The 71,706-nt window shown below is 40.6% G+C and overlaps 3 protein-coding genes across 11 annotated transcripts in view; all 3 read left to right on the forward strand.

The window, feature by feature from the left end:
• The first annotated feature begins 544 nt into the window (after window positions 1-544).
• Window positions 545-31,768, forward strand: LOC119893676 (CUGBP Elav-like family member 2). 8 transcript variants are annotated; one of them, XR_005442836.1, is made up of 14 exons: window positions 551-690; window positions 11,656-11,852; window positions 15,989-16,071; window positions 17,644-17,692; window positions 18,173-18,307; window positions 19,236-19,315; window positions 20,512-20,673; window positions 23,581-23,644; window positions 24,666-24,803; window positions 25,367-25,492; window positions 25,862-26,038; window positions 26,205-26,351; window positions 26,882-27,060; window positions 28,022-31,768. XR_005442836.1 is itself a non-coding variant. In XM_038705988.1 (13 exons), exons 1-13 carry the CDS (start codon window positions 578-580, stop codon window positions 27,007-27,009), a joined length of 1,593 nt encoding a protein of 530 aa, XP_038561916.1. In that variant the 5' UTR covers window positions 545-577; the 3' UTR covers window positions 27,010-31,768. The 8 variants fall into 8 exon arrangements, 7 of the variants coding, with proteins under 7 accessions (XP_038561916.1, XP_038561913.1, XP_038561915.1 ...); XM_038705988.1 differs by having other exon boundaries at window positions 545-690; window positions 24,669-24,803; window positions 26,208-26,351; window positions 26,882-31,768; XM_038705985.1 differs by having other exon boundaries at window positions 548-690; window positions 26,208-26,351; window positions 26,882-31,768.
• Window positions 31,769-36,974: 5,206 nt separating this feature from the next.
• Window positions 36,975-50,632, forward strand: dhtkd1 (dehydrogenase E1 and transketolase domain containing 1). Its single transcript, XM_038705992.1, has 17 exons — window positions 36,975-37,146; window positions 37,437-37,589; window positions 38,840-39,051; window positions 39,208-39,402; window positions 39,581-39,850; window positions 41,383-41,554; window positions 41,737-41,935; window positions 42,981-43,293; window positions 43,390-43,474; window positions 43,584-43,723; window positions 43,859-44,009; window positions 44,103-44,209; window positions 45,185-45,349; window positions 45,447-45,529; window positions 45,758-45,924; window positions 49,596-49,681; window positions 49,766-50,632. The coding sequence occupies exons 1-17, from the start codon at window positions 36,975-36,977 to the stop codon at window positions 49,865-49,867; spliced, it is 2,772 nt and encodes a 923-aa protein (XP_038561920.1). The 3' UTR covers window positions 49,868-50,632.
• Window positions 50,633-52,297: 1,665 nt separating this feature from the next.
• Window positions 52,298-71,706, forward strand: part of camk1db (calcium/calmodulin-dependent protein kinase 1Db) — a 22,574-nt gene continuing 3,165 nt past the window's right edge. Inside the window, exons 1-10 of one of the 2 annotated variants that reach the window (XM_038705994.1) lie at window positions 52,298-52,416; window positions 63,092-63,223; window positions 64,287-64,361; window positions 66,616-66,754; window positions 67,080-67,206; window positions 67,453-67,528; window positions 69,211-69,323; window positions 70,383-70,461; window positions 71,183-71,270; window positions 71,411-71,573. In XM_038705994.1, coding sequence (XP_038561922.1) covers window positions 63,114-63,223; window positions 64,287-64,361; window positions 66,616-66,754; window positions 67,080-67,206; window positions 67,453-67,528; window positions 69,211-69,323; window positions 70,383-70,461; window positions 71,183-71,270; window positions 71,411-71,573 — 970 coding nt within the window. In that variant the 5' untranslated portion in view covers window positions 52,298-52,416; window positions 63,092-63,113. Of the gene's footprint in view, window positions 52,417-53,569; window positions 54,134-63,091; window positions 63,224-64,286; window positions 64,362-66,615; window positions 66,755-67,079; window positions 67,207-67,452; window positions 67,529-69,210; window positions 69,324-70,382; window positions 70,462-71,182; window positions 71,271-71,410; window positions 71,574-71,706 lie in introns of those variants that run through there. The other variant, XM_038705993.1, reaches the window with a different exon arrangement.

The following is a 71,706-nucleotide window of genomic DNA, read 5'->3' on the forward strand; positions in this document are numbered from 1 at the left end:
TTACCTGTCTCCCACTAGTTTATTATCAGCCAGCTCATGGGGGGACAGTGACATGTACATCCCCGCAGGGCTATAATATTTACCTTCAATATTTACAGGTGCTCAGTGGTGAGCAGAATGTTTAACATGAAAATATTTTTTAGGATACCAGGCTTGATGGTCGCCTTCTGATGATGAAAACATGCATAGAAGCACACCACAAAACTAGGACTTGTGAGATCTTGTGGAAAGTGTGTCTCTAATTTCCCCCAATCTGACAATGGGAATAAATCATCCATGTCCGATATTCTGAAGTTTTCCTAATATGGGTGTCAATTAGAGCAAGAGTGCTACTGTGGCTACAGCTCTACAGCCTGCAAACTGGGCTGCCGCAGGCAGCACAATGCATTAACGCACGATGAGCTGTCAGAGAGGATTATTTCAGCCACGCCAGTCAGTGAAGGGGGTGGGCGCCGCTCTGCTGCACTAAACCGAGAAAGAGTGGGCGGGAGACAGAGAAACGGAGAGAAACACATAGAGGATAGAGGGAAAGAGAAGAAAGTGTCCATTACACCGGGTGGATTTTTCCAGAGCACCGATGTTGGAACACTCTTCTGAGCTGGCGCTGGTGCAGAGTTTGTATGCCAACAGCATGCGCTGTCCCCCCTCTGCAGCCGGGATTTCTGTCAGGAATGAGGACCTGCCTATGAGGTACGTTGGGGTTGGCCCCTCATTCAAATCTGGGCTAGCTTTTGTGGAGCAGCCTGTATCTGGACTGCTTCTTTGTCTGGGTTGAATATTGTCATAGGATGTATTGTTTCCAGTTGAGGAGTTTGCCCATGCTATGACTATATGAAGGATGGTGTTGATCTGGTGTCTCTATATTTTTTTTTCTCTAGGAACCCAGAAACTATATATTTTAATCTAACAATTTTGGCCAATCCATATCAATTCCATCTTCCCTAGACAAACATTACTCAATAAGGAAGCAGTGGTTTTGTTTATATTTGTATCAGGATAGAGAAATCAACACCTTATAGCATTCTCCTTTCATTTAATTCACCTTCCTTCTCTTTTCAAAGTTCAACAAAGGCTCAGATACTAGCATGAACAACAATTAAAGAAAGAGAGATAAATGTACCATTGATGCAGCTGTTTGTCTCTGAATCACACAGGCCACTGAAAAAGACAAACCTGTGCGATTAGATATGCACTGAAACCAACCCAGGCCTTACGGTACTCCCTCTGTCAAAAACAACAAAAGATATCAACAATCTTTAAAACAACATAAAGGAACATTTACATCCATCTTGGAATTTTCATGAATTTAGTGGAACTGGACCCTGATAAGGTAGTGTTATCATGTGTGCTTATTACGTCTTGACACAATACATTTCCTCTAGTGGAAAGCACGATAAGATGAAGTTCTTGCTCTCCATTTTGAGAGCCCTTTAGTTGGTCGCCATTCTGCAAAACCGTTCACAAAAGGCAGAGCTAAGAAAAAGTGTGCCTCCAAGTTTAAGGCGACATGTTTAAAAAGACATAATATGGCCTATCTGGGTCTTATTTTTTACACTGTGCAGTTTGTCACGGAAAGGGTGCAAATTTAAATGCTGGATGATTATGATGATGATGGGTGAGAGGGACTTCCACTGCATGAGGGGGAAAAATTTGATGTAAACAACAAAAGCATGGTACGTGTGGAGGATTATGATAGGATTACAATAGTAATAATCTCAGATTAGGAATAGGAGGCTAGTATTAGAAGGTGCCAGCAACTTGGTATCAGCATCTGGAATCCACTCCACCAAATGTCTCTTAGAAAAACCAAGGACATGCATGCCAAATTTTAGAAATAAAGTAGTGCGATGGTATTATGTACTGTACATGAAACTGTACTGTATGTGTTGTACATACCCACGAGAGAATGAAGAGCTGCACTTTACAAGAATCCTGCTTCTTTTATAACAAATCTATTCAATAAGATCCCCTGAGATCTAATTTAGTCAAAGGAAATATGTGGATGCTGCAGACGGGATGACATTATTGTATTTTTCCTCCATCTTAATGAAACCTGATTCTCCAGAGAGGTTTAGACTATCTTTTTATAGCAGGCCCTCAAGCTTAATGGTAATGGATGTTGCATAGTGGGCTTGTCTACATGTATGGCAAAATAGGTCGCATATCACATTATGCATACAAACCTCTTTTAGTCACTGTTTAATAGAGCATGCTTTGCGGTGTTGCCAAGTTGCCTTGAAATTGCTATGGATACAAGGATTAAGTCGGATTTCATGAATGGGATGTTTCTTAACACTCTCTATGAATAATATCTTTGGATTGTGCAGCTGCTGGAGTAATAATGAATGGTTTGATAATTAGGCTACCCCCCTTCCCCCGCCTCTCTGCTATGGCAAAGAGTACTTGACAACAGCCCCCCTACCTTTCCCCTCAAGTGTAGAGGCCTCGCCCTGCACGTCCAGCACAACAAAAGGAGATAGGCTCCCCCTCCCCCCAGGGAAACAACAGCCCAGCACAAAGGGGAACATGACCTGTGACCCTTGGGGAAAGCAAGACAGCATGAAAAAAGAAAAAAAATATGCATTTTAACCATCTCACTTTTGACATGATGAGATGTATAAAACTGCAATTTAAGGCAATAAATAAGCTGGAAATTGTCTTATTTATTAGCATAATCCAATTTCAGCAATGCAGGCACCTAATTTAGACTCTGAGAAATTATGGAACAAGAGGAGCATCATTAATCTTGATGATTATGACCTGGGTACTATATGTAAACGTTTTAAATTGATCATTAGATCTCTGGTTCATCCACAGACTAACCTCCCTTCACAACAAAGCCTGGACAGGATGTAATTCTTTTAATGTTGCTTTCATTTTTGAAAATGCTGCAGGATGTCAAGTCATTATAAGAATACAATGGTATGTCAACGTCAAGAATTACAAGTAGGTCAGTAAACTCTGTATAGGACACCACGTGCCAGTCCCTATAGAGGCATTACAGTAATTTTACATGGGGTGGAAGCGCTGTGAGGCTCGCAAAGCAGCAGCAGCAGCAGCAGCAGCAGGCAGCATGGTTTCAGACTTTTGTTGAAGAGACCACGCCTCTGGTTTGCTGCAGCTCGGTGTGCAGTGTGACAGCGGCTTGCCTGAATTTATTTCAGTCGGGGACGAGAGAGAAATCAGGAGGAAGGAATAAGGCGGATATCGGTGCCCTCTCTCTCCCTCTCTCTCATGCAGTTTTGAGACGCCCCCTCCCTGCACCTGTTCTGCTTCGTCTTGTCGCCGTCTCGCCGGAGTTGAGCCTCTTGCGAGTGAGCGGACGTCGCTTCTCATTGTTAGATAGACGTTGTTTTGAGCATGACTTCGACGTACAACCTGGATTTCCACCCTCTGGCCGAAAGTCGGTTAATGACTTCGAGCGACACAATGTAAGTAATCCAACTATCGTTATTCGCAGCGTTAGTGCTTCTCTCCGTCAGCGACGCCAACATTTGGGAGTGTTTTTTTAAAGAGATAAAGCAAACAACACAGTTCCGGGCGAGTTGGGAGTTAGCTAACGTTAGCTTAACTGGCAACTGGGATGCTAACGTTGCTAATCACGCGAACCGAGACGGTACGCTCACCTGTAGTTTTGTCTAACTTAGATAATACAGGATGTAACCGCAACAGAAGTCAGCTGAGTAAATGTTAACACCACACCCAACTACGGCTGAGCACACACCGTCTGTGCTAACAGATATTACTCGAAGTGACTGGAAAACGCAATTAGCTAGCGACGGTATCAGATACTAGGCGCGCTACAATAGTCAAGTGACATGTGCTTCCGGAGATCACACGTTTCGGTTTCAGTCCAGAAAAACAGCACAATTAGCTTTTTAAAAACAACAACACAAGGTGTATATTTGTATTACTTTAATTGTAGAAATACCGCACCCCCTGTGTGGTTGGTGTTTTATTTAGTTAGTTGCAACTGAACAAGTTTCCGTTGTCGTGTGCTCGATCGAAACGGTAGGTGTTTAACTGCCCACTTATCAACGGGTTAAAGGGAAGTGCGTTGAGGAGAGTTATCGTGTTAAGTTGACGTCAAGTTTGCTAATCATATATTTGTTGCCACCTTGTTTGTTTTTCAGCTTTACTGGCTACATCTCAGCAGCATGAGTAAAGCTTATTTGTAGGCAGCACACGGGCTATCAGCTCGGCTTGCCTGGCGCACTCCCAGTCCCTCCCTGTCTCTCTGCTAGCCACCGAGCTAGCTAACATCGTTAGCTGGTGCTCCCGTCCATGTTGAATACAGAGTGCTGTGCTTACTTAACGGCGGACACGTGGTTTGCTACATTATTGAGCCATTAATGGAAATCTGGTGACACGACATGTAAACAAGGGAGAAAAGACATTCACCAAGCACAGAGGTCCATATTATAACTCTGTCGTCTCGACATAACAGCTAATCCTGCTTGACAAAAACATTTCCAAAACACCACAGCTTGCTTTTACAAGACTGTTTCTAAAATTTTAATGTTTGTACTTTCAGGAGTGCTATCTTTATCGTGCAGCAAAATGTGCCTGGTCCTTTTGATTTTACGGTCTTGCACTTAAAACGGTTATTTTGTAAGGGTGTTTTCTTCAAACCATTTTTAGTAGTTTGGTCATTAAATTAGGTCAGTGTATAATGTATGCTTGGCTGCAAAGACAGATTCTGATCTATATTTTGTTCCTTTAGCCTTTTGTTTGGTTCTGACTTCTGAAACACTCGATTAACAGAATCAATTAATCGTAATTTTTCAATAGAAATTGTATTCCCTAGTTCCAATATAACACATGTAAGGATTTATTGCTTTTCTTTATGGAATGTGAAGGTAAATTGTATATCTTTAATGTTAGTTGGACGAAACAGGCTATTTTAAGACAAAGCTGTGATGGAGGCTTTTAACTATTTTGTAACGTTTGTAGACCAAACTGTCAGTTGATTGTAAATTGGCCAGTTAATTTTTCATGGAAATAATTTTCTGCAGCCTTTCCTTTTTTATAATCCCCTGTTGAAGGAAGCAGGTGAACATTAACAGGTTTTAAATTTAGTGGAATGGTTTGATTTTTATGACATTTCACACTTCTGAAGGACTCTTTGAAGACTATCTCATCTGTGGGTCTTGGGGACAGTGAGGTAGTGATTAGATCTTGCCCCAGCTGTATTTGATTGATTTATCCCTCTGATTGTTGACAGTGAGAGTGACTGTCAGGGTTTAAGCGTGATCCTTTGGCAGCCAACACAGCTGTAGTGCTATGTCAGTAAGCTAAGCGTCACAGGGATCCCTTTTGTTGTGGCCGCGGAGCTGTTGATCTTGCGAAGTGTAGGATCTTGGCAGAGGGTCCTGGGGCTGCTCGGGCTGGCTGTTCTGCCCCCCCCCCCCCCCCTCACTGTGAGGGTGGTGGCAGTGGTGGGAGAGTGTCATGCAGCCAGATGTTGAAGGCCAAGTGTAGGAGGGCTCTGATCTGGCTGTCACCTGTTTCTCTGCTCCTACTGCTAGCTTGGCGCGGCAATAATTACAAGACTGGCAGTCCTGGAGCAACATACACAGCCTTGGAACGCTCATAATCACGTCCCCTATGTGGGGTGGTGTAATCGAAGGTTGAGCAAATTCCTCTGCGAGCTTTCGCAAACAAAAGATATTGTAGGACAGAGTTACATAAGACCAGATGTCCATGAAATTATCGGTACCGTATGGCTGTTTAGTCATTAACAAAGTCTACACTAGAGGCATGTTACAGCAGCAAAAAATATATGTCTCAGCTTATGATGCTAAATTTAGATATCAATTAGCATAATGTTTTCAAAATGATGCGCCATTCAGGTCAGCATGCTTGTGTGTCAGTGACTCCAGTCCACATGAAGTGGGATCAGCTGTTTGGTTGAAAAGGCGCTTCTTGAGTGGACCAGGAGATGTGTCGACAAGAGAACTTCTTCTGGATTGATGTCTTTGTGGAGCAGAAAGCTTCTGTGCACAGTTGTAGGCTGTCACAAATCACTGATTATTAACTAGGCTTTATAGTGTATTGGAGCTACAACTATTAAGTTAGTACAATTTTAAGAAAAGTTAAATGTGAATATTTTACAGTTTGTTTACTTTTCTGGGACAGTAAACTGAATATCTTTGGGTTGTAAATAAAATGAGACATTTGAGGACATAATCTTGGGCTTTCGGAAACACCGCTCAACATTTTTCAACATATTCTGACATTTTATAGACCAAACAATTGATTAATTGAAAATAATCGACAATGAAAAAAATTAGAGTTTAATTTATTTGCATTATAGAGCCCTCAAAATTATGAAGATTTAAGACATTGTACACTACTTTCTGCTTACAATCCCACAATGCACAATAAAAATACAGTTGTGACACAATGTTTAAACTGTGTCTATAATGGTGAATAAGGGAGTTGTTTTGGATACAGCCATAGAAAAAAACGTGCATATTTGTAAGGAGAAACTGAAAGTAAAGGAGTACATGTACAGCAAGAGGAGTGTTTAATAAAGAGAGTAATAATAACAACCTATTTGTATAGCACATTTCATGCAAACATGCAGCCCAGAGCGCTTAACAAAGCAAGATCAGATGAAAATAAATGGTAACAAAAAAATAGCAGTAAGTGAGAGGAAAACAAACACAAATAGAAAAGAGAGGTCTTTAATTTCTTTCCAAGGAAGTATTCTGTTCAGATCCGATGGGATGGATGTACCACCGTTTAGGACCATAAAAACAGAGAGCAGCTTCGCACAATTTGTTGTGTGTGTTGCCTATCACAGGTTAGGATGATTGAGCAAGTCAGGGTGGTAAGCACACACTGCCAGAGTAATCAAGTGTAATTTTGGTGAGTTGTCTCTTCATTTGAGATGCATTTGTAAGGCTCCTACACATTTGGGTATGCTCCACCGTAAGATTTAAATTCAGGCTCCATCCAACGCTGACGGAGGTGTGTGAAAAGAGTTCATTTAGTTGGGTGTTTTGACTGTGAACATTACTTTAGTAACGTCATCCATAACCGGCAGGGACACTTAGTGTGATTATGCAGCTAATGGGGCGGGCCTTGTCATCAGATGCTGGCCGTCTGTTAACATGCGACCCATTCAGAGCCTGATTGAACACGTCTGTCTTCATCAGGGGAAACGCAACAATGAAATTAGACCGTATTGAGCGGAATTGGAGTTAATGCCAGGAGGAAAATATTTTAGTAACGTCTCATCAGAAGTGCTGATTAGAGTCGACCACTTGGTATGGAAATCAAAAAACAGTCCCCCTGATTCTGCTTTCGGGCCTCAAGTAACATCCATCCTCAGCTGTCATTTGTTGCTGTTTTGTTTAAAACCTGGTCCACGGGTCCGAGTTACTCTTGCTCAGGGATCCTACAACAAACTGTAAATCCTGCGGTTGTCGTCTGTGACCACTTTTTAAGTTAAAACTTCAAGCCTGTCTTGAGAGATTTTATACCAAGCTTGTGAAACCTTATTCAACCTGTCAAAGAATATTCTGCCTCTTTTTGTAGTAGTGGAGAAAATAGATACAGCTAGGAGAGGGAGCCTTTATGTTCTACTTGACAGCTGTCAAAGATATTACCATGGCATTAGAGGCATTCTGCGTCTTGTTGAATCAGCTTATAAGGCCATTGGTTTCCTGAAAGAAAAAGCAACTCATGTTTTTTTTGAGGGTATTACAACCAAACAGCTGTTTCAGTTGCCTGATTTTTTTCCCCCTTTTTTTTCAGGAGCATTACGTGTCTCCATGTGAACTTTGACTTTTTTTATCCCCAATAAAGCACGACAGCAGTGTTCTGCTGGTTGCCAAAACAGCCTAAGGCAAAGGAGGTCTATTACTCAAAACAGGAAGAGAGTTAGCATTACGGGTAACATTGCCCTAACAAGACTTGTTTGATCAATATTTTAATCAAAGCAACACTGCGGTGGTTTATTTGACATTCAAGTGCCAAATAACATTAATAAATGGCTAGAAATGATAAAAATACATTTTATATCGGGGGGGGGGTTAATAGTATAAGCGACTACAAATAAGCTACTTTCCATCAGCAGTGGTGTCCAGTCACGTGACATGTGTTACTGCTGTGACCCCTGATGGTTTAGGCATGAATAATGTCCAAACACACACGCTGAGCTTTCAGAATCATGTGCATTACTAGGCAAATTGGCTGACTTTCTATTATGGGCACAGCAAAGGTATCGGTGGCATACTTGCGCGGTCAGAGCTCACCAACAGGACAGGCACATGGTTCAGATAAATCACCTGTTTTTATGGGTGGTGCAGCAGTACGCATGCAACTGTCATGGCTCTGGCTCCGAATGACTCGTCAGCTGCTGCAGGGCGTCTTGGAGCACGATGAGCTGCCACATCGCAGGGGTGTTTGTGGAAGCGCAGCAAAAGACTACATCACTACTCTCTTGGAGCATTCTTCTGGGTGGTATAGGGAGCAGATCTGGGCAGGATTGACGGTCAATAACAGTATTTTTGATTCAGTGCCCTTTATCAATATCAACATTTTATGTGCTGTAACATAAAATTTGTTTTGAAGTCGGGCTGATTTTAATTTCAGAAGCAATGCCCGTCTTGAGATTTCTTGTCCCCCCTCAATAAAAGAGAGGTAAATGAAATGTTATTTGTGGTGCTTCTTTGGAGGAAAACGTGTCTTTATTGGAGCAATCTCCTGGTTACTCTGAACCCACTAAAGAGTTTTCAGTTAAACTTATTTCTACTAAAGAAATAACCCCAGGGAAAAGAGTTGAGTGTGTGTTGTTTAAGGCGTATGCCAGCAGTTTTGTATTGGCACAGTGCCACTACTGTATTGACATAACATTATTCTGCCTAAATGGCTTGACACTCCAGTTCCACTGATCCATACTACTTTATATCAGCAACTGACACTTAAAACTAACTACTGGCAGATTCTCATCCCATCCTAGGCAGCTGTCACCCTTTTTTTGTAGGTAAGCTAGTAGGGCTAGCCATAATTAATTACTAACTGGTTAATGGGATGGTCCAACTTTTTGGGAAATGCGCTTATTTGGTTTCTTGCAGAGAATTAGATGAGAAGCTGCACTATTTCGTGGCCAGGCTCAGTAACTTCCTGAACTCTAGAGGTGCAGATAGCTGGATTTTGTAACCTTATGACAGAACCAGATTAGCTGTTTTCTTTGTGTTAAATTAAGCTAGCTGGCTGCTTATCCTGATAGGTAAGTGTATTTCCCAAAATGTCAAAACTATTTCTTTATGGTGAATGCAACACCATGGATTCTTTTAACTTGAAACACTCCTAAAGCAAATTTTCTGGCATGTTTTTACCATCCTGTCTTTTCTAGCTTTTTTTCTTTTTCCTCCAGTTTCAACTCAGTGGTCACTACAGCTCTTACTGTGATAGTGCTTACTGTCTGTGCACTTTCTGTCCACTCTACAATATCGTTCCATGATGTAATAACACTTGGCAGACAATTTGAATCCATTATTTTTATTACTTGAATGTCTCTGGTTCGTTGACTAATACAAATGTATGGCATATAGACATTTTTGCAGTACTGAAAATTTTTTAAGGAGTGGGTAGCAAACCCAAAGACCGTATTATTGCAGTAACGTTTCTCCTCAACAGTCTCTTAAGCTGAAGAGACAATGCACAGCTGCAGGGGGCTTGAGAGTTTAATGAATGTTAAGTAGACACTGTGTTGATTTTGAGCCTTCATGTTTTTAAATGCTGTGACCCAAATCCAGTTTTTCAAGTGAGGTTTGCTGTTTCTATAACAAGATTTCATCAAAGGGCCCTTAGCAAAATGGCGCCCCGAGTGCCAGTGGGAAAACTGGATAAATGGTGTCACCCACCAGCGCTGTAGCCTTAGCACACGTAGCCTTCGATGTGTTCCAAAGCATCTCTCTGACTTGGCCCATTGTGCTGTAGAGGAACGGTGAATAGTGTTCTCCAGCATGGGGGAACAATATGTGATTGTTCCCCTGCTGTGGCGAAGAAGCTGTAGGTTACTCTCTGTACCATCGCCAATGCGCCTGAGGAGGAGATGTACCGCAAAATCTCTTTCTGTTAACTAGCGATTCTTGGAGGTTTAGAGCTCTGCAGTGCTGTTTTCGTTTAGCTGTCGGAGCTGGTGGGAGGGGGGCCCTCACCCCTTTTTGGTGGAGAGAGGCTTTTGTTTCGCCGGGGCTTTTTTCCCGTGTTTATGTCATCATTCGAATGTATTGACAGCCTACAGGAAATTAAAACATTCATACTGAAGTGTAGAGTTGGATTTTAGGAGAACAAGAACCAAAGTGTGATTTGTTAGCATGTCATTTAAGTCCCTCAAGGAGTTCGGTGTTTCTGCAGAACGGCTGGGCTCAATTTGTAAGAGATGGATGGCTCGCGTCCAAAGGTCTGTATGTAAAATTGTTTTCACATTAGTGTAATTTTTGTCAGTCTCTCTTCTTAGTGTTTTTAAGCATTTTGGTACTGTTGGTGTGTACACCAGACTAATATATTTTGTTCCATAGTCTACACTTTCTGTATTGTACTGGTCCTTGTCCCTTCTTTATCCTCTGTGGAACCACATTGTATTGTGAGTGATGCTTTACATGTAAGCATAATAGCTTAACATGATTTCCCTGCCTCTGCATCTGTGAATGGCTGTAGCTCAGATCTCATTCCTGGTTTCCAGCGCCACTAACCCTGTCAGGAAATGTTTGTGTGCTTCATTTGTGTGAGTGAGACAAAGGTGCTGTAGTTGTAGGTACACTGGTGGGTATTGATTCTGTGTCCCAGAAGCTTGCCTCAGAGGAAAATGGCGCAATTTAGTATTTCACATATCTCCGTCATTGCGCTACTACTCCGACCATCCAGATTGCTGGCTCAATATTTGTTGACCATGTAATTAAGAGATGTTACACCATCCATTACTGTAAGCAATATATTGTTTAAGCATCTACTTCAGTGTACACATACACAAATAGTCACATCAAAGGATTTAATGCTCTATAAACCATTTGAATTCTTGGTAGACATTTTGAAATATTTACAAACTATGAATGACTCCTGGGGGGAGAGCCAGTACTTCCTAGAGAATGGAATAAAAATATTGAAACAAAAACTAGTTTATTAAATTAGTTTCTCTTCAATACCTGGAAAGGGCTGTACATACAAATAGTCCTGACCCACTCTGAAGTAGAACTGGTTTTGTGTGTTTCTGTGACCTTTTGATTTAACTCAGTAACATACTTTGATGTTATTACCTGCTGACAGACCTTTTTCAGATCAGCTAAAACTACTTGTTGCAGCATTATGACCAGTATAATCTAAAATAGAACAATATCTTGTCGTAGCAGACCATTTTACCCTTTAAGTTAAAACTCTTTTTCTAACTGTAAAGTCTGCCTTTTAGTCGCAAAACTTGATTGTTCTTCCAAAATAAAATAATCATATGTACATTGATAACAAACTTCTTTCTCAAATACCATGTTGTCGACTTCAGTTTAGATAACACATTGTTCCTAATTGATGTATTTTGGTCAGTCCCCAATGAGCTTCATATAAATATGACCACAGATTTTAACTTGTGAAATTAACTTTGTTTAGAGCCTAGCATTCTAATAACAGATTTTTTGTTTCTCTTAGCAACGGAAACGGCAGCAAGATGAATGGGTCGCTGGAGCACTTGGACCAGCCAGACCCAGACTCCATCAAGATGTTTGTGGGACAGATCCCGCGCTCCTGGTCAGAAACAGAACTGAAAGAGCTTTTTGAGCCCTTCGGAGCTGTTCACCAGATCAACATCCTCCGTGATCGCACCCAGAATCCCCCTCAGAGCAAAGGTAAGCTCAGCGCACAAAATTATTTTAGTGAGTGTTGGTTCTACCAAGCCACACAGATTGTTAAATACTAGACTCTTGAAAATGTTTTGCCTGCAATTGAGATGTTTTAAATGTAGTGTTAAGTTATAAGTTGATCAATAAGTTGGATTAACATGAAATACACAATTGATGATTTATTTTGTACAGTTGCTTGCCTCTTACAATTATATTTTAGAGGAAGAAAATATGTTTGGGGTCTTGGTATGTAAGTTTTAAGACATTTTTATAACTTGGCATGGACTGATTGTAATTTTCTGTTTTAGAGTAAATGGACATAAATTGCTAAAAATTAATAAAATAAGCTTTAGTCATAGCCATAATAAATTGGCATATCTAAACATTGGATGGTTACCTTCCACTGGCCAGAAGCACAGAGAAATGTAGATGTTATATGGTCACCAATCTCCCCTACCTGTATTTGCCTGGCTTTTAGTGGTCAAGCACAATACACAAAGCCCTGTTATTGCTGCATCATCTACCATCACATTTCAGCACAGTCGCCTTAGGCAATGCACAGCATTGCTTGTCTGCACACGCAGTGCAGCTGTTTTTGTGCTTACAGGTGAGATGATTCAATAGGCGTTTGTTCCAGGGTTAAAAAATAACACCTTTTTTCATAACCCTATAGTATAGAAATACTTTTTCTTTTACTTTGCCATCCTGGTTTAAAAGCAGCATTATATAAAGGAAGTGTTATTCAACTGCAATTTTCCATTAAGACATCTATCGATGCGCTCACTGTAGAAATGGTGCTCGAGTTGAGTGATTCAGTTTAGGTTGCAATTAGAGGAGACGGTGAAGTGGAAGCCTGCTGTCTGCAGAGAGCTGTAAAGTGCCACTGGAAGTGCTCAGTCTCCCGTAACTAACTGCAGGTGAATAAAGTAAACGACTGTTTCCCTGATGTAACTGTCCTGGGTTTACGACGCCACCCAAAATTCAATTCCCATGATGGTTGGATGACTCACTATGCCCAAAGGCAGTTAATCCACTCTCGGGTTTTAATGTGGTGGGATCCTGTTTGATACCGGGCTCTGCGTCTAAATGACGCCTGTTTTGTGCAACCAGCGGTTTCACAGCCACACCAAGCCATCCGGAGCCTTTTGGCGTTCATTAAAGGTCTCTGGCCAACCATCGGCCATAGTTTTTGAGGTGTGTCCAGATCCTTTAGCATTATTCGTCACTTATAAGCTGCTATATCCCACTGATTGAGTCAGTGAAATTGTTGGTGGAAGGTTGCCTATCTAGCTGTTCAGCCTGATGTATCAGTGAATTTATCCATTTACTGCAGTTATTCCTTATTTATTCCCCCCCCCCCCCCCCCCCCCCCCGACAGTTATGCTTTTTTAAATTGCATGATGCGGTCAACAACACTATCAATCTTTCCTTTTTGCATAGTTTCCGTTTTGGTAGTTTATTCCCACTGTTCAAATCAGTTGTGCAGAAGCATATTACAAAAAACATATGCAAAAAATGTGTATATTAAATGGTTGGCAGTATCATTCTTCCTGAAATGCGCAAAAAGGAACCTCTAGTTCCCGATTTTAGATCTCAATTTAGTTACTAGGGCGCTCTTCACTATGAATATTTGGTCAAAAGTAAAGCCCGACCGATTTATTGTTTTGCAGATATTATCAGCTACTATAATATATAAGTTCTATATAAGCTACTATATAGATACTTGCAGATATCTCTGCATCAGCGTTTATAACAGCTGATATGACTATTAAAAAAGAAACAGTATTGGATCCTCAGGTGAATGTTGCATAGTTTGCCCACCAGAGGGCGTACTGCAGTTCCTCTGTTAACACTGCAGCACCACAGAACAAAACATCAGCTGACCGCAGTCTACCAGACCCAAAAAGAGTAGCTCCTGGTAGCTCTCACACTCAGTGTTCCCGGTGAGTTGGTCATTTGTCACGTCAATTACATAACTTAAATTAAAAAAAATAGCCTTATCACTGCCGTCTCCAGGCTCACAGCAGTATGTTTAATGTTACAGTAGGGAAGTGGTGGAGGCCACGCTGCTGACAAACGTGATTGTAAATTTATTTCTGAAACAGTTCTAGTGAATGGTCCTCTCATTTCTCTCGAATTCATTACTTCTAAATATTCTTAAACATCACTTACAGGAGTTGGTGCTGCCTGTTGCTAAATTAGCCGCAAAGCTAATGCCATGTTTATCATTAGAGGAGCGCTAACGTTCATGAGTGGTTAAACTATATTGTTTAACGTATTCTAAATATGTCTGCAAGCCGCTTGTCTTACAGTCGGTACATCTGAAATGAGAGGGGGCATGTAAATAAACATGAGATGAACAAGTAGGCCTGTCTAACATGGCTTCCAGCCAAACTTAGTTATATAGCTGCTCTTTTGAATGTGTAACGTTGGCGTGAAATCTGAAAGTTGCAGGTCCTCATTGTAGACAGTCATGTAGTATTAGATGAATTTAAAGGCAGCATTTCCTCTGTGTCACTGTCATATCATAGACAACAGGTTTTAAAGCCAGGTGGTAGATGGAAATGGTTTCTCGTAGCTGTGGATAAAATTCATTGAGTGCTGGTAAAGGGATAAAGTAGATGTTAATATGCTAGTAAGTAGTAATTGTGGCAGTTTTATGTAAGGTAATAACATTGTGTGTGTGTGTGTGTGTGTGTGTGTGTGTATGTATATGTGTATGTATATGTATATATAATGAGCTAGCTAGCTATACAGGCAACAGTGTGCAGTTCATTGGGAGAATGAATAGTTCAAAGCGCCCCCCCCCCCTTTTTTTTTTTTTTTTATAAAAAAAAAGCAGAGCCCTCCCCTGTTCTATGCTGAGTGTCAGCTGTGATGGCCTATTGACATGTTAATGCAATGTTAATGTATTCTAATAGATAATCTGGCCTGATCACAGCAGTCTTTGGCTCACCCAGCTTGTGTGAGGTGAATATGTTGAGGTGGCACCTCCCACCCCCATCATTTTCGCTGTTGTCCTCCTTTCCCAGTAGTCCTAGAGGGAGAAGTGGGGGCAGTTTTATGAAAGCATGACGGCCTATTGATATCTGGCTTATGTTTATTTGCATGGCAGATAATACACCCATCACCCCCTTCCTCTGTCATCAATTTTGCTTTTGTTTGATTTGTTCGTTGAAATTGCTAAAATCCCACTTCTATTTTGGTTGTTTACTTTGCCAAGGATCTATTGAGGAGCCATCAGATTTTTGGTGATTTTTGGGTCACGTATACTGCGAGTCATGGGGAGAAAAAAAAAAAAAATCATCTGATAACTATCGCGCTTCTCTGGATGGTTTATTTAGCTCCAGTAAATTGGAAGCAGGGTTAAGCAGCAGAGAAAAAGAGCTCAGCTGGTTGTGAGAGAGAGAGAGAAGAGAGCAGCTCGATGCATATTAGAGTTCAACAGCTCTCCCCGCGGCCTGAGAGCTCCAGTAACAGCATAATACACACTATGTAGGTCAGAGACGCTGCAGTGCTCCACTTCCCCAGCCCAGTGAAACTGACAGCCTGGAACGCCACTGGCGGTCTGCTGGGACGGAAGGATGAGAGGCTTTTTCCCTCCCCCGCTCATCTTTTCTTCATCCCCATCCCCCACCACCTCCTTTCTTCCCATGATTCCTCTTACTTGCTCTTACTCCTGCTACCACTTGTCTCTTTGTGCTTTTTTTCATGCCGTATGTATGTGTATATATGTGACTGGATTCTTATTTAATGCCAGCACCACTCTCTCTGATGTGTTTGTACTGTGCCCTGGCTAGCCCGGGCTGTTTTGACCTGCGGATTGTGCATCACTACCTCTTGACTGCTGTCTAACCCTGTGGTCATCTCTATGGCCATGTCGCACAACAGCCTTCAACTATCTCATTACTCCAGTGTCCTCGCTGCAAGCTCCTACATTTGCTGTGCACAGTTTGGCGCTAAGAAAATCCTGTCACATGCTCCTAACATGTGAGATGCAGAGAACACAGTCGCATCCATTTAGCTTCATTCCTGCTCTGCAGCAGTCATATTACATTTAGTGTCTGTATGCGCTGCATATTTAATGCTGTTTATGTCTCCTTCCCCCCGCCCATTGTTTGTCCCTGTTTTTCTCTCTGCAGGATGCTGTTTTGTAACTTTTTATACAAGAAAAGCTGCACTGGAGGCCCAGAATGCACTGCACAACATAAAGACCTTAAGTGGGGTGAGTAAGCACAGTATGGGCTGCTTTTAGCTGGTTGAGCCCCTCTACATCCCTGGTGCAGGCTGTGAGCTGTGTGCTGGCCGATAATGAGCTCTCGGCTCACTGAGCGCCTGTCTGCCCTGAGAAATATCTCTGCCCCCACTATGCACTAACACCTCACCAAAGACTGCTCTGAACCTCAACACACTGAACTGTTAAGCGAACCGACCCAACACACACATGTAGGTATCAGGTATAGTTTGCTTGACCAGGCAGCAGGTTATTCATTGGGGCACAGGACCTGATCGCCATAAAGTGGAACAAATTATTAATGCTTGTCTTCATGAATCATTGATGCACATCTACATTTTTATTTCTCAAAGTTGGAGTTATAAAAGCAGTCAAGCAAGTTGTAGTTTTTTTTAACAATGAAGCCTGGTGAGAGCAAGTATGGTTTCTTAATTCCTTACCTGATTTATTTGGAGATTAAAGGCCAGTCAACTGGAATAAGCGCAATAGCTTGTTAAACCTCTACAAGTCTGCCCTGCTGCCAATACATCGTTCTGAATTGCACTCCTTCCAGTCAATTAAATCTATACCAAACAACTCCAGCCGTCGATTAAATCAATACCCCAGTCTATTGGAAACGGAGCCACTGTCAGTGAGGTAACGGGTAAATATTGAACTGGGTTGATAAATGAGTGTAGGAGGCTGAGTATACAGGCATAGCTTTCTTCACTGGAGAGAGCTATCAATCAGCCAGACATTTCAAATAAAGTGTGGTCTATCAGCTTAGCTCTCAAATCCCAATAACCGGTCCCACTGTTACTGGCATTGACTGCAAGTGACTTGAGTTTGGTTTGCGTGACAGTGGAAAAGCTTGTTTCCCTGTTCCTGTTGTCTCTCCCTTCTGTGCCTCACTCTCCTCGGTCAGTGATGCTAGCCAGTGCCCATACTGAGCAGGCCATCTGTCTGCTTCTCTTTTGTGCTTGTCAAAAACAAACCCACCACTTTTCATAAGTACAACCTGCTCCGGCATCTCACGGCTAGATTTATGTCCTCTCTTTCAGGCTGCATGGCAGGTAGATGTGCTAAAAATATATTCACTTGAAGTTCTGTGATTTGCCTTGGACGAAAGTGTTTATTAAATGACATGACAGATCCTATAGCAGTTGTTCTGAATAGGCTTTCTCGCAGAATGAACGCAGCTTGAGAAAGCGTGTCATGTTCACAGATGTTTAGATAACTCAAATTAGATTTTTCACAGCTCAGATTAGCTGCGCCTTCCCCGTGTGATGTAATACAGAACTGGCTTGCTTGTTAACCATCTCTTTAAAGTTGTTCTATAGAAGATGAGGGATGTTGAGGGAAGTTCAATCACCAGTGTGCAAGAAGTGAAATAGGATACAGGAGAATTTGATCCCCTCATGAATCTGGCAGTGGTGAGGGATGATGGTCTTAGAGTGGTGGTGAGAAATGCTTGGGGGAGGAATAAAATGTCGAGGTAAGGAGGCCAAGCACCTGCATAGTGTAATGGTGACAGGTCCAGTGTTAACCATTTCTCTATCCCATTTTTATTTTATTTTTTTCCAGATGCATCATCCTATCCAGATGAAACCTGCTGACAGTGAGAAAACAAGTGGTAAGTTGATTCATGTGACATGCAGGCAGCAGCCAGGGGGCTGGCAAAGTCGCTATAGAGATGATATCTGTTGAAGAAAAGCCATAGAAGGCTTAGATTTAGCCAAGACAAATGGCGTGTGAGATTTTAAAAGAAGGTGGGGGCTGGATTGTCTCAAATGATGGCATGGGAATGACCTATTTCAAGGAATGTGCAGCAATACAATATTTCTTTATAGTATCAGGGGTCAAGAGGATGAAGGGCTTCAAAAAGCACCAATAGGAGAATAGTAGAGCAGTAGAGAAGTAGACACTGAGGGAAAACAAAGCTGCAGGTTGCAGAGATTTGTAGAAAAGGCAGAAAATGGGGCAGCCTGACAAGGAGAGGGCTTGCACCAAAAAAGAGGCGCATGATTTAGCGCCTGATGTCACAGCCTCTTCTATTGCTCCATAATTGTTTGGATTTTTACTGAATAGCTGTTCTCTTTCCATCCTTCTGCAGCGGTAGAAGACAGAAAACTCTTCATTGGAATGGTTTCAAAGAAATATGGAGAGAACGAGATCAGAATGATGTTCTCCTCTTTCGGACAGATTGAAGAGTGCCGAATTCTCCGTGGACCAGATGGTCAGAGCAGAGGTAGGTGTGCTTTCAGTATAGGCACAGTGTTCTTGGCCTCACAGCCGCCATCTACAGCGTAGCCAATTACATATTCTCATCAAGTATTTATACAAGCCCCTCCTTACTTCATTTCAACCCCTCCACCCCCAAATCAAGTGCTATTCACCTACATGGGTACCAATTCCATCCCTGTAGTCTATCCTCCCATCACGGTTACGCTCAGCCTCCACATCTCGCAGTGAAGGGCCACGGCACTCGCTGTCCGGCACAATGGCCCGTCGCCTTGGCAACCGCTGGCTGCTGGTGTTCGTGGGCTCAGCTGGCAGGCGGCTCAGCTCCTCCTCTACCACCTCCTTCATCACACTCTACAAAGGCTGGAATTAGCTTGTCGACGCATCTCTACATATCTCCCTACTGCATAAAGCCCCCGATAGCAGGCAGCACGAGGCTCTCGAGTTGATATATGCGATAAAACCTCATAGTAGAGACAGTTGGCCATGAATTTCTGCTCTTTTTCTAGTAAATCTACGCATAACCAAAATTTGAAGTCGGCCCTTAATACCCTTTTTTAGGTTTGCGGACATATTTTAGCAAATCAAAGCCTTTCAGTGTGTATTTATGTGTACATTATGTGTATATATAATTACGTGGACTGTTTCACCATGACACCACATAATCAAGCCTCTTCGGGGGGCAATTTAATCCGTCGATCACTGTGCTCATGTGACACGTGTTACTGTTCTTGTTGTGTTTCTTTCTCCGTGTGCTAACCAGTGAGGGTGGTTCTGTGTGCTTGGAAGTTGCCATTCTCTGTACTGTAATGTGGTTTTTTTTGGGGTTCATAACGAGTTGTCCAAACCTTTTGTCTTGTTTTGTTTCTTCTTGTCCCCCACCCCCCTTCCCCTCCTCCCCTCCCCCCTCCCCTCCTATTGTTCCCCCCCTACAGGCTGTGCGTTTGTCACATTTGCTACCAGGGCAATGGCACAGAATGCAATCAAAACCATGCATCACTCTCAGACTATGGAGGTACTGTACCCCTTAGCACCTATTTCTCATTTCCCCCCTTGCCCACCTCATACATTCTGCTGCCCTCTTGTGTTGGAAAGACGAAGAACCTGTCCGAGCAGATGGCGTCCATTCATCACAGAGCATGAGTCATTTCCAAAACCACTCTTGCTAATTACAAAATTACATTGTCGTCTGCAAAATAATTGAATAAAACTTGAAACATTGCCTCTCACATAGCTACTAAATCCGGAGCTAACAGGACACAACAAGAATAGCTGTCATCTCTAATTTTGGGATGAACTAAAATGCATCTCATTTATTGATTCTTATATGATGTCAGAGCCGAGCCATCACAGTCTGCCATAATCAATCTTTATTTTGGACCACAGGGAAAAGAGCCCACACCGTCAAATATATGTTAACAAAGAATTAACCTACACTGGAGCAGCTATCCTGTTAGATTTCTTCAAAAACTGGGTCCATGTCATTGTGTAGCCAATGGTGTCTTTGTGGAAGTGGAGCAGCAGTAATTTGACAGTTAGCAGGTCAGAGGCTCCCCAGTGAAGCATCAGACCAAGTCTAATTAGGAGCCCAACCAAACGTAACACTACTCCTACCAGATTAAACACATGCCCCAGTGGTGGTGCCACCTATTACCCCCCAAATCATAACCTTCCCAATTCTCAGCTGCTGTGGGAGGTGCCGCTAGTGCCAAACTCAGTTTCCTTGTCCAGCCTGGTCCCTGTATGGCTCTCAACTTTCAAAATACTTTTGCACCGCATGCCTCATGTTCATGCGTCTGTCTGATCAGTGTGTGACTGTTTGTTAGATTGTGTATATTGTATTGCATTTTTCTTGTTAATGTCTGCCAACATATCCTCGTTTGAATGTCTGTTTTTAAGTGTCTCCATCTATTGTCTGCTTGTCTGTGGAGTCAGCTGCTCATAGTGCTAAAATGTTCACTGTCTGCAGTATTGTCTGGTGCCCCTATTGGAATGTGGCAAAGCTATGCATGGCAGATGTCCTCTGTGTGTTAGCTTTGGTATGAATGCAACAGACATTAAAAAAACTGTCTTGAGGCATAGATGATACACCCCCCTTAAAAATAAATAAAATCCTTGCAATGACTGTATCCTTGCATTGGGAAATGAACTGTGAGTTCCTTGGTCTGCTCCTGAATTGGTCTAACGTTTTTGACCCCTTCGCTGCTTCAGGGCTGTTCCTCACCTTTGGTGGTGAAGTTTGCTGACACACAGAGAGATAAGGAGCAGCGGCGCCTGCAGCAGCAGCTTGTTCAGCAGATTCAGCAGCTCAACAGCGCCTCCACCTGGGGAAACTTGGCCGGCCTGGGGACCCTCACGCCGCAGTACCTGGCTGTAAGTGTTGCACAATTACTCATGTATTATCACGGCACAGTTTTAGTTTCTACAAAATGTATTCACAGTTTAGCCATATGTTGACTTTGAGGTCCCCTTGACTTGCAAAGTGCAACTATCAAAATAAAATAAAAAACAGACTACCAGAAAGGGATGAAACGGTATGAAAATTTCATATCACGATTATAATGACCAAAATGATCACGGTTATCAGTATTATCACGGTATTGTGAAACTGTGCCAAAAAAAATTAAAATGTACTGAAACACACTGAAAACTGAAAGGTTTTTTTACATACAATTGCCATTTTGTTTGCATAAAAAATAAAATAACATCAAATACCTTTTGTAAACATATGAAAATCATCTAAGTGTGCATTATCAATATTTTATAGGTAATACAATGACCCTGTGCAAAATTACATGAAAACAAATAAGTCTTTAGAAGACAGTGATAGTTACTGCAATGAGCCCAAAAACTGACATAAATACAGAGGAGTCTGAGAGTATTTCTAGATATGCTGGTTGGTTGACTGAACTGCGTAACATGTTATCATGTGCAGTGGACGAATATACTCTGCCGACACAGGACGCACACAGAAACGGAACAACGTGTAGCGTTTTTACAAGAGCAGCAACACTGACAGCTTCAGTTTAGTTTGAGATTATAACCGCGCGGTTAACCGTACCCAGTTATCATGGTAATTAAAATGTATATGGTAATAATAACCGGAGGGAATTTTACCATGGTTTACCGTTAAATCCCTACTACCAGACAATATGAAGGAATACATATACACAGCAATACATCAACCATGTTAGAAATACAATGTTTGCAATAAATTGTGTAGGTGGAGTCAGATAGCAGAGGTCTTGATTATAGGTCTTATTTTTTTGAGGATCTAGTTTGAGTATTGCTGGTTATATTATGTGTTTAGGTTCATGTATGAACACACAGGCAGGATTCTTCAGAGGGATATGTTGTATTGAACTATATTTTGAGGTGATCCTGTTTTGTGAGTTACGCAGGCTAACAGACCTGTTGTGGGAAGCAAGTCTCTCCCAGTGTGTAAAAGGAGTACCAGCATGATGTTGCAGTCACAGAAAAGTGTATGCTGTAAGGGACAGTTAAGTTACTTTAGTCAGCCATAACATGGCTATTTAAGCATAAAAGTCACTGAAAGTTGTGCTCACTGTCACAGAAGAGAAATGTCGCTTTTCATGTAGCGTTACTACAGCGTCCTGCTACTTTTGTCAAAGCAGAGTTGTGTGGTGTATACCACAGATAAATTAGCAGTGGAAACACTGAGCTAGCAAGATAACCGTAATGACAGTGGACAGTCCAGGTCAATCAAGGAAATACGATTCAATAATTGACGGTCATACGTTACATGCTACCACTACTGTGCAGAGTCAATGCAAAGCAAAATTTGGTCATTCAACTTGTGTTTTGTAGTGATGAGGGTTTGTAATGAAGTACGTATATTTCAACAACCCGGTCACCTTAATTTATTTTATTCACAAAGTACTTTTTTTAAAACGAGTGGTGAATACAAATTTTGGACCCTGCTTCAAACGTTTGGATCATTTGTTGGAATTATTTTAAAGTTTTAAAAAGATTACTTCAACAAGGCCTAATACATATACAGTGTGATGGTGCAGAATTTTTGGGTTTTAATATAATTTGAAATAATGCACAGTAAACTTATTGTCTTTGGCTCAAAATGGGAATACCTTTACTCAGTCGTTCATGAGTTACATGTGACTTATGCCTCCCCTGATTCTAAGCCCATGAGCATGTGACTTAAAAGGGGACCTAACATGAACAGCTGTGCCATTTGTGTTTCTTGCAGGATACTACAGCTTTTGAGGCTATTGCATGCACATTAAGTGGTAAAACCTGATTTGAACTGCTGTTCCACCCAAATATCACATACATTGTGAATAAATGGAAATAGAGGCAATAAAAAACATGACATTTGTTAAGATGTAGATTTTCTGTACAAACCTTGCTCCTGCGTTGTTGCTACACCTTAAACCTAGACCCCATTTACACTTTGTCACTTGATGTGGATTGGATAGTTATCTGATCTCAAGAAAGCTGTGTGAATGTATCCAAGAAGCATTCAAGAGGAAGTGAAATCTGATTGCTCAAACCACCTCTGTAGGAGGTGACCCATACATAATCTTTACCTCAAAGACAAAGTCAGTAAGTCTGTAGCCACTCACTATCTGATTTTCTTCTACATCGATGGTCTGTCCATGTGATAATGGCAGCAGAAGTTATACTAAAATTACACTGAAATTATCAATTGTTCTCTCTCCATTAAAGCAAGCAGGAAAATCTGCTCCAGCAATTTATATGCACACGATCAAATGTGGGTGAGGGATCGGTGTGAGTTAGAGCCGTGAAGATGATACACTCGTATTTCATAGATACGATTCATTCATTAACGCTGGCTTAACTGTTATTAATGGAAGTGAATTGCAAGTTGTTCTTGGAGGAGGGTGAACTGTCATTTGCATGTAGCTCGGTAAAACAGGCTGGTTGTAATCAGATTTGTGATCTGGCCAACGGAGATTCATAAATGTGGTTTATATATAATATATACTGAATGTGCTTGAAATGACAAGTGTAAATGGAGCCTAAATCACTAAAATTCTTTTCCCCAATAAACAAATAAACAGAACAAAGCATCACGTTAAAGGGTGAGTTTATGAAAGCCAAGATCACAGCATCCAGACTGTTCTCATGTTTACAGTATAATGGCAACACTGTCAGTTGTCAACGTGTTGTGAAATTCAACAAGACAACCATTTGCGATTATACTGTTGATAATTTAAGAATTAATTATGTGTCCCTCCATTTGATTCTGAAATTAAATCTTTTTTTCTTTGTCCTCAACAGTTGCTCCAGCAGGCCACATCTACAAGTAACCAAGGCAGTTTCAACAGCATTCAAAGGCTAGGAGGTGAGTTCACTCCTTCAGATGTTGAAACCACTGGCCTTAAGTCATCCTCTATAGATGAACGAGCCAAGAATTTTCATGTCACCAGCCTTGTAACTCGCGCTACTCCCACTTATTTTCACGGCAGTAAATCACATTACTCCTTCAGATCAGTGGCGCATTAATAATCAGCGAGACCTGTGCTAGTCTTGCATCTCCACACCTTTTTTTTTAGCACTATAAGGTCTGGCTGACTTGTTTGTATTTCTTTAAATCAGTCACGATCGTCTTGGGTGGCACTAAACCTAGGGAGCAGCAACTGGGCTCTTGCGAAATACTGTGAAAAGATCGTGGAAGGGGAGGAGAATTAGTGAACTGAAATAGTCAATGGCAGGCTTATACCAAGCCCTACTTCCTGTGAGCCAGACTGCACACATAATACATAACCATGACTTGGTAAAAATTAAAAGCTATAGACTTGTGAGGAAAAATGCTCTATGTTTAAAGCAACAAATGGAGCACACAGCAAATATAGTAGGACTGGTTTTGTATGTTGAAATAATAATAATTTCATGTCTAATATGAAAACCAATACTGCATTTTTCCCATTTGAATTAAGTACTCTCAACTAATACAACCCTCAAACCAATGTGAAACACAACACTATGGCTTTATTGAACAAAAAAAAAATCTAAGCAAAATGACCAAATGAAATGTGTGAAATATGATTAGTAAACAAAACAATGCTTCAGACAAATAAAGATGATGAAAGATAACTTTCTAAGGATTAGTAAGGGTGAATAGAAAGCAGTGAAGTTGTTTGCAAGTACACTAATTTGCATCGAGGCTGTATGATTATAGAGAAAGCTGAGAGAGAACATGTTTTTAAATTGATTGCATAGTCCCAAAAACTTGTCAAGCTTCTGTATTTGCGTCCTGGACAGGTTTGCCCTCTCAGACGTATTGGAAAAGCATTTGTTTGCAAGAACTTGAGCATACATTTGGAAAGTCTTTGATTATCACCTCTGTGTCTTTGTTCTCTCAGCAGGTGTGAATCCCCTTCAGCTGCAGAACTTGGCCACATTAGCTGCTGCTGCAGCTGCAGCTCAGAGTTCTGGCAGCCCGACTTCCACCAGCGCCCTGTCTGCAAGCAGTGGAGCCCTGGGAGCCCTGGCTAGTTCAGGTAATTAAACTTGCAGTGTGTGCATGTACTGACACAGTATTGAGCACCCAGTGCGAGCCAATGGCAGTTCCACTTGTTTATGGATGTGTTTTGCTTTCTTGAGTTTTTGACCTTGTTTGGTCTAAATAAAACTTCCTCACCTCTTGAGATAAATGTATATGTTCAGGAGTTAACCCTCCTGCTGCTGTAATGGTACCTACTAAATGCTCTGCAAACCTCCCTCGTACACTATTTGCCTAACGGCCCTCAGCCATCCCTCATTTATTTTATGGGATTTAATCACCCACATATAAAATTTTATGAGAGCCCCATTTTCATTTAATCTGTGTAAATATACATTGGCTCCATCTGTCCAAGTTTAGCATATTACTGCTGCGGTAATGACCTCTTCTCGTTAACACAGATTTTTAACTGCCCCCTTACTGCTGTGTCATCCCCTCATAACCATAACAATTTGCGGTAAAGATGCTAGACGTTTAGAGTGATGTGTAGTGTTTTGGACATGAGCAAGTCACCCCTGTGGTAACCCATATGTCCTTTTTTTAAATTCTGTCCTCAAACAGCCGGTTCAACAGCAGGGTCCAGCGCGGGTGCTGCCATGAGCACTTTGGCATCTCTGGGCACCCTGCAGGGTCTCACTGGGACCTCTATGGGCCTCAATCTCAATGCTCTCACCAGCAGTGTTGGTGGTAAGAATGTCCTTTTTGAATAGCTGGATAAAAGCTAAATCACCTAGTTGCTAATAGTTGAACACTCAAGATAAGCTTAAGGCAACTTCTTCAATGTTGCAATTAGAAACCCATTTCACTGTAATGTAATCCTAGTAACACCACCACTATCTATGACCTCACGGAAGGTTTTAACAAAAACTGGCCATTATAAGCTTCATACAAGGTAGAAAATGTGGCAGAGCTGTAGTGGTTTGCATTGCAGATTGTATCTGTGTACCTAATAAAATGGCCAAGGAGTGTAACCTGCCAAGAGAAATCCTGTTTATAAAAGTTTGTTTTTCTGCCCCCTGGTGGCCAAAAACATTTAACCTTTTCTGTTTTTAACAGGTATGGGGACGATGAATGGAGGCCTGGGAGCCTCCATGGCCAATGGGTCAGCAGCCAGCTCCATGGATGCTCTGACCCAGGCCTACTCAGGGATGCAGCAGTACACAGCCTCCGCCCTGCCCTCCCTCTACGGCCAGTCTCTCCTTCAGCAGAGCATTGCTGGCAGTCAGAAGGAAGGTGAGCAGATCCTCGGCCCGCAACAGTACATTCTGACATCACTTTGATCAGTTTGTTTTCACATTATTTAATTAACATGATTTTCATCTGTTTTCTAAATAAGATTTATTTGATTGTGCCTCAGTTTGTATCTAACTTGAGTGTCTGGTTTTCTTACCAAATGGAGTAGGGCCAGAGGGCGCCAACCTGTTCATCTACCACCTGCCCCAGGAGTTTGGGGACCAGGATCTTCTGCAGATGTTCATGCCTTTTGGAAATGTGGTCTCTGCCAAAGTCTTCATTGACAAACAGACCAATCTGAGCAAGTGCTTTGGTAAGTGAGTTGGCACCACTGGCCTGAAGCCCTCTTTATTAGAATTGATATCCCTTTCCAAACTGCTACGTTGTGTTGTGGATATTAAGATATCATTATTCCTTAGTTACACCCTGGCCTCCCATTGAAATAAAGCTGAACCAATATTGATGTTAAGCAACAGCCACGCACAAATTCATTTTCTCTGCACATACTGTGTATTAGGAAAAAACATGTATGTTGACACAAATATTTTCTGTTTTTAAATTCATTCGAACAAAACTATATATTGTATTTTTGTTAAACGAGATTAAAGGATTGTTTTCCTTATTGTTTAAACTGTAAATGTTTTTATTTTTGAATCCATTTAATTTAAAATAAGTGCAATACTGCAACTTGAAATTGTGTCAATATTTTTTACTTGATGGATGAACAGCTTTTCAAAAAAAAAACTTAGGTATCATTATTTTATTTACTATTGAGCAAGTGAGACGGCTTAAAATATTGTTAGTTAAATGTATGTAACGTGTCGTCCACCATTTTGTTCTCAGGGTTCGTCAGCTATGACAATCCTGTGTCTGCGCAAGCTGCCATTCAGGCCATGAATGGTTTCCAGATTGGAATGAAGAGGCTGAAGGTTCAGCTGAAGCGCTCCAAGAACGACAGCAAACCCTACTGATCCTAGCCCCGGGCCCCCCCCCTCCCCAGCTCTAATGCTAGCACTGCTAGGGTAAGTTCACCCTCCAGCCAAGGTCACCACAGCAGAGACTCAGTGGGACATGGGGAAAGGAGCCCACCACAGGAGGGAGACTCACTCTATTCCTAAAAAAAAAAAACCAAACAAAAAAAAAAACATGGTTTGCAATGATCTTTCCACATTTTACTGTATTTCATTCCTGAGGTTTTATAATGTGATTTCAGTCGGATTAAATATTTTAATGTATATGATTATTTATGATTATCACTGGAGTCAGTGTTCGCTGGAGGTATTTTGTGTCACTGTAATTAGTGGAGAGCATCAGGTGTGTTTCCATGCCATTTCATTGCCTTCAGGTCAAGCTAGACAGGTTGACTAAGGATCAGTTGTTGTGTTGAAGGGCTGAAGCCAGGCCACGTAAACCCAGAGTTTCAACACGCGTTTGGCTTTTTCCATGTAGTCTGTCTCTTTCATTTGTCATTCTCAATGTGAAAATCTTTTGCACTCTAAATTCTTCATTCATCTTTGCTCCCCATATCTCTCCCTTTTCTGTCTCCCGCTCCTCTCTCTCTGTCGTGTCATTATCTAAGCCATGTTGAGCTAGGCTACCTCTCTTTTCTCTATTAACAACCCCTTCCAGTCATTCCATCCATCCTCCAAGTCTCTCACAAGGGATTGGCTCTAGATGGATCTCTTTGGGTGCCAAGTATACAGTTTGCATGTTGGAGTCTTTGGCATATGTCCCAGTGGTGTCACTTCCTTAAATCTGTGTATTGTTTTTGTGTGTCAGGAGAGCAAGAGGTGGGAGGGGGAGATGTTTACCACTCTGTCCTTACTGTATGTGGTGATTGGTGTTGTTTTTTTGTTGTTTTTTTGTGCCTCATGGCTAAACGATTCTTGTGCTGTGCCCCTAACTTTCTTTTCTCTCCTCTTTGTCTTCTCTCTCTCTCTCCCCTCTCTATCTCTTCCTTTCGTGTTTTTGTTCCTTTTTTAGAACAAATCTCCATGCCTGTTTGCTCATCATTAGCCTAGCATGTCTTCATGATGTTGAAAGCCAAGCCAAACTCCTGGCCTCATCATCCCACCATTGTCTGTGATGTCTCTCTAAGCTCGCCTGACCAATACCTGGCCACCCACTGACCCTTGACCTTAGCTCAACCTGATTTTTCTGCATGTATATCCTTTTTTTTTTTTTTTCTTTGTTTGTTTTTTTCTGTATAGAAATGTGACAGGTGGGAGAGAGGTCAAGCAAATCAATGTGAAAAACTTACCTGCGTTGAATTCATTTAAGACTTTTTGTTTTTGCAAAATTTGTTTTTTTGCGAATGTTTTAAAAACCTGTGGGATTTCTTATTTTTAGAAATGTTTTTTTTATGTTGCTTTCTTTTTACCTCTCTCAGTAAAGTTCACTTGAAAGTTGAATACAGGGATTGGCACACAGCTGTGCTATTTGGTGCCATTAGCAATATGTTGGCTTCTTTAACAAAAAAAAAAAAAACATGCTAAAGACCACTTTTCAACACCTTTTTGAAAGTCTGACGAGTTAAACCCCTCTCAGTGCTCTGTAATGATCTCTACATTTTGCCGGCAGTGTGAAGATTTACACCAAGGCTATTTAAAATATATTTCCTTTTCATTTACAAAAATATTCAGTGTATTTACTTTTTTTTTTGAACTATTGATGGCACAATAAAAGGTACATTTGCTCTGTTTGGAGAAATGACTACCTACATGAGTCAACTTTTTTAGAACTGATTCACAAATAGACAATCTGTGGTTTAAATGCACACTTAGATTACCTATATTTTATACCATTGAATCTATAGAAGTTTAACTAACAGAACCCAGGCAAAACTTTGGGTTTTTTGTAGATTATGTTGTAATGTCATCTGTGTCGGGGGGTCTTCAGTGTACTACATTTTTAAAGAGGACTAAAAATCAGTTTGATCAGCGTGACCATTTGCGGGTAATTTCTAGAAAATTAAACACTTTAAGTCAAAAATCCTCTGCATTACTTGTAATTTCAACTTCTGGGGGGAAAAGATTTTTTTTTTTTTTTTCCAGAGTCACAATATGTAGATTTCTTTCTTTTTCTCCTGCGTTTGAAGAAAAATTTTGTGTTCAACTTCCACGGTACGTCTTGTTGACTTTGTGAATTTCTCATTAATAATTTAATTAATGGATGTTTCACTTTGGTTTAGTTTGGATGCCTCATGTTGAAAGATGGATTTACTATGTCTGTTAATCATACAGATGCCAGACAATGTCTTCTTGTTTTTATTTTGTTAAAGTGCCCATGTGTCAAACTGTTTTTGAATTCACACATTTTTGTCCTGTAATATTACCTAGTTTTCTTTACACACACACACACACACACACACACACACACACACACACACACACACACACACACACACACACACACACACACACACACACACACACACACACACACACTTTCTGTGATTGCAAATGTGGGAGCCCCTGAAGAAGAGATCACTTGGACACAACACATGGCCTGTGGGTCTCTGCACATTTTATAGACACACACTTGCTTTTTTTTCTTGTTTTTTGCTGATCGTTCTTTTAAGTGACTTCCAGTATCATGTTTTAGTCGTACACAATGCACAGCACATTAATACTACTAAATCCACCACAATAGTGTTGGTTTATAAATACATTCCATTTTTTCAGCACAAAGTTTACACTTTTTTTACCGGGGTGGTATTTTGTCTTGTACTACAAGTTGTTGAGACAACCTTGGTAAAATAACAACCACTCCCCCCCCCCCCCCCCCCCCCCCCCCCAAAGAAGGGTTACCTAAAACTGCGTACCTGATGGCGCTAAAGAGTTGTCAACTCAGGGGCTTTTTTGTGTGGATACTCACACAGGATTACAATACAAAATGCACAGTTGTCACCATTTGACTTTTTTTTTTTTTTTTTTTTTTTTTTGGGTTTGGATTTTCTTCCTTTCTCAAAATGCATAAAAATTCCTAAATACATAAAATAAATGGGTACCAAATTAGAAACCGTGCTCGAGGGAAAGTGTTGTAGTTTTGTAAGGAAACGTTAAGCACAATTGTGGGAGCTAATCACTGTTACAGAATGGGGGGTGTGTGTGTGTGTGTGTGCGCTTATAATCCCCAAATTTTCAAGGTACCACTGATTTCACTTTTTAATATGGGCATGTGCTTTTTACAGTGTGTTTTTTCTATCCAAATGCAATACAATATTCAAAGTGCCATATATACGTCTAGAAACTGCCTACACATCCTTATTAGGCCTTGGTTTAGAGATTGCTGCAGTTCGCCTTTTTTGTCTATTTATGCCAGTGTCATGAAAGCTCTTGTCCCCCTTCTCCTCATCCTCTCCCCCACTCTGTGTGTTGAGTTATTGGTAAATGTGTATTGTGATGTACTCAATTTGAACAGTTGATTAAAAAATTGTAGATAAACAATAAACTTCCCTATACATTTGAAGGTTAAACCTCTTTCTTAGTGAGTGTGAACACGTGTACTGTAACACTTTGCGATACAAATCACGATTGGTGATCGAATGTGTTGAGGGAATTTTGTTTGGAATTGAAAAAAGTCATAAAACAAGCTAAAACTCAAGTAAACAAAATTGGGAGCCATGTTGATAAGATCTTAAAATGATAGAATTGTGTGTCAAACACTGAAATGATTGCAGATGTGCGGCGATGTGTTGTATGGTGAAGTGTTACTGTGAATGAATAAAAAAAAGCACAATGTACAGTCCACAGCGGTCCCAACAGGAACTTGACTCACTTCAGGGGCTTCCATCACAAATCTCATCAAGCTCTTAACAATCACTTTCTTGTGTTGTTTTCATATTCTGAAGTGCTATTTTTTTTTTTTTTTGACAGTGTGGTAGCTTTGCATCTCTATAGATATTGTCTTGATCCAAAAGAAGGGAGGAGGAGGAAGGAAAAAAAAAACATCTTGTGTTATTTTCTTGTCTGATAATCGGTAGGACTTTGTTCATGTTCCACCAATAATTTAATAGATGTTTTATCTTGTCTTGATGAAAGCCAAAGTGGGTGCATCTTGATGTGATCTGTATTATACATACAGTAGTTCTTCTGTTCAGTGAAAATCAATTTTTTTGAAACTGGGTGGGATTTGAAAAAGAGAAAAAAAGACATACACAGGCTTTCCAATTTCTACAACTGGTTGTTCATATGTATTTTGTACCAGTGAAGCTTTTTATATTGGAAATTAAAGGAAAAAAATCTATATTGGGAAAAAAAATTGTCTGGCCTCTCAATGTGGCCTTGCCTTGACCAGGTCTTGAGTTTGGCCTCTTGGTGGTGTCAAGCAATTTTTTTTTTTTGTTGTTGTTTTGGTTTTTTGTCTCTAAAAAGATGCCTGATTTTGAATTTACTTCGATCTCTACATGTTTCTTCACTCCGTTAATCAGTTTCAGTTTCGGGGGGGTTGGGATCCTCTAACTCGTGGTAAGTTTCATGTTAGTATTTGTGCTGTCCACATAGTTTAATGGTCATCAGGATTTCGACAACTTGTGTGGATAATTGTCTTAGTTGAAGAGTTAACTGTTTAGTTTGAGCCTTGCTTTTTACCTGTGTAGAGTTTTCTGTTTTTCCCATAGCGGCGTGTGTAGCCGAAAGACTCTGTGTTCTTTTTTTGGTCAATGTTTGTTCATGTGTGGTGTGTTTCTTTGCCTCTGTCTCCAAATTAAACCATTTCCCCTAATATGGACTGTGTGTCTTTGTGTGTTGTGCTTGTCCAGTGTTGTGAAGACATTTTACAAACCACCCCTCCCTCCCCCAGTGTGTCATGTCTCGCTAACTTGTTTCTCTTCGTTGTGCTTCTTTGCTTTTTTCTGAGCAGTAACAGACGGGTGGAAATCAGGTTTATCTAACTCCCTGGTGTTAAATGGGCTGGGGTCTCTTATGTTAATTAAAAAGGCCTCTATAGCTAAACTGTAGAAAGACATGTTATTTTAGACTCTAGTAGTAGTTAAAAGATTAAGTTGATCAAGACCATTGATCGCTAACAATTATGATAGTGGATTAATGCTGTCAGAGCTGAAAATGATAAGTCAGACAGAATTGAACATCAGTTTGATGAAACTGAATATCTCATTTTTGTATGTTATAGAAGACCTTGGCTTGGGCTCTGGGAAATTGTGAAGACAATTTATAAGAATTTTCTGACATTTTATAAACCAGACTATTAATCATCAGATTAATTGATAATGAAAATAATTATTAGTTGCACCCCAGACAGTATCTTCATATTTTCCAAATGTTTAGAGACTAATTTGCTGACAGCGTTTTCCACACCAGCAGGGATGCACTTGTCTCATACTGAAGTCAATGTCTAGTCACTGCGGAAATCAGTGTGTCTTGAGGTTATTCTAAAGTAAAAATGTTTACATTTTCTAGGTTAATCACCTGCCTCAGCTATTTGAGACTGTTATTTTCCCAGAGTGCCCTACTACAGCGTCTGTTGTACATGACTGTTGTGGGAGGAGAAACTGGCATCTCTGCTTCTTTTACTATACAGTTTCCTTGTTGGATTGAGAATACACTGCTGAAAAAAATAAAGGGAACACTAAAATAACACATCCCAGATCTGAATAAATGAAATAATCTCATTAAATATTCCTTTCTTTATATAGTTGAATGTGCTGACAACAAAATCACACAAAAATTATCAATGGAAATCAAATCCATCAACCCATGGAGATCTGGATTTGGAGTCACACTCAAAATGAAAGTGGAAAACCACACTACAGGCCGATCCAACTTTGATGTAATGTCCTTAACACAAGTCAAAATGAGGCTCAGTAGTGTGTGTGGCCTCCATGTGCCTGTATGACCTCCCTACAACGCCTGGGCATGCTCCTGATGAGGTGGCGGATGTTCTCCTGAGGGATCTCCTCCCAGACCTGGACTAAAGCATCCGCCAACTCCTGGACAGTCTGTGGTGCAACGTGGCGTTGCTGGATGGAGCGAGACATGATGTCCCAGATGTGCTCAATTGGATTCAGGTCTGGGGAACGGGCGGGCCAGTCCATAGCATCAATGCCTTCCTCTTGCAGGAACTGCTGACACACTCCAGCCACATGAGGTCTAGCATAGCAAGGGTCTGAGGATCTCATCTCGGTACCTAATGGCAGTCAAGCTACCTCTGGCGAGCACATGGAGGGCTGTGCGGCCCCCCCAAAGAAAGACACCACCCCACACCATTACTGACCCACCGCCAAACCGGTCATGCTGGAGGATGTTGCAGGCAGCAGAACGTTCTCCACGGCGTCTCCAGACTCTGTCACATCTGTCACATGTGCTCAGTGTGAACCTGCTTTCATCTGTGAAGAGCACAGGGCGCCAGTGGCGAATTTGCCAATCTTGGTGTTCTCTAGCAAATGCCAAACGTCCTGCACGGTGTTGGGCTGTAAGCACAACCCCCACCTGTGGACGTTGGGCCCTCATACCACCCTCGTGGAGTCTGTTTCTGACCGTTTGAGCAGACACATGCACATTTGTGGCCTGCTGGAGGTCATTTTGCAGGGCTCTGGCAGTGCTCCTCCTGCTCCTCCTTGCACAAAGGCAGAGGCTGGGTTGTTGCCCTCCTACAGCCTCCTCCACGTCTCCTGATGTACTGGCCTGTTTCCTGGTAGCGCCTCCATGCTCTGGACACTACGCTGAAAGACAAAGCAAACCTTCTTGCCACAGCTCGCATTGATGTGCCATCCTGGTTGAGCTGCACTACCTGAGCCACTTGTGTCGGTTGTAGACTCCGTCTCATGCTACCACTAGAGTAAAAGCACCGCCAGCATTCAAAAGTGACCGAAACATAAGAACTGAGAAGTGGTCTGTGGTCACCACCTGTAGAACCACTCCTTTATTGGGGGTGTCTTGCTAATTACCTATAATTTCCACCTGTTGTCTATTCCATTTGCACAACAGCATGTGAAATTGATTGTCAATCAGTGTTGCTTCCTAAGTGGACAGTTTGATTTCACAGGAGTGTGATTGACTTGGAGTTACATTGTGTTGTTTAAGTGTTCCCTTTATTTTTTTGAGCAGTGTACATTAAAATAGTAGTTGTACCTAGAAGCCTGATGTTTACCAATGTTTTGGAAAGCTGAAAAATGTTGTGCCTTCAAACACAATGGCCCTGACTATACCAACAACAAAATGGCTCCAGAAGTGGCAGCCAGACAGAATATGAAAAATATCATATGTCATTATTCTCAGGTGTGAGGTAAGGACCAACAGATGTGACAGGGAAAAATGGAAACCAAATTCTTGAAATCATGAAAATAATACTGTATATTGTACCAGGTAAATCTGCAGATGGTGTGCAGCTCTGTCTTTACCCCAGCCATCATAAGCTATGGACCGAGCACTTCGCAGACTGGTGCTGCGTTACAAAGTACATACTTTTTAGTTTTAGTAAATAACGCAGCGGCCCTCACAAAGCACGCACTGTTGCATGCAGTATGCATACAGTTGGAACATACTACTTAATCCTAACATTGTGCCTTGAACTTTGATCTTCTTGCTCATACTCATGTTGTGCATAGGATTGTGGGCAAAAAAGCCACAAGAGCTTGCTGGCTTTTATACTGCAAAATGTGACCGGATCCAGTAGAACATCCTGGTATTTTTGGCATACTGCACTTGACATACTACATATTGGAACATATACAATAGTATGGGTATAGGAATGTACCCTGGGTATTTAAAGAGCTGTGTAATGATTTTTTATTGAGGTGTTGGTGAAAATATGCTTTCATCCTTTCATGTTACAGCAAATTGACATTTTCTCTACCCCAAGTTAAGATTTCTGAAAGCAAGGGAAAGTACCCTTATGACTTTATGAGACCAAATGCTTCTTACAGTTTACCTTTTCCTTCTACAAAATGCTATATGATGTCAAACATCTCCACCCAGTGGTGGAGGTCCTACAGTAAACCAGACATGTTGTCTCAGTCTACTGTGCAACTTTAGCTTCAAATCTCTACAAACAAAAAGGGATGAAACGTCTTCTTGTATCTTCAACCAAGTCCAGTTGCCAGTTGATTTTAACCTTCCTTGGATAACTGTATGCCTACTATATATGTACTTTAGAAAGCCTACCAGGTGAGCAGAACAATTTGGTATAATTGGACTAACTGTACAGGTCGTGACTGATAACATTAAGTCTCCTGATAATAAACCATGTTGTGATTTATCTTATTGATAAGGACTAGGACATTCTGAATTGGAAATAGGTTTCAGAGCACTGGGTTATCTGAACAAGCACCACGCTGGTTTGATACCGGTCTCTCTTCGAGTGTTTTAGATACAAGGTTTTGAACTTCTTTTCGTTATCATTTATCTAAGATTGGTCAGGGTGTGCCTGATGTTGATTTTCACATTCATGCATGATCATGTACTCTTACCAATAATAAGACATTTACACAGCTGGATTTACCATTTTTAAGTCCAAGCTCTCAGCTGTGTGAACTCAGGCTGTCCTCCAATTCTGATATAACAGTCAATGCTGTTCTCGGGAAACAGGAACAGGGCTCATCTTGAGTCACAGGCAAATTGTAGCAGCGCAAGGCAAATTAAGTTAAGTTTCCTCTTTTATATACTTGGGTAATTTAACAGACGAATGTCTTTCATTTAAATGTCAGGTTGAAAGTCTTGTTTGGAAAACAATTGTTTTAATATGTTTAGCTCAGAAATTAGCATTGAAAATGTTGAAAACAAGATGAAAACAAGCCTCCTGAAAACTGTAATGCACACTGACATAGACTGGTCTTTGTAATTCTACTGGAGTGATGAACTCCATTTCTGTGTTTAAAGTGCTGTCTAGTCTAGCACAAATTACTCAAATCCTGCATAGGTGTTCAATTGGGTTGAGATCTGTGAAGGCATATGATTCACCAGAGGTGTGGACTCGAGTCACGAGTTGGACTCCAGTCAGATTCGAGTCACAAATTATTATGACTTTACAATCGACTTGACAAAATCAAAAAAGATTTGCAACTCGACTTTGACTTTAACACCAATGACGCTTCACTTGGACTTGAGCCTTTTGACTCTAACTGACTTGACACCCTCCTCAAGCCCAAATATAAATTATTAAAAAAAAAAATTATATGACATTTGTTGTGTGACACCTCTGCCTTTTTTTCTGTACAGGTTAACGCTTTATTCAATAAAGATATTTTTCATTTTTCTCATTTCTTGTTAGAAATATGAAATGCTATTACATTTGGTGAAGAGCACATTATGAATTCAGCCTTGACTGTCTCAGCTTGGGACTTTGCTTGTAACTTGAGTGCTAAGACTTCAGACTTACTTGTGACTTGTAAAACAATGTCTTGGTCCCACCTCTCTGATTCACATACTTCTACTCACTTTAATTCGTCACCTATATGCAATTTAAAAGTAATGGGACTTGAGCAATTAATAAGTAGAATAAAGGCAATAAAATAGAAAAAGATCAGTTTCTAACCAAAACCAATTGGTATCCTGATTTCCAACTTTCAAATAGGGAATATGGGATTTACAAGGAGCACGTGAACGCAGCACAAACCTCGTTGCACTTGTTGCGCAACGTCACAGGGGCCACTTCACTTACCTTTGAATTTCTTAGCTAGCTTAAACATAATGCACCGTTGCTCCAAAATGGATCTTCGTATACTACAAATACAAATATTGTGTTGAATAAACCTGGAACAAAAGTATGAACAAACAAAAAAAAAAAAACTAAAGAGGAAAGATTTCATTGGTGACTATTGTGAAACGAGTGCAGGAACCTGAGCCAATAAGCTTCCGATACGGCGTCTCCTCCCATAACGTGCCTCTTTCTGCTGTAACGTTATGGCCGCTGTTCCTTAAACGTCGGCCTGTGTGCGCCGCTAAAAGATTAAATAAAGCTTTAACGTACACTTAAAAACATGTCGGCCCTACTTTTCCTGAAAACGTCGTTGAGCAGACTGCCACCCTGTGTCGCCCGGCAGGTTGTCGGCTGCTGTTACCACACCGAGAAAGGTGTTTATGGATACCGGCCCAAACAGACAGAGAGGTGCCACAAGTTGCAGAGCGACTGCATCGCGGCACTGAATCAAGGTCAGTAGGGGGTTAATTCAAAAACTTAACATCACCAGATAAGAAGGCGTCTTTGTCGTGCTAAAATAACGCTAATGCTGACCATGTATGCATTCAGGTTTGTTTTGTTATTGTACTACTGTATTCGTTTTATACTTGTGTAAAACATCTAATTCCCATTTAAATAGTTAAATTAGAGGATGATTTTGTTGCGATCAGTCGAGGTTGCACCCAGTGGCTGACATTGAATCTGCAGTGTGTTTTGGGACAACTCATCCTCACAGCGGCCTGGTGTTTTGCTTTGTGCTCAGATCATGGTCTTGCTCGTCTGGTGGAGGCATACAGAGCACATGGGCACAAGGCTGCTAAAATTAATCCCTTACTACCCCAAAAGCCTGTGGCCGACACTGTCCCGGAGATAGACATGCTGACCGGCACCATTAGAGGAAAACTCAACACCTCAGGTAAATGACAGCTGTAGATGGAAACCTACAGAAAGCATGCATCACAAGTTGGGAAAATGACAGTGTCTCCTTCTAACCATGATTTGTTACTCTATATGTGCAACATTATGTAATCTATACTTGTTAAAAAGACTTTTACTTTGCAAGTAAAGGTGTTGGAGGAAATTTTCAGATCCTTTACTTAAGTAAAAGTACTAATATCGCACTGTAAAGAAACAACCTGCATTGAAACTGTTTTAAATGTACAGATGCAGAAAATTGTCCTTTGGAATTACTACTACTATTATATATTATATCATAGGATTAATATTATTACTACTCATGCATTAATGTAAAAGTAGGATTTTTTAAGAAGTGCTTGTTTTGTTCAACCGGTAGTCCAAACCTCAAAATTATTAAAAATATAAATATAATTAAAAGGAAAAGCAGCAAATCCTCACATTTGTGAAGCTGCAACCATGAAAAGATTTTGCATGAAAAATAACGAAACGGTTATCAAATTAGTTCCCAGTAAATTTTCTGTCAGTGGATGTATTGACTTTCAGCTGTATTTGTACATTTTCATATGTTTTTTTGTGCAAAAATCTTAATTTTTAAAGTAATTAGTAAATAAAGCTTTCAGATAAGTTGTCAGAAAGACAAAATCGCATGCATATAAACTTACTCTATGATTATTTTTGGAGGATTCCAGAACGTAAAAAAATGTATTTGATTCATTTCATACTTTTAATTAGTTATTCATTGATATCATATTTAATGCTTACACTGTCAATTATCTGAGTATTTGGCAAATTTTATATTTTAAAATCCGATATATCGGCTTTTTTTCTTCTTCTTTTTAGAAACACATAACATAAACAACGATTATCCCTAACATTTTTTAAGTGTAGTTTTGAGACCTCACCAAGATAACATGACATAATGCAGTTTAAGTTTTTTTTATTGTTACAAATAATACTTTGAACAAAATCACAGCTGATTATGTCAGCTGATTGCTGCGTTTTGTGGCATTCCAAGCGCACGTTGTTGCCTTTTTTAATTGACATTTATCAGCTGTTATAAACACTGATACAGATTGCTGATATTGGCCGGGATCTACAAAGAACAACGATTTTATTAATGTTTTATTGTTTAATACACCTAAGGATGGAAAGGGTTGGAGGATGGTTTTACCTTTCAACTGTAGAAACTTTAACCCAAAACAATGCCCCCTCTGTTCACTTATCACTCCCCTATGTGTGCTTCTGCAGGTCTACGACATTTTGGCAAAGCGGAGGCTTCAGTGGAAGAGGTTCAGGCCTACCTGGAAGAAGTCTACTGTGGCCACCTGTCAGTGGAGACCAGCCAGCTGAGCAGCATAGAGGAGAGGGAGTGGTTCGCTGACCGCTTTGAGGAACTCAAGAAGAAGAGTTTCTCCACCGAGGAGAGGAGGCAGCTGGCCAAGATCATGCTGGAATCTCAGGTAATGCCAAGAAGAAAAAGGAGGATAACATCCATTTATATAAACTGCAAATAAAATGTACTGTATTATTTGACACGTCCTTATCACATTTCATATGTTAATGTCACGTATTTGTGTATCCGTGTCTTTCTTTACCTTTTCTCTCACAACCTGTAGGAATTTGACCACTTTCTGGCCACCAAGTTTGCCACTGTGAAACGTTATGGAGGAGAAGGAGCAGAGAGCATGATGGGCTTCTTCCACGAGCTTTTCTACCAGTTCGCCCACAGCGGAGTCACTGACATTGTCATCGGCATGCCCCACAGAGGCCGACTCAACCTCCTGACAGGCCTGCTGAAGTTCCCACCCGAGGTTAATCAGCCCTAGACAGTCACACTTAATGAATTATCCATGACAAGATTAGATTGTTTAATTTGCACTACTGTAATCAGCAGCACAAGGAAACAGAAAGTCACAGCCAGCTGCCAAAGTTCAAAAAAGGGTTAGATAACCTCAAACAACACTGTTTTTCCATTGTTTTTCTGTCCAGCTCATGTTCCGTAAGATGCGAGGCCTCAGCGAGTTCCCCGATACCTCCCCTGCCATCGGGGACGTCCTGTCCCACCTCACCTCCTCAGTGGAGTTGGATTTCGGAGCTGGACACCCTCTCCATGTGACCATGCTGCCCAACCCATCTCACCTGGAGGCGATCAACCCCGTGGCTCAGGGCAAAACTAGAGCCAGACAGCAGCTCAGGAAAGAAGGAGATTATTCACCTGAAGACAACGCCCAGCCGGGGGACCATGTCGTCTGTCTGCAGGTACCGCTTCACAACAACGAATACATGCAGCCAATAAGTTTAAGTTTAAAAGAAGAGGAAGAGCAATGTAATACTTTTATTTTGATTTGATGACAGGAGAGACTGGCAGGAAACATGGGGAGAGAGTGAGAGGATTAAGACATGCAATACATAGCGGAAGATGATGGTTATATGGTGTATACTAGAGCCTGACCAATTTATCATTTCGCTGATATAAGCTACTCGCAGATATATCTGCATCGGTGTTTATAACAGCCGATAAATAACTATTGAAAAGAGAAACAGAGAGTCGGATCCTTCCCTCATGTCATGAGTGTTGCATAGTTTGCCCACCAGAGGGTGCGCTGCAGCTCATTTGTTAACTACACTGCAGCACCACAGAACAAAACATCAGCTGACAGCAGTCTACCGAGCTATGGTGAGTAGCTCCTGGTAGCTCTCACACTCATTGTTCCCAGTGAGTTGGTCTTTTGTCACATCGTTACATGACTTAAATAATAATAAAAATAGCCCTCATCACTTTTCCTCTTCGGAGACCAGACTTGATAACCCTCCCATTTTTCACTGTCCTCTCCAGGCTCACAGTGGTATGTTTAATGTTACGGAGGAGGATACGCTGCTGACGGACGTGATTGTAGATTTATTTCTGAAAAAGTTTGGCAGTTCTAGCAACTGGTCCTCTCATTTCTCTCTAATTTATTATTTCTAAATATTTTCTAACATCGCCAACCGCAGATAACTCTGCCCGTTGCTAAATCAGCACAAAGCTAATGCCGTGTTTATCAAAGTGCTGTGTCTGTAGTTACAGTTGGCGTGTCAGAAATTGTTATTTTCCTATGTAGGAGAGCCCTGTTTATCATTATTATTTTGATAGCAATGACATGAGAGATGATAAATGGTATTATTATTATTTTTAGTAGTAGTACTATATTGGTATTTTTTATAGTTTCTGTTTCATTGGCCCTCACAATACATGCACTATTTAATATTCATTAGTAGTAGTACTCTTTAATTTATCCCATCACTTACATTGGAAACACTTCCGAAATGGATCTCAAAATGACCAGTGTGAACAGGAGGAATGATTAAAAAGAAGCAAAACCTGTTTCAATGTTCCTATGGTTATCTGACAGAAAATAATGAATGTGTTAAACATTCTTATCTCTTTAAACCAACTTATCAGATGTAGCAGTGGCTTAAACATAATTTGCAGTCAAAAACACCAGAAAAATTGATTAGATCCACTAAGAAACAAATGTGTACACAGCCACTGTTGCTCACAAGCTGTGGACCTCCGATATATTTCATCTGAATGCCTTCATTACGCTTCTCTTCTGATCTGCGGTTCATACTCTGCAGGAGGTAATGACACTAAACCCCTCTGGGCCTTTAGGTCATAATGTTAGAGACGTTTACATTCTCTGTTCAGCAATGTAGAATGTCTGAAATTGTGTTAAAGTGAAGCAGGGAGTTAAAGAAGTCCTTCAAACCTTCCTGCAGTGTTAAAACCATCTCTGTTCTCTTCTCCACAGGTCCATGGTGATGGCTCTTTCACCGGCCAAGGGATTGTTCCAGAAACTTTGACCCTTTCAAACCTCCCTCACTACAGAGTCGGTGGGAGCATCCACCTCATTGTGAACAACCAAGTGGGTTATACCACTCCATCCGAGAGAGGGAGATCTTCTTTGTACTGTAGTGATGTCGGTCAGTGAAACTTGTAAATAGCATCCATATAAAGAAAACTAAATATTCGCTACGTTCTTTTAAAGTATAGATGATGGGGACCTATTTGATATTATTTGAATCACCAAGGTGTGATGAACCCCAAAATCTGTTTTCAAAATGTTAGTGTTTCATATATCGTGCTGTTCCCATTTGTTTCACAGGTAAGATGGTGAACTGTGCTGTGATCCATGTAAATGGCGATGACGCAGAGGAGGTGCTGCGGGCCACTCGGCTGGCTGTGGAGTACCAGCGGCTTTTCAGGAAAGACATCATCCTGGACCTGATCTGCTACCGTCAGTGGGGCCACAATGAGCTGGATGAGCCTTTCTTCACCAACCCCGCCATGTACAAGATCATCCGGTCAGTTAAATTTACCCCGTTTACTCTGTGTCACAACACATTGTCACTTTCACTTTAAAAGTAACTGTAGCATATACAGCATATTTCTGAGGATTCCTAAGTTTACTGATGGCGCACAGAGAGACACAAATATTTCAGCAGTTATTAGCCAATATTCAAGTCCAGTCCTTTTGATATTGGCTCGTTGCAGATTTAGCTTTTATATTGCTTCTTTTTCTAGGAGTTTGTCACTTAATACAGCTGTCAAATTAGCATCAAGACAGGCATGTCTAAAAGCTGTCTCTTACAATATTTATGTTGGTAAAGATATAAATTTTAACTGAGGGAATACTGGATACTTGTGTCAGGCATACACTGTTATGGTATTTTGAAGCTACATTCCTGGTCTCATGTAGCATGGATAGCTTGTTGTTAACAAAAAAAAACTTACATTTGTTGTTGTGAATGGTAACCTACAGTTAAAGATGATGATTTTCAGTGTGTAACCTCTATTTAAAGACATCACATTGAATACTGACCAAAGATTCCTAAATTGAGAAAACAATTGTAAGTTGCAGATCACAGCAACATTACTTCAGAAATAAATTGCTTCCACACAACAGTTTTGTAGCTGCTATAAAGTAACATGCTTTTCTATGTTATATGCTGAACTAGCATGTTTGGACTCTGACCAAAGAGACAAAGTTCCTACAAAAAGATTCTGATTCAATCTGATGATTGTAAACCTTTAAAAAATATCCATAAACTCTTTCAATCGGAAACTTGTAAGTACAGCATTTTTTTGCATTTGCATTTGGAAGTACACATAAAGATCCATTGTAAAAACAAACAATCAATCAAAAAGAAAAGTACTAGTAGAATTTGCACCTCGACTGACATAGTTGTACTTTTTTCCAAAATAAAGTAAAGTAAAATGAAAACACTTTTTCAGTAATTTTGTTGATTCCCAAAACTATTATTTCCCCACATATACATTGTGGTCGGTGTATATTGTGTTCTTGAAAAAATACAGATTAATGAAACAGACATTGTTGCATCCTCACAGATCCCGTAAGAGTGTCCCTGACTCTTACTCAGACCAGCTGATCTCTGAGGGTCTGATGACCGACGTTGAGCGCGACGAGATCAAGTCCAAATACTACGGCATGCTCAACAACAAGCTGTCCAACATGACGCTGTACAGCCCTCCACCCACCAACCTGCAGGGCCGCTGGGGGGATCTGGTAGAACCTCAGGCCAGAGTCACCACATGGGACACAGGTGTACCCGTTCCCTTGCTGCAGTTTGTAGGAGCAAAATCTGTGGACATACCTGAGCAAATCCAGCTGCACAGCCACCTTGGAAAGACCCATGTACAGGTGTGGCCATAGTCTCTGTTATTTCTATTATCTGTTTTTAACATGGCTGCAGCTAGATGGTGATTTTTTATTTTTTTTGCTCCTTTGTGAACTCAGGCTCGGTTGAACAAGTTGGAAGAAGGGACCAAACTGGACTGGTCCACAGCAGAGGCCTTGGCTTTCGGCTCCCTCCTCTCCCAAGGTCAGTGTTAAGTAGAAGATGCAAATCAAATGAAATTTAAGAGTTGTTGATTTTTATTTATTTATAAGAAAAGGATTTGTAGATTTGAAATTTTTGTTGTTCCATACAGGATTTAATATTCGAATCAGCGGACAGGATGTTGGAAGAGGCACTTTCAGTCAGCGACATGCCATGGTGGTGTGTCAAGACACTAATGACATGTACATCCCCCTAAACCACATCAGTCCGCAGCAGACAGCTTTTCTGGAGGTAAAATCCTTAATAGATAAAACATAATGTGAACATAATCTGTCTAAATCAGGACATTCCTTCATATTTGTTCTTACATAAATATAAATTTCCTCCCTTCATGTGGCATATTTTGACGTCTTTGTGTTTATTTAGGTGTGTAACAGCCCGCTGTCTGAGGAGGCAGTGCTTGGATTTGAATATGGTATGAGTATCGCACAGCCGAAGCTACTTCCCATCTGGGAGGCTCAGTTTGGAGATTTCTTCAACGGAGCGCAGATCATCTTTGATACCTTTCTCTCTGGAGGTAAACGCCCGATTGATGCAATCAATCGATTCACAATTTCTATAATTATCTTATAATCTTCTTACATCAGATGTGAAACTGTTGTGTTTCCAGGTGAAGCCAAATGGCTGCTACAGAGTGGGTTGGTGATCCTGCTGCCTCACGGCTACGATGGAGCCGGACCTGAACACTCATCCTGCCATATGGAGCGCTTCCTCCAGGTCTGTGGGACTGAAATGCTGCATTCATGTCAAACAAAGTTACCGGTTCTTGATTTTGTGTAAAATACCGTTCCTGTCAACAATCCCAGTTGTAATTATAAAGGGGAATCTGAGATTTTTTCAATATGTCAGATACGGCAGTTAATATTACGTTGCTGCCTGAAAATAAAACAAACATGGGTATCTCGGTTCAGCCCAAATCTGTTGTTTGAGGTAATTCAATTCCAGTTTATTGGATATAGCGCACAGTATTTCTTACCCCTCACACAACCAACCAACTTTGCCATCATACAGCTGCCTTCAGTTGTTAGATGATAACAAACACAAGTCGTAAACATGGGAACCTTTCTCATCTCTCTCATGCGTCCCATATGATGTGCATGCGGCATAAATACACACCCCGCATATTCATCAGCTGTTGCTCAATGATAAACCAAAAGCACCTCATAGTGTTCATGGAGGTTTAATGTTTTACCTCAGTCAGTGAGCACAGGTTATATTTTTACTCCTTTCTATTTGTAGCTTTGAGGTATATTACTACTAATAACATGGAGAGACTTTTAGCTGAAACTTTGTGGACCAATGTTCCTTGGCCCCCTTTATAATTTTAGCAATAACTATTAGTAGATAGATACTTAGTGTAGAGCTGTATTGCACTGTGCCAGAAAGACCTCAGCAGCCCTGATGTCCATAGTGCGACAAAGCGGCACACAGTGCACTGTGTTCATGTGCTGGTGCAATTACCTAAATAAGCAAAATAGCACCCACAAACTGGGAATTCAGAAATGCTATCGATATTGCTATTTGATTTGAATAGTGAAGAATATGACACGTGTCGTGGTACAGACATGCTGGCTTTTTTTCAGTACAAAGGAACGTAATGCAGCACAGAGGATATTATTTACAGGCCATGTGTTGTGTTACACATTACCTGAGTTGTAAATGTTTGCTAACTTGTCCTCTTTTGTCTCTTAGATGTGTGACAGTAAAGAAGAGGGTGTGGATGGTGACAATGTGAACATGGCCGTGGTCAACCCCACAACTCCTGCTCAGTACTTCCACCTGCTGAGGAGACAGATGATCCGTAATTTCCGCAAACCTCTCATTGTGGTTGGACCCAAGACGCTGCTCAGGTTTTCTGTAAGCGCTGTAGATATTGTAAAGAAGAAACATTTGCAACTCATTTTTATAGATATTTCTGTGTCACTGGCTGAATAAAATTTGGGCTTTTTGGCAGGGGGCGGTGTCCAGTCTGGCTGAACTGGCACCAGGAACGTCTTTCAGGCCAGTGTTAGGTGATACTTTAGCCTCAGCAGAAAGGTGAGATAAAGTATATTTAAAGTAATAACTCAAATGGCAGCTTGAAATGCTGCCATTTGAATTATTACACTGCACTCATGAGCGCAGTTTAATAATTGTTCATGGTCTAGTTTTCTTTAACAAGAGCTTTTTTATTTCATATTTTGAATAGTGCTTAAAACCTTCTCAAACTTGGAAGATGCTTCAAAAGCATTCTTTAAATACCATTTTTCTTCTTATTCCATGCAGTGTCCAGAAGGTGGTGCTGTGCTCAGGGAAGCATTACTATGCTCTGCTGAAACAGAGGGAGACATTGGCAGCCAACCAGAACACAGTACTCATCCGTGTGGAGGAGCTTTGTCCGTTCCCACTGGAGGCTCTGCAACAGGAGCTCAAAAAATACCCCAATGCCAAAGGTACGTGTGGGACCCCACCTTCACTCTTTGTAGGCACCCAGATTTCTTTTAAATGCCATTACAACAACAGTTTGTTTAATGTCACTCCAGTTCGTTACTGTATGTTGTGTATAGGTTTGCACTGCTACATTACAAGCAAACCAGGGGTGGTTTAAAAACAAATTAACACTTTCTCCAATCAAATTAATCACTCTGTTCATTCATTGCACACAGTTGTGAACATTTCAGTGTGAAGTACAGTACCTGACTGTGTTCCTCTCCATTACCATTCTGGCCTTCATAATAGTTAAAAACCAAAGAAGTAGACAAACAATAAAATAAAAAAAAGTTCTGTGATTTTATCATAATTATTTTGAATGTTACCTCGGATTTGTTAAGTGATCCACTGTTTGACAATTGTTTTTCATGTTCTGATCATAAAGAATAGTTTAAAAATTTCACTCAGGAGCAAACATCAGCCTTTAAACTTGAAAGAAATAATGATTTGAAATTTATTGGGATAATTATTGATATTGAATTATATAATTTTTATTTTAAGCCCAATTTTCAATATCAATGAATCTGTTTTTTTTTTTGTGTGTCTTAGCTAAATAATACTTTTGCCAGGAAAATGTCAAACATAATGTTTGGGGGTTGTTTTGTATTTTCTTTTACATAAATATGATTTGTTGTAGGGCTGGACGGTATAATGAGCTATACCGATATAATTTCAAGAGAGATATAAAATTAGACAATACTGTTTATACCAATATAGTTTGATGTTGAGTTAATTAATGTTTCCATAAAGTCCTGCCAGCGTTTGCTTCTCTCTCTCGCTCACCGTGCAGCCCCGCCCCTCCCTCTGCATCTGCACGTAGCTGTCTACTCACAAACTCTAACAACATGGAGGGAGACACAGTGCCGGTCGACACTGCTGAAGACCTGCTTTGTAAAAAGATAAACAACTACTTGGTGGATATTTTACAAGTGCAGACCATGTCTGTGTGACAGTGAACACACCAGTGCAGATGTCATTCATGCAGCGCAGCTGCTGCTGTGAACGGAATCGCAGGTGGAAAGGTTCTGGGGGTTTTTTCAGCAACTTTATACAACGTAGCCTACTGCTGATGGAGACAGAGCAGATATACAGGGAGAGAGAGACGGAAAGAAGCGGGGCACTTTAGGTCTGTGAGTGTGAAGAGAACTGAAGGAGGCTTCAATAAGTGACACTTAAGGTAGAGAATGAAGTATAATTAAAAAAACAACCCCCTCAGCCCACTTAGCTGAAAATATCGATACATATTTCATACCACAATTCTGCCTAACAGTATTTGGATATGATTTTTGGGTCCATATCGCCCAGCCCTAACTTGTTGGATAAATTATAAGTAAACTATATGTTTGATTTTCATTTAGACAGTCAGAGGTGTATGTTAGGCTTGATTGAACTGTTTTTTTACTTTTAGTCTCTTTGTGTTCACAGTTCCTCTTTGCTAACATGCTTTTCCTGTGTTTTGCATATGCCATATTCCCTTTGCAATATTAGATAATACTGCAGTCTGTGACTGATGCACGACAGCCAAGACAAGTGTATGTATGTGTGTATATATATATATATATATATATATATATATATTAGTATTTTTCAGATTCAAAGGCAATTCATAGTTTTTTTACATTTAGCTTAAATATACATTAAAACAATCAATTCAGTCTCAATGGTAAAGAAAATTAATAATTTGAAATGAAATAACAAAGACAAAATAATAAACAGAAGACTTAAGAGTTTAGAGCTGGAGCCTTAGATAGGAAGTTTTTTCCAGATATGAAAAGGGTGCAGAGAATTGTTTTGTTTTCATCCTCCTAACTTTGCTTTTTTTGAGAAATTTAGAAAAACACCATTACAGTAGTCTGGGCTGCTAATAATACATAGCTGTAACATTTTCCTATGTCTGCCTGTGCTGATGAGGTTGTTAAAATCTTCATAGATATTTGGCTTTGTTTTTAGGCTTCACTGAAAGGGATTCAAAGTAAGTGATGACCTTTTACCTTTATTGACAACAGAGGGTTATTTCAGTTTTATGATTGTTTACCAGGAGGAAAGAGATTTTTCTCAAATACACTTCTTCAGTGATTCAATGGGACCAGAGTCACTCAGTGATACAAACATGTAAATTTAAGCAACGGGCAGAAAAACAATTACAAAAGCAGTGACACAAGTGAGTTATTGTAAGCTGACTGCGGTTCAGTGTGCTGCAACTTCAATACAAGTCTGACAGTCACCTCTAGCATAATTGAGTCCTCGAGATATTCTACAACTAATAAAGAAACCAGAAATGCCAGCACATCAGTGTATCTGACAAACAAAATTTACAATATGAGCTTTACCAGACTGGTGTTCACTGCAGGGCTATTGTTAAGAATTAAGTGTTTTTCTAATAGAATGAGTGTCGACCCAGACTACGACTGATTGCTTTATTTTGTTATGCAAGACTTTAAAAGAATGAGGAACTACGGATGTCAGCAGTGTCGGCATCCTTCTCTTTACCCATAAATCCTTTGTGTTTGTGGGTTGTTAACAGCACTTAGTGAAGATGAATAATTACGGAACATCAGAGGAGGAGGATGAATTTACAGAATTTCACATAGAGACCTCAAATTCTGAAATCACTTGTGGGCTCGCTGCTGTTCCATCTATTTTTTGTAACTCCATGCAGTTTTTCATCGAGGGTTTCTGTGTTCCTGGGGTTTACTTTTCATAAGAGACTTGAGTATCTACTACAGCACTGTGTGATTTTAAGTTAAACAACAACTGTAAGATAGTGCATGTACTTAAATTTACTTTAAGTGTTTCTCCCTTATCCATTGAGGGAATCTACGCTCCCCTTTAATGCCATCTTTCCAACTTTTTTTGCTCTAAACTTCGCTGTCTCAAACCTGTGAAAGGCTGTTCGGACCTCCCTGTTCATTCACATAACTCACCTTTCAAAGGCAGTGAGAAACAATATTAATAGAACTCCAACACAGTTATTTTCATTATCAGTAAATCTGATGATTTTTTTTCTGGATCAATTTACTAATAACCGTGAAGTTTTTTAAAATTGGTCACCTTGTTTTGTCGGACCAGCTGTCCAACAACCAAAAATATTCAGTTGAGTAAAATAGAAGGCAGGAAGAAGTAAAACAATATTCATTTATGAGAAACTAGAACCAGTTTTTTTTTTTTTTTTTAAAGGACATTTTTCAGTAAAAATAATCATTTCAGCTTTAAAAATATTAAAAAATTATATTATATTTCTTGCCTTTCTTTTAAATGTATGATCCCTATTTAGACAAATGGAGTCACCCACTTGAAATACTGTGAAGATTGGTGATGATTTTCCAAGTTGTTGTTGTTGTTTTGTTATTACAATTACCAGTGTGATTCTGAATGAGGTTTTCTTACTTCCGGGACAAAACCTGAAAGTTAACGTTTCACTTCGACTATTTCATTGTTCTCACCTCCCCAAACAGACTAAAGTAAATCCAGTTCCTGTTTGATCTGGAATTTCTCTGCTCTGTGGTCAACGGGCAGGAAAAGAACATCAACCAAAGTGGTCTATGACATTTGCTGCGAACTCGCTTTGAAAAAGAACAGTGTATCATGGCCTCTTTTACTTTTGATGTAATACATCTTTTAAATTCTCCTACAGAGTTTGTGTGGAGTCAAGAGGAGCCTCAAAACATGGGTCCCTGGTCTTTTGTAGCTCCCAGGTTTGAGAAGCAGCTGAACTGCAAGGTGAGCAGTGTTTCAGGTAATGTAAAGCTTTCAAATGAATTGTTGATATCGCACGTACTAGACTGTCTTCTCTCTCTTTCCCAGCTCCGATTAGTGAGCCGACCTGCTCTGCCCGCTCCTGCCGTCGGTATCGGGACCCTCCATCAGCAGCAACAAGAGGCCATCCTCACTGCTACCTTTTCTTAAGACTCACCACAACTGGAAACTAAAATAGCCAGTATACAAACACCAGTACTACATTACAAACTGTATCTGCAGTAATCTTCCCACTATTGTAGGTAAATGTGCTCGGCTGCTGCGTGGCAGATACACGGGACCTTTTAGACGATGTGGATTGTGCGGTTTAAAAATAAATTGGTCAATAATATAAAGCAAGTGTTAAAGAGAATAGTGATGATAATTGTGCTTGTACCCTTATTGTCAGGTTTTAATACGTTTATGGTTTTGCCGGCTGTTTTTCCCCCTTCTGTCATTTGCTACGTCCATATTTTTCATGTGTTCGGTTTTAAAACACTATGGTAAGTAAGAATACAACTGCTAATGTGGTTCATATCCAAATGGAGGCCTTAGAAACGATGTTTACAGTGTGATTGTAGTAGAAGAAGCACTTTTAGCTGACCATCGTATTCGCAGCTCGTAGTAACCTGTGTCAAACCTGAAAGACCTCCACGTTTCAGGGTTCAAAATTGTTAAGTATTGTCATGCATTCAGTCTGCATGAGTTTAAAATTTTTGTACTGTTCTAAACATGAAATATCAGTACACAATGTTAGAAATCTTTGAGCATTAAATTGAGGCACTTTAAGTGGATTTCTAAATGAACAAAAAAAGTTGTTACCATTTTGACTGTTAAATGTTTGTCCAATCTTGAGTTAGATGTATTTAAACATTTCATGGTACAAATTTGAGAGAAGTACTTGATAGCTATAATTATTTAATCATGCTTAAAGAGTTGAATTGAAAAAATGAAGGCATTAAAGGCCTAATGTAAATAAACCAAATCAGAATATTCAAATGGAAATATTTTCAAATAAATGTATTTTTTTGCGTTGTGCATAATTAGTTTCTTTTCTCCTGATCTCGTGCTTGTATAAGAGCTGACACACCAGGATTTTGTTTTTTTTAAATTGATAGTTGTTTGCTTTATGATAAAGTGTAGTTTTTAGATGTAAATTAACGCCTGTAACTCTCCACGAGCTGTCAAAAGCTAATCTACAACTCTGACATGCAAGTATCCGTTTAAAGAGAATTCCACCGATTTGGCTTTCACATCCTATAACATTGTCGGTCTCATGATGGACAGTTAAAAAAGGATCAATCAATGCTGCAGAACCAGAGATATCTCTTTATTCCAAACATTTGTTCCTTGTCAAAACCTGCTGCCTACATTACTCACAATGGCCCTTGGTCGCTAACTGGTCAGTCAGATTTAGTGTGTTATGCAAGAAGCAACTAATGTAACCTTGAGCCGCTAGACACGCAACGAGGAGTGGACTACAGGACTACTTTAACTGCACACCCCAACAGTTTTTCATACTTGTAGTCGTCAGCCACAGCCGGCGCTGACTCTGGTGACATGAGGCAATTTATAAAACTTCACACAGCTCCCTCTGGAGACACAAACAGCTTTTTACGGCATTGTGTGCACATATGCAATAGGCTAGTTGAACTTTTCTTAACTGATGCTTACATTAATCTATGCAACATGATTACATTTAGTACTCTTAAGTACCATTTTCGAGTGCTTTGTAATTTGAGTAAACTAAAATCCCTAAGTTATTCTGTTATAGAACAATCATCCTTAAAGGTTCAGAGTGTAAGTTTTAGTGACATCTAGTGGTGAGGGTTGCAAATTGCAACCAAAGGCTCACTCACTGCTCACCCCTCTCTTTCTACGCCCGAAGGTAAAGCTAAAGGCTTGTGCAGACTACACGATTTTCAGCATCGGGCGATGGCTGAGCCGTTCACACTACACAACTTGCCGTCTTGTGACAGGAGTCTGGAAGTCGTTGTGGCGTTCACACCATGTGACTGATCGGTGACAGGGGGTCACACTACACGAGCTGACAGCGACTCTGTCACCCGACGCTGGTCTCCAAACCACGTTTTGTCAAGAAAACACACGTGAAATGTGAAACGGGAAACAACCTACACACGAAACAGCTGTTGTTTGTTATTATAAAGATACCAATTATAAAGACAAAAAATCTGAAAGAATGGATTAGCACACTGTCAGTGCTACAGAGAGCTGAGGGGAGTAAAAAGTGTTTTGCGATGATAAAAAGCTGCCAGCTGCCTGCTGTCATTGGCTGGATGTGGATGTCAAGTCGGCCGACTCCGCCAGATATTTGGCATGCGGGATATCTGGCAGACGTCGGTGATGTGTCAGAAATGTGTCGGGGAGCCGTTTAGATGCGTTATTGAGTAGTACATACATAACGACGATCAACCACGGATTTACTCCCGATCACAGCCTGACGGTTGCTGAACTCGCCGAGCGGCAAATCAGGCTAAAAATCATGTAGTGTGAACTAGGCTTAAGGTGGCTGACCTGCTGCTGCTACTGCTACTATCCGTGAACTTGTTTTTGCGTGCTGCCGGTGTTTCGTATAAGAATGTTGACCCTTTCACAGGGTTTTCAGTTTATGAAAATTAACTAACATTTTGATCCCCTAAAAATGTTTTGTGCAGCATTCGGTTGTACTAAAAGACACTAAGGAATAGCTATTCAATCTGGTAAGTAGCCTTGATATCACAGTTAACATAAGTTACGGATGCACCTTACCAACCAAGCTAGCTTCCCCCTCTCGTCCAAAAAGACTCAGTTTGTAACAGAAGGCAGTTGCCTCGCTGCCATAATAGATAGGTGCCTAAGAAGGCATCACTTTCGAGGAAAGACATCTCTATGAACACTGGTTTCAAAAAGCCTTTTAGGATGTCTTGTCTTTAGGATGTCTTGTCTTTAGGATGTCTTGTGTCTCCTCTGGCTGTCAGTCACCAGCCTTAGCTTCAACTAGCTAGCTATTAATCAGGCAAATGGCTACAAGACACCTCAAAAATCTAGCTAAACAAACTTGGTTGGTTGTAGTCACTGGCTAATGTGATAGTTCTCGATAACTTTTCAAAAATCGAAGAGAAAAAACTTATATCTGGAAACGAATTTCGGCTTGTTTGTCCGCCATCTTGTCCATTTTTCGTGAGCTAGGCTACTGCTACCGCACACAGATTTATGGGTAATAGGCAGCATCAAGTCAGCATCGATGGGGGCAGTTTGAAGGCATCTTACGAGACAGTAAAAGATCGTTCGATCCATTTCGAACAGCACTCGATGCCTCACTGTCCTGTTAAGACACCTCCTGAAATAGCATTTTTACCCACTTCGAACAGCCATTGTCACATCCACGTCTGGTTCCAAAAAACCAAGATGGCGATAGTCAAAACTTCAGGCTTCAAAAGATAGGCCTAGTCCACAAACCAATGGGTGACGTCCAGTCTATGCCTGGGACCCAGTGTACACTATACTGATTTTGAAGCATCTACAAGGATACAAACAGACAAAATATTGAGGGAATTGGAAGGGGGGGCCAAGGGTCACCCACTGTGCATGGGCCACCATTAGGCAACTCCTAGCAACGCCCCTGCCTTTAAATTTCAACACGTTTAAATAAAAGCATCTGTTTGTGCAGCAGCCAGACACATAAACGAGACTTGGCTGAAATGTGGAAATGTATTTCAGCAGAAACAGACCCTGACACTGGTCAGTCCACGCGGAGTTCGAGCCGGGCCGGTGATTTGGTGCAATGCGAACACTTATATCGTTCATTGTGCACGCTGTCAGATAGACAGGCGGGAGCAGCAACCTCCCACTCCTCCTATTGCTATAACAACCACAGGGCGGTCGGTGTGACTCGATGGCTCAGCAGCTTGGATGCGATTGCCAAGTGACATCCTGCAAGCAGCCCGACCTCAACTCACCGCATCGCCGCTTGCCACTCACTGAATCCCGCCCGTGAAAAAGGAGGAGGAGGAGGAGGGGGAGAGCCTGTGTTTCCCCGTCACAGTGATCTGAACAGTAGGGAAGCTCGGTGTTCCGATACGTCAAACAGATTAGTCAAATAACCTCTCTGGGTAGGACATACCTCCCCTCATTGGGCTTGCCTGGCTGCATGCATGGGCTGAGAAAGCAACATTGTCTGCATTGACAAACTGCCTGGAAGCCTGAAGCGAAATACAGAAGTGCACTACTTTTCTTTTCTCGTCTTTTTTTTTTTTGTTTTGTTTTTTTGGGGGCTGGATGAGACGACCGTGGTGATCCTCCAGCAGCGTCTCTTATATTCCTCCCCCCACCCCGCTGCGAAATGGCGAAAGAAAACGGCGAGTCCAGCGATGGATCTTGGAAAAAGCATGTCGATGATATCAAGAACATATTTGACTTCAAGGAAGTCCTTGGGACGTGAGTAACAAGATAACGCAGCCTTGCAATGCGACAAGAAACTTTGTATCCAGTTGTGTAAATTAGCGTCAGACAACAATGTCTCATTGTGCCGTTTGAACGGAAATGAAAAGCAGACTGACAGCTGTTGAATATTCGTTTGATTTCGACAGCGACAGAAAGAGACAGCGCCTTTTGAACTTACAGCCCTGTAAAAGAGATTCAGTCAGGACCATCATCTGTTAATTGTTAAGGGAGTGGAAATAATGCTTCATGAGACTCAATAATGTGTGAAATCAGACACGCGTGATGCCCCTCGTTATGTCACAGTTCATTCAGAAACTACTGCAGCGTGTTTTCCATCCCTCAGGTCAGAACAGGGCTGAGGCATGTACACGGAGCTTTGTTCAGGCAGCGATTGGCTTTTGGGGTCGAGTCTGTACAATATAACAACTCTGACAAAGACAGCAGGACCTATTTGCATACACAATTGATGAAATCAGCTCCCAAATTAAGGAAACATCTGTGATGACTTTATGTTCTTGTGCCTAATCTCTTTCTTTCTTCTTCAAACAGACGAACAGATTTTTAGATGAGAAACAGCACGTCAGGGTTTACACACAGATAGTTGTTTGTACAGTAACTGTTCAGCAGCTCTTGTTTCATTTGGCTTGTTTAGGGTCCACCTTCTGTTGAAGTTATTCTCCACAGAGCAGACACATTCCAGAGTTTATTTTGGTCTGCTTTTAGTGCTGCTTGACTTAATGTCTTTTCTTCTTTGAATAAGTCATGCTGCAGAAAGACAGCCTAAGTGTTCCCCTGAATGGAACCTAAAGAAAACTGGTCAAAGCTCGGCTGTGCTGTTATGGCTCAATCTCAAGCAGTCAGTCTTGTGTTCGTCTGCTAGGTGATATCACACATTTAATGGAGTGTATTTCATTTTCCTGCTAGGTTTTTATTAAGACATGTCTGTCCTCCCCTGATTGAGAGGAATTTAAGGTGGGGATGTGTTTTTTTTTTGTTTTTTTTGTTTTGAGATTCACGGAAGGGCCGTGTTGAAAAAGAAATCTCCCTGGGTAAATAAGTGTTTGTTTGTTTTTTTTATTTGGACTCAGAAAGCAGTGTCAATCTGAGCAAACATGGCCTGCGATTGCCCTGGTTTAATGCTAAACAGGGAAGCTGGTCATTCATAGATGATAAGAGACACATGGTGGCTTGCTCTTGTAATAATACTGTCTCATCTTGTGTAAACTAAGAATCCTCTCCTTTGCCATCTTTATCATCTTCTCATTTTGTGAAACGGTGCTGCTCGGCATGACTGCTGACCTGTTTTACTTGAGGAGCAGCATCCATAAAATTGTCAGATACAGATTGGTGATACATGAAGCACACTCGACACTTCAGCTGTTGTACTAAACAGTCAGATGTTCCTACCTGGAGGCTTGGTCTGAATTCCCCAAGGCTTTTGTTTATGTGTGAACACCAATGAATCATCAAGATTTATTGTCCACACAATGGCCAGGTTGGAGGAACATATATCCCTCGCACACAACTCAATGCACTTCCAGTTTGTCACTGCTTGGCCCTTATGTTGCGTATTGTACAGCTCGCACACATCCTGATTAACTTTAAGTAAGTCCCATTACCTAGTTCCTGTGTGTGATAATCAGGGAGTGCCTTGTTGCCACACAGTGGGGTTCACAACATGCCACCTGGGGAAGACAAGCCCAGCAGCCCGGCAGCTTTGCTTGAGGATTAAAAATGGAGGGACTGTTGGCCAAAGGAAGAGACATAGATTATCCTCCTGCTACTGCTCCTCCTTTCAACAGTAGGTTCCTCATCAGGTTTCGCCGTCAGTGTCCAAGATGGATCATCCCTCTGCAGCGTCCATGTGCCAGCAGTTTCCGAGCAACAGTCATTGCTCTCCACAGACCGGCAGTGGAAGTAAATTTACTCACTTAAGTACAATTTTGAGGTACTTTACTTTGAGTACTTCCATTTTATGTTGCTTCATACGTTTCAGAGGAAAGTGTTTTCCTTCACTACATTTATCACTGCTACATTGCAGATTAAGATTTTACACACTAAAGCTTTTCTTAGATTAGAAAATATGATGCAGTGTTATAGATGTTAAATACCCCGAAGTCTAAAGAAGTTAAAATTAGCTCCACCCCGACCAGCTACAACATTAAAATCAGTAATTATAATCAAATAGAAACAATACTGACATGAATCATTCTGTTGCATTTCATATACTTTAAGAACATTTTTCTGATTTTATTTTACTGATTTTATTGATACTTTTAAATGCAGTATTTTTATTGTGTGGTATTGCTACCTCTACTCAAGTTAAGGGTCTTAAGATATTTTCCACCACTGTTGCACACCTCAACATTCACACCTCTGAGATAAAATGATTGTGAGGGTCATAGTTGTTCAGGTTCTGAAACATTTGGTTGCAAATATTTAAAAAAGGTTCACATTAGCACGAACATCCTAGAAAAAGAGAGCATTTGATCTCATCAACAGCTGGAGGCCAGACTGCATGTGTATGTGTGAACATTAAGACTGATTAGATATTGTCTGCGTTTGGGAATAGGAAGCCTTCATCGGTGTCAGTAATGCTTTGGCCACACTTCCACCTCCCCGTATTTTCTTACAGGAGCAGTTGTGAACTAATGAGATCTTCGCCACTAAAGCCACTCCTCCTGCCCCACCACCACTTGCTTTGGAGCTAATTTCAGACCGTTAAGCTGTTGATGCTCTGTGGGAGCAAATTAAGTAACCTGACCACAAGTCCCTTCAGCGATCCTAATAGGGCAGGTGTCATAAATGTGCAACATGAAGTGGGTTGCTACTCACAGTGGGGATGTTTGTCTGATACACTTAAAAAAACAAAACATACTTATACTAAGCACTGTTCCGATACCATTTTTTTCCCCCAAACATGGAACTCATTAGCATATTTGTTACATAGGCTGACATGAGGTGTGGGATTGCTGTGACAAACTGAAATACTGCTTCAGTGACTGCCATGACTTCAACATTTTATGGATGGTGGAAACACAGAATTTGCTGATGACATTGACAAAGGCACTGTATTTAATCATGGCCAATACTACATCTGCTTTAACAGCTCAGTATCACTGTGGATACTGATACAGTATTTCGGATCAGTGCAGTCATACTAATAATTGAATTGGCTGATACATCAATATATTAGTCATCAATATATTATCGGTGTATTTCGGCCAATAAATAACAAGCACACTATTGCACAGAAATGGCAAGATATGTTTGAGATAAACTAGAAACAGTGTCTCCATTACATACGTTGGTCCCCCAGTAAGAATCAATTTATTTTTTACTATAAAATGTTGTCTGTACTTTTAGTGGGTACAGCTCTTCAGAAACAAGCTGTAAACAAAAATGCTGACATAAGATAATGTATTAAGCTGATAAGACGAACTTTTGAACAAATAGCTTATTGCATGTGACATAGTGACAGAGCTATATTATCAGTCATTTGGAGTCGAGTTTCTGATTAATCCAATAGTCACTCTCTTTTAGCTCTGTTTTTGGTCCAACACCAACCGTCTCTTTTGCAGCTATGGTCACCGCTAACTGTGTTTGCCATTTGGTGCTGAGCAGGAAGTGTACATTGAGTTATTGGAGCTTTTTCATTGAAAACAGCTGCCCTCTGTGGCTGAAAGCGTTATGGACGAAAGCGATGCTCTGAGAGCAGTGAGAGTGAACCCAAACAGGAAAGTTGTGCTGAAAGATGCTAAAATGCTCTATAGACCTGAGGGGAACTGTAGTTATATACTGTATGTCATTATGTATCAATACAAACTCTCAGATATGAATATCCAGTGTGGATTGGGCTTTACGACGTTCTTCACTTAGCTGAATAATTTGAGGAATGCATGTATTATTTATTTACATAAGTATCACGGCTAAAAAGCAGTCCAAAAGTGATGTTTTCCAGGTTCATGTATTTCCAGAATCCCACTTTGTGAGATTAAAGTGTCACAGTTGTCCTCTGTTGGCTCCCACGGCTGGTCCAAACAGAGCTTAGCTTACTCATTCAGGTCACTTATTGCTACAGCTTTTTTATTCTTATTGCCAACAAAGAGGAAAATTACCTTTTTTCTGAGTTTGATATTAGTGAATAAACAGGCCTCTACAACAGATATTAAACTAAACCCTGGATCTGACAAAGCCCTACTTGTTTGTAATGTATTAAGGTGACTTCTGTTGCCTCCATGCATTGGTAATTTTCTGAAGCACAGCTTGTGTAGAAACTAGATGGGTCCTTGATGCAGTGAAAATGGCAGCTAGGCAACTAGGATGATGGAAATCCTTAGTTGCTCCCTCTGAAGAAGACATCACCTACCACTTCCCTTCACCATTGTCCTCCAGCTCAGTTTACTGTAGGAGGAGATACTTTGTCATTGACCATAATGATGGCAAGTCAAATAATTTACCAAAATGATGAGTAATATGTTTTATGCGTAGTAATATTCTGAGCTTCCATTTTTGTTCCATGTCCCTCTCAACACAGTGGATGCCTACAGCACCATAATGAACTATCCTCTGCACTCAGGGAGTTGAAGTGCACCTGGCTGCCCTGTATCAGAGCACTGGAGGCAGTAATCACCCTTATTAAAATAATTCAGCTTCTCTCTGACGGGCTGATCTGTGGCTTGGGACAGATTTTTGCCAAACATTTCCCTCAAGCGATTTATATTTTCCCTTGTTCGATATTCACGAGTGGCATTAGCTGTTATCAGCCTGTAAACGGACCATCTTTCTCTGTCTGATCAACACATTCCTTGAAGGTAGCCTCAGGTCTTGTGCTGTTGGGTAATGGTTTCCAGCTTCAGTCGTTGGGATTGTAAAGAGCTGCAGGATTTCATTTCATTTAGATTTGATTCAACTCTGTAGAACCAGATCAATGCAGTTTACTACCTGGAAGGACAGAAAACCACTGTTAGTCTGGCACCACAGATAAGATGCTGAACTGATGACATTACTCCTGTGCAGTAGTGGACAAGTAGTACAATTTTGAGGTATTCATACATAGAGTGCTGCCATTTTATACAACTTGTGCTTTTTTTTTTCTACATTTATATGAAAGATGCTTTTTCAGGGATTATTTTTATCTATAAATCTGTCAATTTGCTTTTAGTCTATACAATGTCCATCAGTGGTGTTAAGACTGAGGTGACATCTTTTGAATTGCTTGATTTAACAGTACTCCAAAGCCAAAAAATATTCAGTTCACTCTCAAATAAGACAGCAAATATAGTGCAAAAAAGTTTTTCTTTGTCAATCAATTTGTTTGCTAATCTTTTCAGCTCTGTACTACAGATTTTACATACCAAGAAGTTTGGGGGTTTGAACCCCCTCCTCATATAATGAAGTGTGTGCCTGGTAGTTAGAAACTGTCAGTTTACAAACCTCTGAGGAGACGGAGTACCATATTACAGATGAGCAGATGGTGGTGTGAAGTCTTTTTAAAATGAAGTGTTTATTTAACTGTAAAATGATCTACCACCAACTTTTCTTTCCAAATTTGTGGGATCTTAACTAAAATTTTGTAAAATTCTGTTTACTGTACATGCATATAACAATAATCTGGCATCAGAATCTTTGTACTTGTGATTAAGATAATCAGTGATGGTCCCAAATATCCAGTATCTGTCTGCCTCTGGATTTTAGTGTACATTTATAATCGAGGGAGCCTGCTTGCTTTCACCTTTGAATTTCCTTCGCAAACTGTATACATTCATTTAACTTGCATTTTATGCAAGCATAGATCATTTAATCCGTCATATTTCTGGGTAAAGCTGTGCACCGCTGAAGGGTGACTTTGAACACAGTAGGTTACATTGGTGGTAGCTCTACCTGGTTTATCAAGGCCTGACTTTTCCTTCCCATATGTTGTGTAACGGGCCGCTGTAATGCATCTTACACAAGATGATTCAGTGTGATTACTCAGCAGCACCACAATACCTGTGAACACTGAATGTCGATAAGCCAGCCTCAGTCGTCGAGACCCCGACCTCCACCATTTAAAAAAAAAAAAAAAAAAAGGTCTTCCATCAACCATTCCTTGGATTTCATAATCACCAAGGATGACCAGCTAAGGTCATGGCCTAGAAAAAGTTTTCTGGATGATTGTTTGATACAGGGCTTCGCTTTGCATCTGTAGCATCATCTGTCAGTTTCACACAGAGAACAGCCCACATTCACATTTCACATTAGTCAGCCAGTTTGGCTTGGCCATCCTGCATATAGTGTGTGGTGGTGGTGTGTGACGTGCGTACACACACACACACACACGCACAAAGAGAGCCTTGAAGAGGGAGCTCTCTGGCTCTGGACAGAACTTAAAATTCAACAATTATTATTCAACCGAGTGAGTCAGTGTGCTGGCTTGATTGTGCAGTCTGCGACACTGGGCCAGAAACATTTTGCTGCCATACAATCATATTTATCTTGTGTAATAGATTGAGATAAGCTTCAATAAATGGTCTAATTTTTATGGAGCTTTCTCTCATCACTTCATGCTGTGGTAGATCACATCTAGGTTTATTACCAGAGATGAATTTGGTGTGCTGAGGTTGTTGAGTTATGTATTTTTTATTTTAATTTTTAATTCATCATTTAGTCTGGTAGACTACCTAGCCCTGACCAGAAAATATTTCATTCACATTTATATGCGACACAAACACCAGGTGCTCAGATTAGAAAACCTGGAAGCACCAAATGTTTGGCATTTTTGCTTGAGAAATGACAATTAATAGGTTATCAAAATAGTTGCAGATACATTTTTCTTTTGATCAACTAGTTCCAGCTCGTGTGTGTGTGTGTGTGTGTGTGTGTGTGTGTGTGTGTGTCTCTAGCAGACATCACACATTTTCTTTCCTGTAAATTAGGAATTAATAGATTGAACTCTAGAGCTTGCAGCACAGTTTGTCATGCTTGGTGCATTGACAGAGCGAGGGAAGTCACAGGCTTGGGTTCTGTCGTGTTGTCATTCACAGGAAGTGATGTTGCTGCTTGTCAATGTGGTGAGCAGGGGGACAGAAATGGTGCTACAGGCTCTAACCACCCTCTCAGTGTGTTCTCATGTTTCCTGTGGTTGTAATCATTGTGTGTGTCTCCTGCTGCAGACAGCAGAAAGCATGCTCTGAGAAAGCGAGCAAGAGAGTTGCTTGACGGGCTTAGCGTGCTGTTGGAGGAATTCTGTCTTCCTCCTCAAGTCCACACAGCTGTGGAGACTGGAAACTGGTCTCATGCGCTGAATAGAAATTATGCTCATTGTCCTCATGGCAACAGCTGTGGTGGGAAGATAGTGCTGTAACAGGCAAGCAAGTGGTGCACCAACTCAATCACTTACACAAGCCCCTAAATTTACATATAGTCCCACAGAATGAGGTCAAAGTCAGAAGGGCGTACGCTCTAGGCCCTCCTAGTTCTGTTTGTTTGTGGTGAGTGTGTTCCATTTTATCACACCTAGGGCTGGGCTTTGTGACCAGGTAGTTTGTTTGTGCACTAGTCTGTATTTATGTGTCATGGCTCAGACTGACCCCCCCTCCCCCCGGTGCGATGGTGGAGTAAGGGATTAGCATGGATTTGATGGGCCCCTGTGGGATTTAGTGCAACGAGCAGCCCTGAGTTTATAGCTTGTTTGGAGGAACTGATTAAACTTGGAGAACATAATGGATATTTCGATCCTGACCGTATTGCTTTTTGCAACGAATGTAACTGATGACGATACAACAAGACACTTATTTCAGCAATTAAACCGGATGTCAAAAAGGGAGAAAACATATGCAGAAGGGAGTGCCAGTCTAAAGTGATGACTTCCATTGTCATACTTCCAGGTTACCCTTTTTTATTTTCTTATATATTGGCAAAAGACTACTATGATAATGAAAACATTTGGATTAGAAGTTACCTTATACCTGGGCAAAATCACATATGGCAAAGGATAAATATTTGTATCTAATACTTTTAGCTGCTAGCAAGAAAGCTTTCACACAGAATTGGCTTCTGGCAAACACTCCAACAAGAACGACTGCAGTTGTAAATTAAGTAAACTCTATGGAGAAACTGATCTTCATCCCAAGACTGTGATGTGAAGAATATGGAAAGTATTATTAAAAATGTGTCAACAGGCCCATGTCAACAGACTCATTCATCTTGAAATTATCAATAGAAGTAAAGTTTTTTGGGGGGGGGGGACACTTTATGTATAGGCTGTTAAACATTAAAATGCTGAGGAAGAAAGAACATGAAGAAAGAGCAAAAAGTAAGACAATTTAATAGTGGAGATTTGTAGTGAAGATGCGTGGGAAAACTACGCATCCTAAGCAGAAGAGCTGATGAAGAATGTATTGGGTAAGAATGAAGTTGGGCAGGACAGCAGCAGTCCAAAAACATGAACTCTCATGAATGGGGGGAAAATGTGCCTGTGAAGGTGTGTAATGAAAACAAGAAAAAAACAAAAACAATCATGCTGCCTGCTCAGTGAGATTTATTAAGGTGGACTGAATGTGGTATCATAGCAACAGACACAGATTGCTTGAGCAAATATTCCCTTAATTCCATATTTGTTTTTAAAGGCTCTCGTGTATGGAGACAGATGGCCAAGGAGGACACCCTATCTGCTGTCCTAAATGGGTGTTTTTTTATTTATTATTATTTTTTTTTAGAGGTTTTAAAAGTGTTTGCCGTGCTTTTGGCTGCACAAGAGCACCAGGCGTAAGCCAAGGCAGAAGGCTGTTGGCCATTATAGTCAGGGACTTTGCCAGTTCTCAGTAAATATTCACAATATGCTGTTTGTGTACTCTGGCCTGTCTGCCTCTGAGTGCCCTCAGTCTACTCAGTGACGATGGGGTTTTCTGTGTCAATATTGCCAGAGCGCACATAAAGCGGGACTAACGTGTTTCTCGTTCTCTCTTGCAGCGGTGCGTTTTCTGAAGTGGTGATGGCTCGGGAAAAGGCCACAGGAAAGATGGTCGCAATCAAGTGCATCCCGAAAAAAGCACTGAAGGGGAAGGAGACGAGCATCGAGAATGAAATCGCCGTGCTTAGGAAGTAGGTACCACATGACTGAGCCTCCGGGGAGTCTGCAGGAGAAGAAGACGACCACTTTAGAAAGGGTCACCACCTCGCGGCGTCCTCGGGGAAGCTTGTGTTTGTCTCTCTCTCTCCAGAAATGACTCAGAGTTTGGATGCCGGTGCCACTCAGTTTATTTAACAGCCATTGTCAGGCTTAAGTGACTTCCTTGTCAAATCCTATCTGTCCACCATTTTGGGTCTTCACTGCGCACAGACACACTCACACAGGGTATGATAGGATTGCTTTGACACCAGGTGACACTCCATCCTCCTCCAGGGCCTGATGGGTAATTCCCCCGAGAAGCTCAGTTATCAGTCACTCTTGAAGTGAGTGCCAGTGGTTGGGTGTAGTTGCCTGGTTACAGTTGCTATCTTTTGACTTCCTATTTTTTTCTCTCTCTTTCTGTCTGGATTTCTCATCTCCTTTTCTCCCTCTCTTCATACCCCTTATTTTGTCTAACTGCCCTCAAACTGCAACCTTATTTTTGTTCTGGACTAAGAAAGGAAGTTGTGAAGGTTATTTAGTCCTTTGAGACTCCCCGCCTCCTTGTCTTCCACCCCCAGCTTTTTCTTTTCAGCCACCTGCCCTTGTGAACACGTTCTGTCATCTACATATCCTCTGGCACAGGTCTTTTTTTTTTTTAAGGCTAAAACCGTGTTGGTTGGTTACCTGGACACAGACTCCCAGCATCGTGATCAGTCTTGTATTATTTTCTTCAGGTGCTCCTGCTGACGGGGTTTGTCATTTTCATGACTCACTGACTAGCATCCTCTAAGAATCTCCCCACTCTCCATTACATAGAAAAGGTTTTTCTACCTTGTACAGCGTAAACTTTGCCAGATTCATTTTGAACATACACATATGCGCACTCTAAACACGGGTCGTGTGCTGTAACAGAAAGCAAAAAACATTTAGTTTTCAGTTGGCAGGGCATCATTTCAACAAAAGAAATGGCTAATTTCACCTCATTAGTGGCCTGTGCTGAAATAAACCGAGGTGGACAGCAAGCAAAGTGAATTTTCTGTTCTCCCTCTCCAGGATAAAGCATGAGAATATTGTGGCTCTGGAGGACATCTACGAGAGCTCAAACCACCTGTACCTCATAATGCAGCTGTAAGTACAACCCATCACATTATTAGTTTAGGTCAGCACTTTGTCTCCCATTTGTCCAGTTGTTTCGATAATGTGTTGTGGGTTTTTTTGGGGGGGGTTTTTTGCGCCTCCAGTCATGTCCAGATGAATGTGATGGGTGAATATGGCGATGCTTTAAAGATGAACGAGATGAACAAGATATGCAAATAACGGAGTTCGAAATATTCTTCTTCAAGGGTTAGATGAGATGATTGATATCATTCTTACTACTGTCTGCTAAATATAAAGCTACCGCCAGCAGCCAGTTAGCTTAGTTTAGCACAAGTACTGGAAAGTGTTAAAACAACGCGCTACAGTTTTATGGGGGGTTCGTGTGGCGGACTGACTAGTACTATTAATAAATGTGAGTCACAGAGCTAAGCATCTGTTTTTAAGTAAAGAGTTAAGTAAATACCTGACAGTCTATGAAAAACCCATAAGGTTGTTTAGAATCACTTTTTGCTTCTCTAAAGTTTCCAGGATCCTCACAGATTCTTCTAACCATCTGGAATTCCCAAGTTGCGGCTTTTCCAGGCAGCCAGAAATTTTGCTTGAGCATTTTTGTGACACAAGGAATATTTAAACAGTTAACTTTTTCTTAATATTTAAAATAATAGGAGGTAACATTAATATAGAGAATTGTAACTGATAGTGAAATGTTTTAATTTTAGTTCATGTCGTACAAATTCAGCAAGCGTGTCATTTCAGCCTACCACCTTGTCTTTACAGCGACTAGCAGAGACCGCAAGAAGTCATTGCACCTGCACAAGAAATGGTCAGGCACATAACCCTACATAAAACCCACAACATGTTGTTTTTACACACACACACTGTTTTTAACCTACGGACATGCAGACAGGCTAGCCATTTCCCCATCCTTCCAGTCTTTGTGCTAAGCTATCTGTCTTTTGACTCCAGTTTTACTTTCACTGTACAGACATCAGAGTGGTATCGAGCTTCTCTTCACTAATTCTTGGCACGAAAGGGTATAAGAATATCTCTTTTAAGCTCTGAAAGCTTGAGCTTGTATTTTTGAGGCTGTAAAGTTTTGTTTATGTCGCAAATATCTCGTGAAATGTATTTCAGTCAGTGTTTGTTAAGGTGTGTGTGTGTGTGTGTGTGTGTGTGTGTGTGTGTGTGTGACAATTCTTTCTCTGTGCTATTACTGTTTTCCTGTGTGGCAAATGTTATATGATTTTAGAGACCTTTCCCCTCACAGCATCATTTCAGTGTTTGTGACTAATGCACCAGCAATTTAGGCAGCAATTATCTGCTCATTGTACCTCTGCAAGGTCCGTTAAAGTCTCAACTATAAAAATGGTGAATGCCAGTCGTCTGTGAAGGCAGCTTCAATTTGATATGAGTTTGACACTTGTTGTGTCTTTACCTTTTGTAATTGTGATTTAAGATAGTTGAAATAGAAGCATTGCTGGTACATCGGCTGCAAGTTACATAATGTGACAAAGGGACAGGTCTCCAAAATCATGACTATTATTATGACTAAATATGGAAAAACTGCCTTTGGAAAAATAGTGTGTGCCACTGACTGATTTAACAACACTGTAAACTACAGCCTCAAAACCTGTAACAGATAAAGTAAAGAACAAACAAAAGTATTACAAACTACTGTACCATATTATTCATTTATCCACCTCACGTACTGTATATGTACCAGTGTCACTGTTGTGTCATAGTAATGATTAGAACCTTTTATTTATGTAACACATTGAAAAACAAAGTTACATAGTGCGTCACAGTTAAAAAGACCACCTACCACAGACTCCATTTAGAGAAAGTCAGTGAGTTTGATTTCAACCAGGAGGCTGTTTTTAGAGTTTGGGTGCCCTGACCGTAAATAAACAATCAGCTTGAGTTAAATTAAGTGGGGAATCAGGGGATCCTGATTGGGATTGTGGAGCAGGATCAAAGACTGAGTGTAAAAGTGTCTACAAAACTAAGAATAAATTGCTTTTACAAAGAGGAATAAAGCCCATGTGGGTTAAAGGTTGGGTACGCGATTGTAATCCAATACAAGTCGTTTTGTCAAATTCAGTGATCTCCTCTGGCTCTGCTAGCTGTCTATTCTGTGTGTGAGCTCAAAAAAGATCCGATGTTTTACATTAAATCAATCATTTAGTGATTATGTAATATATTGATATTACACTAAATGAAACTGAATTAAAAATAAAGTATCATGACATTAACCATTGTTGTGGTGTTTTCTGTGTGCTGACAGGGTGTCTGGAGGTGAGCTGTTTGACCGCATCGTAGAGAAAGGCTTCTACACCGAGATGGATGCCAGTCGGCTCATTCGACAGGTTTTAGATGCAGTCAACTACCTGCACTCTATGGGCATTGTGCACAGAGACCTAAAGGTTCAACCAAAGTTAATATTCATAGTCTTAACATAGTTCCTCACAAAATCCATTGCATTTGTTGTTGAAAATGTTTTGCCACTCTTCAGTCTTAGTGAGAGGGGAAATCCCTGCTATTTAACCTGTGTGAGTGACATTACTTGAGCGTTTAGGTGAGGATCACTTACATGGGTTAAATGACAGGGATTTTCCTTCTTGGGTAAAACTGTTGAACCGACCTCTTGGATTAGACGTAAAACTTCCCCCAACTCTTCGTTTAATCTAGACAGACAGACAAACAAAGGCACACTTATTTATTTGTTTGACTATTTCCTTTTATCTCCAGCCCGAGAATCTTTTGTACTTCAGCCCCCATGATGAATCAAAGATCATGATCAGCGACTTTGGCTTGTCAAAGATGGAGGGAACAGGTGATGTCATGGCCACCGCCTGTGGGACTCCAGGATACGTGGGTGAGGATGCCCTCTAAGCTCTGGTGGAAATTTATTTTGAGATAATTAGATGCACTAGTTGGCTAAACATGATCTAATCTAATCTGCCAGTAGCCACAGGTTGACCTTAACCATCTGCTGCAGGCAACCCACCAAACATTCACATTCTTCTCCAGCCTCTGTGTCATGATGAATGGTCATAATCTGTTTGCATTGTTTCACTTGATGAATATTAGTTTTTTAGTTAAAAAAATGTCATTGTTTCAGCTCCTGAGGTTTTAGCTCAGAAGCCCTACAGTAAAGCTGTGGACTGCTGGTCTATTGGGGTCATCGCTTATATTCTGTAAGTGCTCACTTTTAAATATAAAAAAAATGTCTTTGTATTTGAGTTATTTAAACAGGAAGCTTTCATTCAGATCAGAAACCACCAGGAAAACCTCATTTAGATTAAAAACCGCTTTATCAGGAGTGTCTTAACCAACAAAGGTAGTCACAGACAAATAGCATAAAGGGGACAACAAGATTAGAACTGAAAAGTAGATAAGAGCGCAGCCATGTCTAGCTGCTCTATGAGGCTGCACTTAGGCACAGCAGTACTCTGACCTAAATCCTAACATTAGCATGCTAGCATTCTCACAATAACGATGCTAACATGTTTGTGTTTAGCAATGGCTGCCATGTTCAACATATTACGCTGTGTCTCAAAGCCATGCTACACGCTGATTGAAAGCAGGTTTTTAGTGTGTTCTCACCTTCTTTTACACAGCCCATGGTTCACACTAGTATAATAACTTAGGAAAAACAGCTTGATGTCTATTTGTGAATTTTAGATGGCAGTGATGTTAACAAAGTCAGTTTGATTGTCAACGTAATTTCCTGTTAGAATAAAAGGCATGTCTGATATTTTTGTATATTAACTGTTAAAACACTTTGATGTATAGCCTGCTACGTAGTATTTACTGTATAGAATTATTATGTAGTATGGATTTGGAACAGAGCATTAGTTTAGTATGTTAACATGTTAACATTAGCTAATTAGCACTAAACACAAGGTAACGTTACAGCTGAGGCTGATAGGAATGTCATTAGGTTTGGATGTGTTTTTTAGTATTGGACGAATTTGAACTGATGATGGTACTAGATTTCATAGCAAACTATCCAACAGTGACTGAGACATTTCACAAAAAAAAACCTAAAATGTTGATGCTGCATGAAAAGTCAAACAATCACCAAATTCAGTAGGATTCATCCTCTGGGGACCAAAATTGTGAATCTTCTGGTTGTTGTTACGATGTTTAAGTCTGGACCAAAGGGAGGGACTGACCAGCAGATAGACGACACGCCATAGCTTATGTAAATAATAAAATATGTAAAAAAAAGTTTTTAAAACTGTAAAAGAGAATCATCTAAAACATCACAGCGCCGCACCTTAAAGACACCTTGAGACCCCATCCACTTTCTAATATGCACCATTTGATGCAGAACCACTGTTGGAGGGTCAAGACCATGGTCTGAGCAACAGCTACTGTTCGTACTTTACAGAGCCTGTAAACCTTTCAGTGGAAAGTGTTAGCCTACATTAAGCTGCCAAACTAATTAATAGGTTTCACTCATTAGCAAAGAGAAAATCCCTGGTCTTCGTTAGGTGTGATGAATTTTAAGGTATTTAAGTGGAGCAGTTTCGGGTGTATTCACAAATGACGCTTCTGCCTGGTGGTTTCATAATCAAGATAAAAACTTGAATATACAGCCTCAACTTATGTTGTAGAATGACAGTTTGTGTTCTTTTTTTCACTACATATCATATGAAAATGGATTGTTTTTGTCCTATTTTTTTGCCCCTCTTAGTATTCATGTAGTCTCTGCTATGAACCGTCTACTGTTGCATGCTATATAAAACATCAAACTGCCAGTGAATGAGATTAGGCCACAGCAAATCCTTTTTAGATTTGGGTTAAAGTTTCATCAGCTGGATGACGGCACTCACACAGACTGTTGTGTAATCGTCTATCTTCATCTTCTTAGGCTTTGTGGTTACCCTCCTTTCTATGATGAGAATGATTCGAAGCTCTTTGAGCAGATTCTCAAGGCAGACTATGAGTTTGATGCGCCGTATTGGGATGACATATCAGACTCCGGTGAGCTATGACACGTGTGTTTGTGTCTGTGTGTGTTTGTGTGTATGCACTTTACGGGTCCCATAATTTTCTAACTCATTTTTCAATAACGGAGCTGATGTATGGAGGCCAGAAAACTGTCAAAAGGCAGTGAGAGGTTATTAGACAAGTCAAAAATTGAATGAATACATATCTAAATAGTATAGTTTAAATTGAGTTTTAAAAGAAATATAAAGCTTTGTATTTTTCCTTTAACCTCCACTCTGTTGTTAAAAATAAACACTTTGACTTTTTCCTCCAATCAATTAGGAAAATATAAGTTTAATTTTTCTTAATTATTATTTACTACTCTATTTATCTCTCACTAGTCATTTTTTTACCAACTAGTATTTCTAATCCCTACATTTTACATTTTCTTCACCAACTTAGTAATTTTCCTAATTTATGATAATAGAAATGTATGATGAGATGGGTGTGGTCATCTATATCCAGAACAGTGACTGGTCAATGGTGTATGTGTTTTTGAGTACCTGTGTGTAACATTAGTGACTAAAGCTGTAACACTTACTTGGCTATGAACTTAGCTAGCATACCTGAAAACAGTGGTAGTAAACGCACCAAGTGCCAGCGTTTTCATCTAGCTACCTAGATGCAGCAAACTTATACATAACATAAAATAAAACTACAACAGTCGAGTGCAGGTGATGTTACTTATCCATATACTGTACATTGATGTAGCATCTTGTAACAACTTGTAACTCTAGCAAAATTTGCTAGTTTTAATTTCACATAATTACAGCCTACCTTGTGTTGAGCTGAACTCTTTTAGTCTGAAGCTCAAGTCACGTATGTCGTTCAACAAACATGGTCAATTCTGTTTCTGATATTCCAATAGTATTTTCTTGGGTTTTACTGTTAACTACTGTCATTTTTCCTGGTTCCTCCTTAAGAACTTTAAAAAAGAAATTGCAGGACCCATAAATTAAAGAGTCACATAAAAAAGGAAAAATATAAGTCTACACAGAATACAACATGTTCTTAGCTGGACATGTTCTTGACCTTTTTAACTCATCTCCACAGCCAAAGACTTCATCAGCAGCCTAATGGAGAAAGACCCAGAGAAGAGATTCACATGTGACCAGGCTCTAGAGCACCCTTGGTGAGAAACTAAACTCCGTCACACTACACCCTGACCAGACAATTGCTGGGAACCACACATCTTAAAAGTGATAAAACAGCAGTATGACGAAGATTACCAGGCTTACGCATTTTTCATGGAGAACATGTCCTCCCACTGTCATCTGTCGCCATGGCTTCGAGCCACCTACCCACCTCTGCTCGGCACCGCCAGCCCTCAGAGAGAAATCTGCTGAATAAATGGCTGCCAATTAGTGGCTGGCGTCCTGAAGGATCCTTCAAGAATGTGGAAGCTTTAATGAACAATTAGGATGTCTTCCCAGGCCTGAGCCGGAGCTAACGAGAGCGAGATGGCGTGGGCTGCCATCTCCGGCTGATGTAGCCAATATAAATAAGTCTGTTAGGCAGTAATAGGCCTTTTGGGTCTTGGGCAGGTGGTCATTTTGATACAAATATGTGGTTTGTCTGTCTGTAACAGGTATCATAACAGAGAGAAATGGCTTTCATTGACTAGTTTTCATGCAGAGATATTATGATTAATGAGACAGAAAGTGATACATTGTGCGAGCTTCTGTAAAAACATTGCCCCATCAATCAAAGATGAAAATAAACAATCCAAGCAAATAGGAAAGCAGCATGAGGATGATTCCCAAAGAATAACGGATGCAAATAGAAATAATTTCACCAATTATGTGTATTATCTGTATGTTTGAATTGTTATTGTTTTTGGTATTAATTTTCAGGATTGCCGGAGGCACTGCTCTCTGCAAGAACATACATGAATCAGTTAGTCGACAAATGCGGAAAAACTTTGCCAAAAGCAAATGGAGGGTGAGCATGCAACGCTTCATTTTTCTTGATTATCAAATATTTAGTAAAAACACAATATTCTCTCTCTTTTTCAATAGCGAAAACATACAGGGATTTGTCTTTGGTATTAACATTTATCTGTTTACACCCTCTCTTCACAGCAAGCCTTTAATGCGACGGCTGTGATCCGCCACATGAGGCGCCTGCAGCTGGGTACCAGCTTTGGCAGCAGCATTCACAGCACCAACTCTACGTCCAACCCTCAGAGTCGCGCTCCTGCCAAGAGCCAGTCTGTAGACTGCGCCCCGCTCTCCCTGAAGGACTGTGAGTGATACTTCAGATGCTCTCTGTAGACGTGAACGTGTCCAACTTTTAGTACTGCACTCAGATGAGCTCTGTTCACTTTGCTGCCATCTCCACTGAGCTAATTGGCAACTGTTTAAAATTTTCTTGAGGT

The sequence above is a fragment of the Micropterus salmoides genome, unplaced genomic scaffold (assembly GCF_014851395.1).
Source record: "Micropterus salmoides isolate LMB-PRFRI ecotype aquatic unplaced genomic scaffold, ASM1485139v1 Ms_hic_scaffold_8, whole genome shotgun sequence".
Lineage (NCBI taxonomy): Eukaryota > Metazoa > Chordata > Actinopteri > Centrarchiformes > Centrarchidae > Micropterus > Micropterus salmoides.

Excerpts from the sequence above, each read along its gene's own strand:
- dhtkd1 (XM_038705992.1), top strand. The coding sequence starts at position 36,975 with ATGTCGGCCCTACTTTTCCTGAAAACGTCGTTGAGCAGACTGCCACCC. Across the intron at positions 44,210-45,184 it reads ATATGGAGCGCTTCCTCCAG|ATGTGTGACAGTAAAGAAGA; the intron begins GTCTGTGGGACT and ends TTTGTCTCTTAG. Across the intron at positions 49,682-49,765 it reads AGAAGCAGCTGAACTGCAAG|CTCCGATTAGTGAGCCGACC; the intron begins GTGAGCAGTGTT and ends TCTCTTTCCCAG.
- LOC119893676 (XM_038705984.1), top strand. The coding sequence starts at position 578 with ATGTTGGAACACTCTTCTGAGCTGGCGCTGGTGCAGAGTTTGTATGCC. Across the intron at positions 24,804-25,366 it reads GGGAGCCCTGGCTAGTTCAG|CCGGTTCAACAGCAGGGTCC; the intron begins GTAATTAAACTT and ends GTCCTCAAACAG. Across the intron at positions 25,493-25,861 it reads TCTCACCAGCAGTGTTGGTG|GTATGGGGACGATGAATGGA; the intron begins GTAAGAATGTCC and ends TGTTTTTAACAG.